The sequence below is a fragment of the Ranitomeya imitator genome, chromosome 2 (assembly GCF_032444005.1).
Source record: "Ranitomeya imitator isolate aRanImi1 chromosome 2, aRanImi1.pri, whole genome shotgun sequence".
NCBI classification, from domain to species: domain Eukaryota; kingdom Metazoa; phylum Chordata; class Amphibia; order Anura; family Dendrobatidae; genus Ranitomeya; species Ranitomeya imitator.
In genome coordinates this window covers 263,818,325-263,890,413 of record NC_091283.1, presented here as the reverse complement: position 1 = coordinate 263,890,413, position 72,089 = coordinate 263,818,325, and the positions used below count along the sequence as shown (strand labels likewise).

Here is a 72,089-nt window from a genome sequence, read left to right as displayed (position 1 = left end):
TGTAATGAAGGCAATCCAGAGACACAGTGTGCCTAGCGATCCGAGCGCACACAGTGATCTGACAAATACCAAAAAACAAAAGAACGAGCTCTGAGACGTGGAAACTCTGTAGACTGCACACCTGATCCTATCCTAAACACAACTAATAGCGGCTGTGGATTGCGCCTAGCAACTACCTATGCAACTCGGCACAGCCTAAGAAACTAGCTAGCCTGAAGATAGAAAAATAGGCCTGACTTGCCCCCAGAGAAATACCCCAAAGGAAAAGGCAGCCCCCCACATATAATGACTGTGAGTAAGATGAAAAGACAAAACGTAGGGATGAAATAGATTCAGCAAAGTGGGGCCCGATAATCTTAGACAGAGCGAGGATAGTAAAGCGAACTTTGCAGTCTACAAAAAACCCTAAAGCAAAAACCACGCAAAGGGGGCAAAAAAGACCCACCGTGCCGAACTAACGGCACGGCGGTACACCCTTTGCTTCTCAGAGCTACCAGCAAAACATAAGACAAGCCGGACAGAAAAAAAAGCAACAAAATAGCAAAAAAGCACTTAGCTATACAGAGCAGCAGGTCACAGGAACAATCAGGAGAAGCTCAGATCCAACACTGGAACATTGACAAGGAGCAGGGATAGCAGCATCAGGCGGAGTTAAGTAACGAAGCAGTTAACGAGCTCACCAGAACACCTGAGGAAGGAAGCTCAGAAGCTGCAGTACCACTTGTGACCACAGGAGTGAATTCAGCCACAGAATTCACAACAGATATGTAGGTCAGGTCCAGATTGCTCTCCTCTAGCTGCCATCCGTGGAGTGTTTGTGTCTTCAGAAGGCGCGTTAGATCTAGTTGATCTGGAACGTGATCTTGAACTTGAGAAGTTTCTAAAGCGGGGGCGTGATCGGTCACCCAGGCCGCGCCATCTATAGACGTTAGAGGTCTTTTTGTCATTCACATCCCGCTTAAATTTTTTGGCTTTAGAGCCTTGAATTTCATTAACCCATTTTTGGAGTTCTATGTCCATATCATCGTTCAATTTTTTTAACGCATCTCCCGACATATCTTTTTTAAGTTTAGTTTGAACAACTTCAATCTCTGTCTCAATCTCACATAATTTAGATAAGTCCAAGCCCTTCAACAATGCCATAAACCCCAAAGAGCAAGTGTTTGAAAGCTCCTCCCACTTACTCTTGAAATCCTCATCTATAATGGGGAATGAAGGGAAAACTTGGATTCTGAGTCCACGGGGAATAAGTCCCCCTTCCAGGTATTTTTCAAGATACGCATGGTTCCACCAAACCTTAGTTCTCTTTTTCAAGAGATCTTTAAAATGCCCAACAGTCTCCTGCAAGTCAGCACCTGCCCCCTCAAGACCCCCCGTTAAAACCATCCTTGAATGTATCATTTATTTGAGCACGCCATGTAGAGTCTCCTCTTAAAAGTTGTAGAGATGTGTCTGCTGTTAGAACTATGTGTGTCATTGACCTGGTCTCTAATCTGAGCTGCTGTTAACCTGTGATTCCTGAGGCTGGTGACTCGGATAAACTTATCCTCAGAAGCAGAGGTGACTCTTGGTCTTCCTTTCCTGGGGCGGTCCTCATGTGAGCCAGTTTCTTTGTAGCGCTTGATGGTTTTTGCCACTGCACTTGGGGACACTTTCAAAGTTTTCTCAACTTTTTGGACTGACTGACCTTCATTTCTTAAAGTAATGATGGCTACGCGTTTTTCTTTACTTAGCTGCTTTTTTCTTGCCATAATACAAATTCTAACAGTGTATTCAGTAGGACCATCAGCTGTGTATCCACCAGAGTTCTGCACAACACAACTGATGGTCCCAACCCCATTTATAAGGCAAGAAATCCCACTTATTAAACCTGACAGGGCACACCTGTGAAGAGAAAACCATTCCCGGTGACTACCTCTTGAAGCTCATCAAGAGAATGCCAAGAGTGTGCAAAGCAGTCATCAAAGCAAAAGGTGGCTACTTTGAAGAACCTAGAATATAAGACATATTTTCAGTTGTTTCACACTTTTATGTTAAGTATATAATTCCTCATGTGTTAATTCATAGTTTTGATGCCTTCAGTGTGAATGTACAATTTTCATAGTCATGAAAATACAGAAAAATCTTTAAATCAGGTGTGTCCAAACTTTAGATCTGTACTGTATATATATATATATATATATATATATATATATATATATATATACATATATATATATATATATATATATATCTTTAGATTCCACACATAGTTAGATAGTAGAATAGGGTTATGTAAAATCATTGCAGAACCCGACAGGATATGAGACATGGTTTACACCGATGTAGTTGTCCAGTGCGATTCTGAGACTGTGGGGGAATCTCCTCTGTGGGGAATATTTTCCGTTCTTTGTCGTCTTTATTGTGTTTGATGGTGCAGTGGCGTGAAAGCCCATGTTTGAGAAAACCCTATTTGATCTTGGGACGGTGTGAGTTCAGCCTTTTGTGGGGGGTTGGGTCGTCCTTCCCACATATACATTCTGACATCTAATATATAATTGCCTAGAATACTACTTCCTGCAATTTGTGCCAACTTCCTGTCCGGAGCTAATGTCCGGAGATAATGTCCGGAGATAATGTCCGGAGCTAATGTCCGGAGATAAGTGACGTCAACAGTGTCCAGTGTCTGATTGGTTGCCTCCTGCTGCGAGCGACCAATCAGAAACGTGCCGTACTGTGACACACTCTGCCCGCCATTTTGGTGTGATTTTTGAATTTTTACCTTACAGCAAGTTTCTACTGCGAGGAGGCGGGCCCAGTGACGTTGCTCTTCAAGCTCCTGCCGAATTTCGTCAAAAAAATGATAATACCATTTACCAAAACTATATATATTTAGTTGTGAAGTGGTTCAGTGACATTTTCACACCAATTTTGAACTTTTGTTTGGTGTTTTCTCCATATACTGCCTATTATTCACTGACTGTTATACTGAGAGACTGCCGTTTATTAACCTCTTCTTTGCCACATTGGGTATATTGCTCTATTATTTGCCACATAAGGACATTGTCCATTATTGCCCAGCAATTTCTCTGCAATATAAACTGCCTATTTATTAATATCTGCATTCCTGCAAAGAACTATTGCCTATTATTAACTGGGTATTTTCCTACTACCTGACATTGTTCTTAAGCAAAGAACCGTTGTTGTGGCATTTGCCACAACACGCAAAGTTGTCGTCTGATGTCTTTCATCCCTCCCCTCATAAGCATGTTCATGGATCCTGTGTAACTGTACCTTAAATAACAAGAATTGTCAAGAGCTGGTGAGTGCAGCCATTTTTTGTTCTTTCTTACTATTATTTATTAATTGTATTATTTTTACATTTGAATAAATAAAGTATATATGGATTCTAGACTCCCGATTCTTTAGAATCGGGCTGCCATCTAGTTAGCATATAATCACATAGATGACAGAACTGGTGGAACATGACATGGGACTTTTCATAGGAAAATGTCACCTGTAGAAAAAAGGGTGAATTCAGAGAGACCATGGCAGATCGCATGACAACATACACAACTTGTCAGATCGCATGTAATGACTTTATTCGTCCAATCGTCTGAGATTACCTTGACGATTGGTGGATGGGCTCACAACTTTTGGACAAATCTTGTGCTAAGAATCTCATGTGTTTTTTCATATATTTCACAAGCCATTATGCTATTCCCATTTCATGTATTGCACATTTCCTTGCTCTAGCACAGATTAATTTTGAGTGCAGCCATTAATCTATTTGCTATATGACTTTTTTGGTTATGCACCAGTTCAGATTAGATTGCTGTTCAGTCAGTTTTTCTATATCTACTTTATTCGGAAGACGCCACTTTTAGTGAATGTTCCATCTTCTTTGTTATCTTTCTTTGTGATAGGACATTATTTAATGATGGAGCTGTATTCGAAATGTTAAAAGCGGATTGCTAGGTAATGTTTTTCCCACTCCAGCTGTCTGACATGCTCACCATGCTCCTCCAGAGTACGTGAGGAACTCAATATATCATCCAGGAAAATTACCACAAATCCACCAATCAGTGAGAAAAAATATAATTAATGATATTTTCAAAGACTGGTGAAGCATTGGTTACCCCGAATGGCAGCATCAAATGTTCAATCTGCCCCTCAGGTGTATTGTGTGCGGTCTTCCACCCGTCACAATGGCGATACGTATAAGGTTATATGCCCCTCTCACGTTAAGTCTGTAAAACCATTTATCTCCAGGTAATTGGCTAAACAGGTCAGATATAAGGGGTAAAGGATCGGGAAGGTGAGCTGTGATTTTATTACTCTCTCTGAAGTCCAAGCATGGACGCCGCCCTCCATCCTATTAACAAAACCCCCACAGCGACTGGAGAGGAGCATGGCCGTATATAACCCTTAGCCGGACACTGGAGGGGTTAAATAAGCGAGATTTCGGCATTTTAGCTCCTGGTGTGGAGGCGATAGCACAATCATATGCCGCCATATACTAGACGTCCAGTAACCGGTAATAATTCCCTCATGTGTGGGGTCTATTTGTCTCCAGAGAAATCACACGTTACATTCCACACAGAACATTGTGTAGAAAAGGCGGCGCGAGGTAATTGTGCCAGTAGTGAGGGCGAATAATGGCGGAAATGTCACTGACTGAGGAGAAGTTTCCATGTAGCGTCTTTACTGCGGATCACGTGACCCCTGACTCCTCCCCCTGTGACCTCATCACAGGTCCTGTGCGCACAGAGCAGCCATATATGTGGAGTGCGGCTCTGCAGGTGGAGGTATGTGGAGATTCCCCATTACTGAGCCGGGGACATTAACCCCTTCTGCACTGAGACTCTTTATAAGTTGTTGTTCTGTTTCCTGTAATAGATACATACGAGCCAACTATGGAGGACAGGAAGTGAGGGAGCGGATTGTTCTCCTAGTACAGGGCCCCTTTCTTGGCCCCACACAGTGTAATGCCACCATTATGCCCTGTAAGCAGGGTTCTGCCCCACACCCAGCTGCCTCGGGCACTTTACAATGAGCTGGTACCTCAGATTCTTCCCCGCACCCCTTTCCTTTGTTGGCGCCAAATCTGTTCTGCCTTTGGGGCTCTGGCCTTTATAATATCAGTAACTGCGTCATCAAGGTTTCCTGACCAGGTGCACCCTCTAGACTCTTCCCTCCGGAAACCCTCCCTCTTCCCATTGATGTCACATGGTCCCGTCTGGACGGCAGATAGCAGTCGTTTTGTAAAAATGAAGCACAGCCCTGAGGAGTCTTTTTTATGACTCTCCTTTTTACACCCCTTATGTAATATACAGTGGGGCAAAAAAGTATTTAGTCAGTCAGCAATAGTGCAAGTTCCACCACTTAAAAAGATGAGAGGCGTCTGTAATTTACATCATAGGTAGACCTCAACTATGGGAGACAAACTGAGAAAAAAAAATCCAGAAAATCACATTGTCTGTTTTTTTAACATTTTATTTGCATATTATGGTGAAAAATAAGTATTTGGTCAGAAACAAAATTTCATCTCAATACTTTGTAATATATCCTTTGTTGGCAATGACAGAGGTCAAACGTTTTCTGTAAGTCTTCACAAGGTTGCCACACACTGTTGTTGGTATGTTGGCCCATTCCTCCATGCAGATCTCCTCTAGAGCAGTGATGTTTTTGGCTTTTCGCTTGGCAACACGGACTTTCAACTCCCTCCAAAGGTTTTCTATAGGGTTGAGATCTGGAGACTGGCTAGGCCACTCCAGGACCTTGAAATGCTTCTTACGAAGCCTCTCCTTCGTTGCCCTGGCGGTGTGCTTTGGATCATTGTCATGTTGAAAGACCCAGCCACGTTTCATCTTCAATGCCCTTGCTGATGGAAGGAGGTTTGCACTCAAAATCTCACGATACATGGCCCCATTCATTCTTTCATGTACCCGGATCAGTCGTCCTGGCCCCTTTGCAGAGAAACAGCCCCAAAGCATGATGTTTCCACCACCATGCTTTACAGTAGGTATGGTGTTTGATGGATGCAACTCAGTATTCTTTTTCCTCCAAACACGACAAGTTGTGTTTCGACCAAACAGTTCCAGTTTGGTTTCATCAGACCATAGGACATTCTCCCAAAACTCCTCTGGATCATCCAAATGCTCTCTAGCAAACTTCAGACGGGCCCGCACATGTACTGGCTTAAGCAGTGGGACACGTCTGGCACTGCAGGATCTGAGTCCATGGTGGCGTAGTGTGTTACTTATGGTAGGCCTTGTTACATTGGTCCCAGCTCTCTGCAGTTCATTCACTAGGTCCCCCCGCATGGTTCTGGGATTTTTGCACACCGTTCTTGTGATCATTCTGACCCCACAGGGTGGGATTTTGCGTGGAGCCCCAGATCGAGGGAGATTATCAGTGGTCTTATATGTCTTCCATTTTCTAATTATTGCTCCCACTGTTGATTTCTTCACTCCAAGCTGGTTGGCTATTGCAGATTCAGTCTTCCCAGCCTGGTGCAGGGCTACAATTTTGTTTCTGGTGTCCTTTGACAGCTCTTTGGTCTTCACCATAGTGGAGTTTGGAGTGAGACTGTTTGAGGGTGTGCACAGGTGTCTTTTTATACTGATAACAAGTTTAAACAGGTGCCATTACTACAGGTAATGAGTGGAGGAAAGAGGAGACTCTTAAAGAAGAAGTTACAGGTCTGTGAGAGCCAGAAATCTTGATTGTTTGTTTCTGACCAAATACTTATTTTCCACCATAATATGCAAATAAATTGTTAAAAAAACAGACAATGTGATTTACTGGATTTTTTTTTCTCAGTTTGTCTCCCATAGTTGAGGTCTACCTATGATGTAAATTACAGACGCCTCTCATCTTTTTAAGTGGTGGAACTTGCACTATTGCTGACTGACTAAATACTTTTTTGCCCCACTGTATATGGTGGCGCTCACACAGTATAATGTTCTCATAGTACTGGCATCTCTCATAAAAAAGGTATTTTCACACTACCGCCATACCCCCACACAGTATAATGTTCTCATAGTACCGCCATACCCCCACACAGTATAATGTTCTCATAGTACCGCCATACCCCCACACACAGTATAATGTTCTCATAGTACCGCCATACCCCCACACATGGTATAATGTTCCTACAGTACCGCCATCCCCCCCCCACACAGTATAATGTTCTCATAGTACCTCCATCCCACACACACAGTATAATGTTCCTACAGTACCGCCATACCCCACACACAGTATAAAGTTCTCATACTACCACCATACCCCCACACACAGTATAATCTTATTTTACCACCATCCCACCACACAAAGTATAATGTTCCTACAGTACCGCCATACCCCCACACACAGTATATTGTTCTCATACTGCCGCCATACCCCCACACACAGTATTTTGTTCCCACAATAGTGGCTCCCACAGACACAGGACAATGTTCCCACAGGACTGGCATCCCCCTCACACAGTATAATGTCCCCACAGTACTGCCATCCCCCCACTTTCTAATGTTCCCACAGTACTGCCCCCTACATGCACAATATGGTACCATCCACCTCACTGACTACCTCCGACCACCGACAATTAATAAATACTCACTTAGCCTCATTCTTGGTACAAATACTAATGAACCCAGGATCTATGAGATATTTACCATACGATAGTTGGATAGGCAGGAGTGTATCATCCATAAAGGTAGCCCACTCGGTTGCTATGATGCCTATGAATTGACAGGGCTCGGTGGGGTGTGGTATTGGTCACCCTCTCCTTCCCATCATCACAATGTCAGCGATATCCACATTCCCATGACGGTGATACCGCTGAATAGATTAGTGACTCAGGGAGTGGAAAGCTCCTGATCCACCATTCAGCCTTCACTTCTGAGTCTGAGACTCCGTGCACTGCAGGCACAATGACGTCACTACATCACACCTGTAGTACGGAGCCTCAGTACTCACACCGCACAGACCAGAGCAGCGCTCCTCAGGAACCCAGTTGGCTGAGTAGTGTGTGATTTTTTTCAAATATCATGAATTGTGGGGGCATCATATTAAGAGAAGAGCTGTTGGGACTCTCATACTGAATGTGTGGCTGGTAGGGGCCATTATACTGGGGTTGTGGTGGACTGTAAATGCCTCCATACTGAGTGGGATTTTATTTTGTGCAGCAGGTTGTGGTAGCCATAATTAGAGATGAGCGAATATGTTCAGAAAACGATCGCCAAACATAAACTCGGCACGAATATGGTACATTCGGATTAATGATCGGCAACACGAACATTTTTCTTAAGATTGGAAAAAGTCGGTAAAAGACATAATAGAAGCCGGCAATACATGTGCCGCGTTTAGGAAAATCACAGCCAACACTGGGCGTTTTTGCTGCGTTTTTATATGCTAATTTTCAGCTGCTTTTTCCATTACCAGGAAAGTCTATGAGATTTCAGAAATCTCATACACAGACATTGGTTTTTTTGTCATCAGGATTTTGTGCTTTGCAGCCTTATTTTTTACATAGAGCATGTCAATTCTTTCAGCGTTTTTGCAGCGTTTTTCACCCATAGACTTAAATGGATGGTAAAAAAAATGCTGCAAATACGCAGGTTGACCTTTTTTTGTAGCGTATTTGTTGCAGAAAAGTCAAGGACAGCCGGATGTGACCTCACACTCGGCTCTGCTACCTCTAGATGGCAGGCTGCATGATGCATCCATACAGCCTGTCATTGAGCAGAGTGGACCTGAACCCCATTCACTTGAATGGGGGGCCCGACAATACAGTGTTTGATACTCTGTCATATGCATGACAGCCCGGCAAACACCGCTACTGAACAGCAGTGAAACCATCCCCGCCGGTCAGAGAGCCGCAGTTCCCCCACTGTCAAAAGACAGCGGGAGCGCTCAGCTGTGATCACAGGTATACAGGTTCCTTCCGGTCACTGGTGTCAGCTGATGGGACAACTGCTCCCATCATCCGACACCTGCTGCCGCTAATAACAGTGAGTGCAGGAGCGGATGATAGGAGTATTCTTCAGCTGCTTCTGTGCAGTAAATACATAATTAAAAAAAACTGCCTGGGTTCCCCCTATTTTTGATAGCAAGCCAGGCAAAACTCACAGCTGGGGGCTGCAAGCCTCAACTGTCAGCTTCAGCAAGGCTAGTTATCAAGAATAGAGGGGTCCCCACACTGTATTTTTTAATAATTCTCACGGTGAACTCGCCTCTGCACCGTGCGACTTTCTCATGGTGCTAGCGGGGTTTCTCACCGAGGTCACCGCAGTTCAGCCTGGCTGGGAACGGAGCATCAGTGATGTCACCGCCAGACACTGAAGCTGCGCTCGCAGCAGCTCATTCACCAGTGGTTCTCAGCCTGGACGGTCACATCTTGGCACCATCCAGGTAGGAAACTATTTCTCCCCCAGACATGAATTACAGCGTGGAACTGTCAGGATCCTGTCAGGACCGACGCACTGTCACGGCTGAACAGGGTAACTCACCCACACTACAGGAGGGTCCGGGGTCAGATACCACAAGAAAAACTCAGACAGACGGGACCTGCACAGCGTGCTGAGTATGGTAGAGAACAGAAGGACCTACGATCATGTGACCACAGGGGGCGGGGCTTAGCGTCCTGCTGTTGGAGATGAGTGTAGGATATTACAGGGAATCTGAAGTAAAGGAGAGGGGAACTCAGGTCGGACAGGCGGGGGTCATACACGGAGAGGGAGGCGCAGTACACAGGGGCAATCAGAAGAATAATCAGGACGTAGCAAGAGATCAGAAAAACCAGAACGGGCAATAGACGGTACAGAAACAGCAGGCAGGAATCACAACAGGAACAGAACCAGATCAGAAACTAAACTGACAGACTAGTACTTGCACAAAGCAGAGGCACACCAGGGTCAGACACACTCAGCCAAGGGTCAGAGTATAAACGACAAGGACTGACCTCAGAGTGAGGCTATAAAAAGCCTCCCAGGACCCAGAAAGAGGCCATCCAAGTTAACCCTGCAACTACCTGACCCGAGAGCACAGTAAACCATGACAGTACCCCCTACTTAATGGGGGACCTCTGGACCCCCAGGTTTCTCAGGATTCCGAGCATGGAATGCCCGAACCAGACGATCAGTGTGTACCGACCTGGCTGGCACCCAAGACCGGTCCTCCGGCCCATACCCACTCCAATGCACCAGGTATTGTAAAGACCCCCGAACCCGCCGGGAATCTACAATATGTTGTACCTCGAATTCCATATGCCCCTCAACCAAGACTGGGGAGGGAACAGCACCTGGATCTTCCACCACCAATCCCAAGGGTTTAAGCAAGGATCTATGGAATACGTTATGAAGTTTCAATGAGGGAGGGAGGCGAAGACGATACGCCACCGGGTTTCCTACCTCAACGATCTCGTAGGGACCGATGAACTTAGGTCCCAGTTTGGCGGAGGGCAAACCGAGACTTATATTTCGCATAGAGAGCCATACCTTGTCCCCACACTGCAAAACCTGAGCAGAGTTCCTTTTTTTTATCCGCAAAACGCTTATAATTCTCCTGAGCCCTGGAAATATTTAGTCAGACTTTTGACCATAACTCCCTGATTCGGCTGACACAGTCCTCAGCTCCAGGACAGCCCGAATCTAATCGTGAGAATTCACCAAAATGGGGGTTCAGACCATAATTAATAAAAAATGGTGACCTACCGGTTGATTGATTGGTACGGTTGTTGAAAGCAAACTCTGCTAACGGTAGGGCATCACACCAGTCGCTTTGCAGAGCAGAAGTCAAACATCGAAGAATTTGTTCAAGCGACTAGTTGGTGCGCTCTGTCTGTCCGTTACTCTCTGGGTGGTAAGCTGAGGAAAAAGACAAAGATATCCCCAACCTTTTGCAAAAAGCCCGCCAAAACTTAGCCACAAATTGTGCCCCTACTATCCGATACAATGTCCATAGGAACCCCATGTAACCGAACAATTTGTGCAAGGAAATGCTTAGCGAGAGTCTCTGCTGAAGGTAGACTTGCCATAGGCACAAAATATCTTAGAAAACCTGTCTATGACTACCCAGATTACTGTGTTACCCCGGGACGCAGGAAGGTTGTTAATGAAGTCCATGGACAAGTGAGTCTATGGTCTTCCTGGAATTGATAAAGGCATCAATTCCCCGACCGTCCGGCGATGAAAGCTCTTAAAACGGGCGCATACCACACACACAGCGACATACTTCTTAATATCTGAAGCCATTAAAGGCCACCAAAAGACTAGCTACTGACTCTCGTGTGGCAGAAATGCCCGGGTGAGCACTCAGTTTTGAATCATGGAACTCTCGCAGGAGCTTGGAACGTAATTGCTGAGGAACAAACAATTTGTTTTCAGGTTTGGACCTTGGAGCTAAAGATTGAGCCCCTACAATCTCCCGCTCCAATTCCGATGACACTTCAGCTATAATGATATTGGGTTGAAGAATGGGGGATGGCGGATCAGGGGCGGATAGCGGCTCAAAACTATGTGATAAAGCATCAGCTTTCACATTCTTAGACCCTGGATAAAACGTTTTTGAGAATTGGAATCGGGGAAAAAAAAGTGACCAACGGGCCTGCCTGGGAGTCAGTCTTTTAGCAGATTTGATATACTCTAGGTTTTTGTGGTCGGCGATGACCGTGATGGGGGAGCCGCCCCCTCCAAAAAATGCCTCTATTCCTCGAACGCCAACTTAATTGCTAAGAGTTCTCTATTACCAACGTCCTAATTCCTCTCAGCCTGAGAACATTTTTTCGAGAAGTAGGCACAAGGTTTGAGATTAGTCAGAGAAGCAGGTCCCTGTGACAACACTGCCCCCACCCCATCCTCTGAAGCGTCAACTTCAACTACAAACGGCTTGGATGAGTCAAGTTGCACCAGAACAGGAGCAGATGTGAAACAGTTTTTCAAAGTTAGAAAAGATTGTTTGGCTGACGAGTACCAATTCCTGACATCTGCCCCTTTACATGTGAGATCAGTAAGGGGTTTTACAATCTGAGAAAAACATTTGATAAACCTGCGATAGTAATTTGCAAATCCCAAAAAGCGCTGGAGTTCCCTAGGGTCCTGAGGCTGGACCCACTCCATAATGGCTTGCACCTTCTTGGGATCCATACGAAACCCCTGTGGAGAGATTATGAGACCCAAAAATGATAGCTCCTGAACGAAAAAAGAACATTTCTCTAGTTTAACAAATAATTGATTTTCCCTGAGTCTTTGAAACACTGTTTTAACATGTGATAAATGAGAATGTCTGTCAGAGGAATATTTCAGGATATCATCCAAGTAGATCACAACAAAGCAACCAATGAGGTCCGAAAAAACTACATAAATGAAATTTTGAAGCACAGCTGGGGCATTGGTGAGACCAAACGGCATGACCAGATTTTCGAATAACCCCTCTGATGTAAGAAATGCAGTTTTCCATTCATCACCTTCTCGTATTCTGAGGTCCAATTTCGAAAACCACTTGGCCCCAGAAAGTTGGTTACAGAGATCAGGAATCAGAGGCATGGGGTATGTGTTCCTGACTGTGATTTTATTAAGTTCTCAAAAGTCGAGGCAGGGATGTAGGCTGCCATCCTTTTTATTAACAAAGAAAAACCCCGCAGCTACTGGGGAAACAGAAGGTCTTATATGCCCTTTACGAAGACTTTCAGCAATGTATTGCTTCATAGCAAGGCGCTCAGGGCCTGAAAAATTAAATAGACGGGCTTTGGGCAATTTGGCTCCAGGAATAAGATCAATAGCACAGTCAAATGGCCTATGCGGGGGCAGCGTCTCAGCCTCATTTTCAGAGAACACGTCCTCAAAGTCTTTTAGGCCCTTCGGAATACCCTCCAGACTAACAAAAGACACCGAGACATGTTTTGCAAGTTTCAAGCAACAAACAGGTTTATGGCAGAAATCAACACATTTGGATCCCCATTTAATAATCTCCCCTATTTCCCAGTCAATCACCGGGTTGTGGCGTTGAAGCCATGGCATGCCCAGCACTAGCCCTGCGGGCAATTTGTCCATAACAAAACATTCCATCTCTTCCTTGTGGGAAGAACCGATCTGTAAAGAAAACCTTTTGGAAACATAAAGAATCCCTGTACGTGTAAGAGGGGAAGAGTCGATGGCCACAATTTTAAGTGGCGTTTCCAGCCTGACTGCCCCTGTCTTGTGTTGGGAGACGACACAGGAACTGACCAGGTTGAGAGATGAACCACTGTCCACCAATGCTGTACTGTAGAGAAAAAACGATAATTGTCTACCCATAGTTCCACCTTTAACAAGACTTTAGTACACGAGGAAGACAGTACCTGAAGGTCTGAGCAGTTTCCTCAACCGCTACCCAGACCTAGTCATTTCCCGTAGTCTTAGAGGATGATGGACAGGAGGAGCAATCAGGGACAGAACAATGGAGAGGTGAGGGATATAGTTGTTTTATTATTTTTGGTTTATTACAGGAGATCGAGGGCTTCGGTGGAATTAGGCGACGTCGTAAGTATGGTTTAATTGATATTATTAAATGAGTCTGTGTTATTCTTTCAATTAAAGGACTTTTTTTCTGGGTGTCTTATGTTTTCTTGCAATGTGACTATGGGGTTAGTAATGGAGGCTTCTTATTGACGCTTCTCCATTACTAACCTCGGGGCTTGATGTCACCGGACAATACAAAGGTGACACCAGCCCCCCAACCTTTACCCTATTTGCCACCGGTAAAGGGCAAGTGGGAAGAGAGAGGCTAAGTGCCAGAATGTGTGCATCTTAGAGATGTGCCTTTTCCGAGGTGGCTAAGAGCTGATGTTTTTAGCCTGGGAGGGCCAGTATCCATGGCCCCTTCCTCGGCTATTAATATACTTCTGTGTGTGAATCAGACCTGAGATCTAACAAGATAGAAGATTACAGTGCTTGGAAAATGGGAAACCTTCATATAGAGGCCGGTGGTGATGGAGTCAGTGACCGACTCTGGCCAAATCTGTCTCTAGAGCCGTAGTAGAAGATGAAGATGTCATCCTCATCATGAAGTAGTTATTTCTCATGTCGCGTGTAATGAATATCTCCTGCAGTATTGCTAATGCCGATTCCAGGGTCGGTAAATGAGACGAGAATTAGCGTTATGGAAGATGAGTCTATGAGAAATGTATTCAGCTGCCGACTCCGAGGAAGAAACTGCTTGTTTTTGTGGCCTAAATATATAGGTTTTATCCGTAGATCTGAAGAATAAAACTAAATACTGTAAAATAATAAGTGTCTGCTATGTTTCCCTTATTATCTCCATTAATTGTATTATTACACAGGATTCTTCTGATGTTACATCGGCTCATCTTCTCATTCAGGTCTCTACAATATCGGATCCTCTCAGTGAAGATCTTCTACAAAAGAGAATTTTCCTGATTTATCCATCAAAGATGGATATGGACAGAGACAAGATGGCGGAGAGGATATTACACCTCACCCTAGAGATCCTCTTCCGGCTTACTGGAGAGGTGAGAGATTCTGATGACGTCACATTACATCATTGTTATCTATGGGAATAACAGATGGACAGAACTGGAGGGGTGAGGACTCTGGAGATGTCTGTAGTGAGATTTATTAATGTGCCTCTCCATTACCAGGATTACACAGTGGTGAAGAAGACCTCTAGTGATCGCTGTCAGGACCCTGTGTCTGAGGGATGGGGAAGACCCCTGAGCCCAATCACGGTGCCTCCACCTTACCCCCTGATCCATGAGGACATCAATGACCAGAAGATCCTAGAACTCATCTACAAGATGATTGAGCTGCTGACTGGAGAGGTGACACCGCTGGGAATGCTGGGACATTATACAGTAACACTATGACGGGATCGGGGGTTGACGGTATAATTGTATGTGTCAGGTTCCTATAAGGTGTCAGGATGTCGCTGTCTATTTCTCCATGGAGGAGTGGGAGTATTTAGAAGGACACAGAGATCTGTACAAGAACATCATAATGGAGGTTCCTCAGCCCCTCACATCTCCAGGTAATAGACAGGACTAAATACACACGGCCTATAATTATCTGTATGTAAAGAATGAATTCACTCCCTGTATGTGTTTCCTCCAGATTTATCCAGTAAGAGGACAACACCAGAGAGATGTCCCCGTCCTCTTCTTCCACAGGACTGTAACCAAGAAGATCCCAATGCTCCTCAGGATCATCAGGTAGATGGAGAGAAGGTGTCAGGAGATCTCACCTATGATGTGTAGACGCCGGTGAAGGTCTTGTGCTCAATCTTGTTTTATCCACCAGTATTATATGTTTTATACTTGTGTAATGAGAACGGTGGAGATGGCAGGATTAGAGCTGATCATAGATGGGACTTCTCCATCTGTCGGTGACTTTTATAATAATTGTTTCAGGGTGAAGATCTGACCCATATTAATACTACAGAGACATATGTGAGGGGGGATGAGTGGTGTAAAGAGGAGATTCCTACATATGGCTACCCAGGTGAGTAGTAACCACTAAATGCAGAGAAGTCACAGATTCTTCTCATCACCAGCTGTGGCTGCTTTATCGGTGGTGTAGTCCGGCCGTATTCCCATGATCACCATTTTGCCTCTAGACCACAACATTCTCCTCCACCCAAAACTGTTCAAATGACTTTGGTTATTGAAAGCCCTTTTCTATAGAACTTACAACCTGGTAGATCCACCTACCCCCTGGGTTTAGGAGACGCTGTTACCTGCCCAGATCTGTAAACTATAAAGCCAAATGACAGCGTACGTAGAATGTGCTGACAAGATAGAAAATCACGTGAAGAAAAATATTATGATGGGCCTGTAAGAGAAAGTGGAGGGTAATGATGCTGTTGGCTTCCTAGAACCCTGAGATCTTATCGGAGGAATCTCCCTTCTCTCCCTTCTGTGATACTGAATGTGATCATATGGTCCCTTCAAGACTAGGTCCCAACTTTCTGGCCAAACTTCACTTTTATGATCGACAACATTAAATGTGCAGTGAGGCCAAGTGTGAATTTCTGGACAATAAGAGAGTTTCCCTTTATCCGGACTTTTCAATTTGTATTAAAGCCAACTAACTTCCAGGAGGATGGTGATAATCTACATAAACCCATCACACCGGTGCCATGATATATCTCTGAGCTGTGCATGGCTGATGGCTGTAATATTCATTTATTCCCGCCTGCAGGAGATGTGTTGGCTCCAGCCCTGGTTTAATGGATTCACTCCACCTAATAAATTACATTGTTTCTGATCCTAAGAAATTCAGATTACTGCACAATCTCTCCTGAAATGGGGAGCAATATTATTTCCTCTAATCTTCTGGTCAGGATTCATAGTAGCTCCAATGGTCCACCATAAATGAAAGCAACTCTGGATTACTGTTGTTTAATCTGTATTTGTAGTTTTCAGTTAATGAGAATCTCGTGCTCGGGGGCGCGGCTGTGGGCGGGGCTTTATGTGCTGCTCTGATTACATATTCATCTGTATTGGCTTATGACAGGTCACTGACCCCTCACTGATCTGCCCCCAATTTTTACGTGCTGCATATAATAGTGTTGATATTATTGTTGATAATGCCTATAATATTGTGGTTATTTGGAGTCTTAGAAAAAAAATTACATCCAGCAAAATGACACCAGCGGGGCCTGTCCAGTAGCATGTATCTCTTACTTATAGATGCTACTGCGCAGGTGCCGCCATCGACTTTATAACTTGTCATGGGCCAATACAGATGAATATGTTTTCAGAGCACCACATAAAGCCCCGCCCCAGAGCAGCACATAAAGCCCCGCCCACAGCCCCACCCCAGAGCACCACAAAAAGCCCCACCCACAGCCCCGCCCCACAGCACAAGAATCTCATTAACTGAAAACTACAAATACAGATTAAACAACAACCACAAGACGGATTTCATCACCAGGTATCGGTGTAATCAGTATAACGTGTTATGGCTGGCAATCAGGCAACACAGCGCACATACAGAGATCTGGCAATAACCAAAAACAATAGGACGAGCTCTGAGACGTGGAATCTCTGTAGACTGCAGTACCTGATCTATCCTCACACAACTATAAGCAGCAGTGGATTGCGCCTATCACTACCTATGCAACTCGGCACTGCCTGAGGAGCTGACTAGCCTGAAGATAGAAATACAAGCCTGACTTACCTCAGAGAAATACCCCAAAGGAATAGGCAGCCCCCACATATAATGACTGTTAGCAAGATGAAAAGACAAACGTAGGAATGAAATAGATTCAGCAAAGTGAGGCCCGATATTCTAGACAGAGCGAGGATAGCAAAGAGAACTATGCAGTCTACAAAAAACCCTAAAACGAAAACCACGCAAAGGGGCAAAAAGACCCACCGTGCCGAACTAACAGCACGGCGGTGCACCCCTTTGCTTCTCAGAGCTTCCAGCAAAAGTTAATAGCAAACTGGACAGAAAAAACAGAAAACAAACTAGAAGCACTTATCTAGCAGAGCAGCAGGCCCAAGGAAAGATGCAGTAGCTCAGATCCAACACTGGAACATTGCCAAGGAGCAAGGAAGACAGACTCAGGTGGAGCTAAATAGCAAGGCAGCCAACGAGCTCACCAAAACACCTGAGGGAGGAAGCCCAGAGACTGCAATGCCACTTGTGACCACAGAAGTGAATTCAGCCACAGAATTCACAACAGTACCCCCCCCTTGAGGAGGGGTCACCGAACCCTCACCAGAACCCCCAGGCCGACCAGGATGAGCCACATGAAAGGCACGAACAAGATCTGGGGCATGGACATCAGAGGCAAAAACCCAGGAATTATCTTCCTGAGCATAACCCTTCCATTTGACCAGATACTGGAGTTTCCGTCTAGAGACACGAGAATCCAAAATCTTCTCCACAATATACTCCAATTCCCCCTCCACCAAAACAGGGGCAGGAGGCTCCACAGATGGAACCATAGGTGCCACGTATCTCCTCAACAACGACCTATGGAATACATTATGTATGGAAAAGGAGTCTGGGAGGATCAGACGAAAAGACACCGGATTGAGAATCTCAGAAATCCTATACGGACCAATAAAACGAGGTTTAAATTTAGGAGAGGAAACCTTCATAGGAATATGACGAGAAGATAACCAAACCAGATCCCCAACACGAAGTCGGGGTCCCACACGGCGTCTGCGATTAGCGAAAAGCTGAGCCTTCTCCTGGGACAAGGTCAAATTGTCCACTACCTGAGTCCAGATCTGCTGCAACCTGTCCACCACAGAATCCACACCAGGACAGTCCGAAGACTCAACCTGTCCTGAAGAGAAACGAGGATGGAACCCAGAATTGCAGAAAAATGGAGAGACCAAGGTAGCCGAGCTGGCCCGATTATTAAGGGCGAACTCAGCCAACGGCAAAAATGACACCCAATCATCCTGGTCAGCGGAAACAAAACATCTCAGATATGTTTCCAAGGTCTGATTGGTTCGTTCGGTCTGGCCATTAGTCTGAGGATGGAAGGCCGAGGAGAAAGATAGGTCAATGCCCATCCTACCACAAAAGGCTCGCCAGAACCTCGAGACAAACTGGGAACCTCTGTCAGAAACAATATTCTCAGGAATGCCATGTAAACGAACCACATGCTGGAAGAACAAAGGCACCAAATCAGAGGAGGAAGGCAATTTAACCAAAGGCACCAGATGGACCATTTTAGAAAAGCGATCACAGACCACCCAAATGACCGACATTTTTTGAGAAACGGGAAGGTCAGAAATGAAATCCATCGAAATATGTGTCCAAGGCCTCTTCGGGACCGGCAAGGGCAAAAGCAACCCACTGGCACGTGAACAGCAGGGCTTAGCCCTAGCACAAATTCCACAGGACTGCACAAAAGCACGCACATCCCGCGACAGAGATGGCCACCAGAAGGATCTAGCAACCAACTCCCTGGTACCAAAGATTCCTGGATGACCGGCCAGCACCGAACAATGAAGTTCAGAGATAACTTTACTAGTCCACCTATCAGGGACGAACAGTTTCTCGGCCGGACAACGATCAGGTTTATTAGCCTGAAATTTCTGCAACACTCTCCGCAAATCAGGGGAGATGGCAGACACAATGACTCCTTCCTTGAGGATACTCGCCGGCTCAGATAACCCCGGAGAGTCGGGCACAAAACTCCTAGACAGAGCATCCGCCTTCACATTTTTAGAGCCCGGAAGGTATGAAATCACAAAATCAAAACGAGCAAAAAATAACGACCAACGGGCCTGTCTAGGATTCAAGCGCTTGGCAGACTCAAGATAAGTAAGGTTCTTATGATCAGTCAAAACCACCACGCGATGCTTAGCACCCTCAAGCCAATGACGCCACTCCTCGAATGCCCACTTCATGGCCAGCAACTCTCGGTTGCCCACATCATAATTACGCTCAGCAGCAGAAAATTTCCTGGAAAAGAAAGCACATGGTTTGAACACTGAGCAACCAGAACCTCTCTGTGACAAAACCGCCCCTGCACCAATCTCAGAAGCATCAACCTCGACCTGGAACGGAAGAGAAACATCAGGTTGACACAACACAGGGGCACAGCAAAAACGACGCTTCAACTCCTGAAAAGCTTCCACGGCAGCAGAAGACCAATTAACCAAATCAGCACCCTTCTTGGTCAAATCCGTCAATGGTCTGGCAATGCTAGAAAAATTACAGATGAAGCGACGATAAAAATTAGCAAAGCCCAGGAATTTCTGCAGACTTTTTAGAGATGTCGGCTGAGTCCAATCCTGGATGGCCTGAACCTTAACCGGATCCATCTCGATAGTAGAAGGGGAAAAGATGAACCCCAAAAATGAAACTTTCTGCACACCGAAGAGACACTTTGATCCCTTCACGAACAAGGAATTAGCACGCAGTACCTGGAAAACCATTCTGACTTGCTTCACATGAGACTCCCAATCATCTGAGAAGATCAAAATGTCATCCAAGTAAACAATCAAGAATTTATCCAGATACTCACGGAAAATGTCATGCATAAAAGACTGAAAAACAGATGGAGCATTGGCAAGTCCGAACGGCATCACCAGATACTCAAAATGACCCTCGGGCGTATTAAATGCCGTTTTCCATTCATCTCCCTGCCTGATTCTCACCAGATTATACGCACCACGAAGATCAATCTTAGTAAACCAACTAGCCCCCTTAATCCGAGCAAACAAGTCAGAAATCAATGGCAAGGGATACTGAAACTTAACAGTGATCTTATTAAGAAGGCGGTAATCAATACACGGTCTTAGCGAACCATCCTTCTTGGCTACAAAAAAGAACCCTGCTCCCAATGGTGACGACGATGGGCGAATATGTCCCTTCTCCAGGGACTCCTTCACATAACTGCGCATAGCGGTGTGTTCAGGTACGGACAAATTAAATAAACGACCCTTAGGGAATTTACTACCAGGAATCAAATCGATAGCACAATCACAATTCCTATGCGGAGGTAGGGCATCAGACTTGGACTCTTCAAATACATCCTGAAAGTCCGACAAGAACTCTGGGATGTCAGAAGGAATGGATGACGAAATAGACAAAAATGGAACATCACCATGTACTCCCTGACAACCCCAGCTGGTTACCGACATAGAGTTCCAATCCAATACTGGATTATGGGTTTGTAGCCATGGCAACCCCAACACGACCACATCATGCAAATTATGCAGTACCAGAAAGCGAATAACTTCCTGATGTGCAGGAGCCATGCACATGGTCAGCTGGGCCCAGTACTGAGGCTTATTCTTGGCCAAAGGTGTAGCATCAATTCCTCTCAACGGAATAGGACACCGCAAAGGCTCCAAGAAAAATCCACAACGTTTAGCATAATCCAAATCCATCAGATTCAGGGCAGCGCCTGAATCCACAAACGCCATGACAGAATACGATGACAAACAGCACATTAAGGTAATGGACAAAAGGAATTTGGACTGTACAGTACCAATAACGGCAGAGCTATCGAACCGCCTAGTGCGTTTAGGACAATTAGAAATAGCATGAGTAGAATCACCACAATAGAAACACAGTCTGTTCAGACGTCTGTGTTCTTGCCGTTCTACTTTAGTCATAGTCCTGTCGCACTGCATAGGCTCAGGTTTACTCTCAGACAATACCGCCAGATGGTGCACAGATTTACGCTCGCGCAAGCGACGACCGATCTGAATGGCCAAGGACATAGACTCATTCAAACCAGTAGGCATAGGAAATCCCACCATTACATCCTTAAGAGCTTCAGAGAGACCCTTTCTGAACAAAGCCGCTAGTGCAGATTCATTCCACAGAGTGAGTACTGACCACTTCCTAAATTTCTGACAATATACTTCTATATCATCCTGACCCTGGCATAAAGCCAGCAGATTTTTCTCAGCCTGATCCACTGAATTAGGCTCATCGTAAAGCAATCCCAGCGCCTGGAAAAATGCATCAACATTACTCAATGCAGAATCTCCTGGTGCAAGAGAAAACGCCCAGTCCTGTGGGTCGCCGCGCAAAAAAGAAATAATAATCAAAACCTGTTGAATAGGATTACCAGAAGAATGAGGTTTCAAGGCCAAAAATAGCTTACAATTATTTCTGAAGCTCAGGAACTTAGTTCTGTCACCAAAAAACAAATCAGGAATCGGAATTCTTGGTTCTAGCATCAATTTCTGATCAATAGTATCTTGAATCTTTTGTACATTTAGAACGAGATTATCCATTGAGGAGCACAGAGCCTGAATATCCATGTCCACAGCTGTGTCCTGAAGCACTCTAATGTCTAGGGGAAAAAAAAGACTGAAGACAGAGCTAAGAAAAAAAAATGATGTCAGGATTTCTTTTTTCCCTCTATTGGGAATCATTGGTGTGGCTCCTTGTACTGTTATGGCTGGCAATCAGGCAACACAGCGTGCAGTAATCAGCGCACATACAGAGATCTGGCAATAACCAAAAACAATAGGACGAGCTCTGAGACGTGGAATCTCTGTAGACTGCAGTACCTGATCTATCCTCACACAACTATAAGCAGCAGTGGATTGCGCCTATCACTACCTATGCAACTCGGCACTGCCTGAGGAGCTGACTAGCCTGAAGATAGAAATACAAGCCTGACTTACCTCAGAGAAATACCCCAAAGGAATAGGCAGCCCCCCACATATAATGACTGTTAGCAAGATGAAAAGACAAACGTAGGAATGAAATAGATTCAGCAAAGTGAGGCCCGATATTCTAGACAGAGCGAGGATAGCAAAGAGAACTATGCAGTCTACAAAAAACCCTAAAACGAAAACCACGCAAAGGGGCAAAAAGACCCACCGTGCCGAACTAACAGCACGGCGGTGCACCCCTTTGCTTCTCAGAGCTTCCAGCAAAAGTTAATAGCAAACTGGACAGAAAAAACAGAAAACAAACTAGAAGCACTTATCTAGCAGAGCAGCAGGCCCAAGGAAAGATGCAGTAGCTCAGATCCAACACTGGAACATTGCCAAGGAGCAAGGAAGACAGACTCAGGTGGAGCTAAATAGCAAGGCAGCCAACGAGCTCACCAAAACACCTGAGGGAGGAAGCCCAGAGACTGCAATACCACTTGTGACCACAGAAGTGAATTCAGCCACAGAATTCACAACAATAACGGCACCGACCTGACAGTGTCTGTAGTCACTGAGCACAATCCTGCTGACAGGTTCCGTTTAAGAGATCTCCGCTCTGCACTATTATACATAGTTCTCTATAAATGTGTAATATTTCTTCTTGAAACTCATCTGACAGAAAATATTGGAGCTTCCGATAGTTTAGATTGTGAAGTCACCGAGCCCCGTGCTCTAATTCCCCCAGAGAGGTTTCACCACTAGCTGCTCATTTATTACTGATGGAGACTGTTCAGTTTGAGCATTTCAGTAGATGTTATTGTCTATAGTCAGTTTTTGATTACAGTAGTGTCCAGAATCCTCTGATTTATCTTCTTCCAGTTTTGTGTTCTTAACCCCTTAGTGACAGAGCCAATTTGGTACTTAATGACCAGGCCAATTTTTGCAATTCTGACCACTGTCAATTAATGAGGTTATAACTCTGGAACGCTTCAACGGATCCCGCTGATTCTGAGAATGTTTTTTCGTGACATATTGTACTTCATGTTAGTGGTAACATTTCTTCGATATTACGTGCAATTATTTATGAAAAAAACGGAAATATGGCGAAAATTTTTAAAATTTTGCAATTTTCAAACTTTGTATTTTTATGCCCTTAAATCAGAGAGATATGTCACAAAAAATCGTTAATAAATAACATTTCCCACATGTCTACTTTACATCAGCACAATTTTGGAAACAAAATTTTTTTTTGTTAGGGAGTTATAAGGGTTAAAAGTTGACCAGCAATTTCTCATTTTTACAACACCATTTTTTTTTAGGGACCACATCACATTTGAAGTCATTTTGAGGGGTCTATATGATAGAAAATAACGAAGTATGACACCATTCTAAAAACTACACCCCTCAAGGTTCTCAAAACCACATTCAAGAAGTTTATTAACCCTTTACGTACTTCACAGGAACTGAAACAATGTGGAAGGAAAAAATGAACATTTAACTTTTTTTTGCAAACATCTTAATTCAGAACCATTTTTTTTATTTTCACAAGTGTAAAAACAGAAATTTAACCATAAATTTTGTTATGCAATTTCTCCTGAATACGCCAATACCCCATATGTGGGGGTAAACCACTTTTTGGGCGCACCGCAGAACTTAGAAGTGAAGGAGCGCCGTTTGACTTTTTCAATGCAGAATTGGCTGGAATTGAGATCGGACGCCATGTCACGTTTAGAGAGCCCCTGATGTGCCTAAACAGTGGAAACTCCCCACAAGTGACACCATTTTGGAAACTAGACCCCTTAAGGAACTTATCTAGATGTGTGGTGAGCACTTTGAACCCCCAAGTGCTTCACAGAAGTTTATAACGTAGAGCCGTGAAAATAAAAAATCGCTTTTGTTTACACAAAAATGATCTTTTCACCCACAAATTCTTATTTTCACAAGGGTAACAGGAGAAATTAGACCACAAAAGTTGTTGTGCGATTTCTCCTGAATACGTCGATACCCCATATGTGAGGGTAAACCACTGTTTGGGCGCACCGCAGAGCTTGGAAGTGAAGGAGCGCCGTTTTACTTTTTCAATGTAGAATTGGCTGGAATTGAGATCGGACGCCATGTCGCGTTTGGAGAGCCCTTGATGTGCCTAAACAGTGGAAACCCCCCACAAGTGACACCATTTTGGAAACTAGACCCCTTAAGGAACTTATCTAGATGTGTGGCGAGCACTTTGAAGCCCCATGTGCTTCACAGAAGTTTATAACGTAGAGCCGTGAAAAAAAAAATTGCATTTTTTCTACAAAAATGATCTTTTTGCCCACAAATTTTTATTTTCACAAGGGTAACAGGAGAAATTAGACCACAAAAGTTGTTGTGCAATTTCTCCAGAGTACGTAGATACCCAATATGTGGGGGTAAACCACTGTTTGGGCGCACCGCAGAGCTTGGAAAAGAAAGAGTGCCGTTTTACTTTTTCAATGTAGAATTGGCTGGAATTGAAATCGGACGCCATGTCGCGTTTGGAGAGCCCCTGATGTGCCTAAACAGTAGAAATCCCCCACAAATGACCCCATTTTGGAAACTAGACCCCCCATGGAACTTATCTAGATGTGTGGTGAGAACCTTGAATGCCCAAGTGCTTCACAGAAGTTTATAATGCAGAGCCGTGAAAATAAAAAATATTTTTTTTTCCACAAAAAAGATTTTTTAGCCCCCAAGTTTTTATTTTCACAAGGGTAACAAGAGAAATTGGACCCCAAAAGTTGTTGTCCAATTTATCCCGAGTACGCTGATGCCCCATATGTGGGGGTAACCCACTGTTTGGGCGCACGGCAGAGCTCAGAAGGGAGGGAGCACCATTTGACTTTTTGAGCGCAAAATTGGCTGTCGTGTTTGGAGACCCCCTGATGTACCTAAACAGTGGAAACCCCCCAATTCTAGCTCCAACCCTAACCCCAACACACCCCTAACCCTAATCCCAACCTGATCCATAATCCTAATCACTAACCCTAACCATAATCACAACCCTTACCCCAAAACAACCCTAATGTCAACCCTAACCATAACCCTAATCAAAACCCTAAATCCAACACACCCCTAATCCTAATCTCAACCCTAACCTCAAACCTAACCCTAATCCCAATACACCCCTAATCACAACCCTAACCTTAACCCTAATCCCAAACCTAACCCTAATCCCAAGCGTAACCCTAATGCCAACCCTAACCCTAATACCAACCCTAATCCAAACCCTAACCCTAATCCCAGCTCTAACCCTAACTTTAGCCCCAACCCTAACCCTAGCCCTAAGGCTACTTTCACACTTGCGTCGTTTGGCATTCCGTCGCAATCCGTCGTTTTGGACAAGAAACGGATCCTGCAAATGTGCCCGCAGGATGCGTTTTTTGCCCATAGACTTGTATTGCCGACGGATCGTGACGGATGGCCACACGTCGCGTCCGTCGTGCACTGGATCAGTTGTGTTTTGGCAGACCGTCGGCACAAAAAAACGTTCAATGAAACGTTTTTTTGTACGTCGCATCCGCCATTTCTGACCGCGCATGCGTGGCCGTAACTCCGCCCCCTCCTCCCCAGGACATAGATTGGGCAGCGGATGCGTTGAAAAACTACAGCTGCTGCCCATGTTGTGCACAATTTTCACAACGTGCGTCGGTATGTCGGGCCGACGCATTGCGACGGCCCCGTACCGACGTAAGTGTGAAAGAAGCCTAACCCTAAATTTAGCCCCAACCCTAACCCTAAATTTAGCCCCAACCCTAGCCCTAACCCTAGCCCTAACCCTACCCCTAACCCTACCCCTAACCCTACCCCTAACCCTACCCCTAACCCTACCCCTAACACTACCCCTAACCCTAACCTAACCCTACCCCTAACCCTACCCCTAACCCTACCCCTAACCCTAATTTTAGCCCCAACTGCTGTTCTCCTGCCGGCCGGCAGATGGAGACAGATGGCGGGCGCACTGCGCATGCGTCCGCCATGTTCTTCTGCCGGCGGCCAGGAGGAGCAGCAAGAGGATCCAGGGACACAGGTGAGTATTGTAGAGTCCCCGAATCCCCCTATTTCTCTGTCCTCTGATGTGCGATCACATCAGAGGACAGAGAATTACACTTTACTTTTTTTTTTTTTTTGCGGTCGCCGGTAAACAGTTAATTACCGGCGATCGCAAAACAGGGGTCGGTAAAACCGACCCCGATCATGCTCTTTGGGGTCTCGGCTACCCCCGGCAGCCGAGAGCCCAAAGATTCTCCCGGTGCCGGCCGGCGGGCGCACTGCGCATGCGCCCGCCATTTTGAAGATGGCGGCGCCCACCGGGAGACACGAGGAGCATCGGGGGAGCTAGGTGAGTATTGGGGGGCCACCTGGGACCCCTTTTCTCTGTCCTCTGATGTGCGATCACATCGGAGGACAGAGAAATTAAAAAGAGATCGCGTTTTTTTTTTTGTTTTTTTGTTTTTCGATCGCCGGTAAACGGTTAATTACCGGCGATCGCAAATCGCAAATAGCGCCCCCTGGCAGCCGAGACCCCGGAGAAAATCGGCCTCTGGGGGGCGCTATTGACTTTTTTCACAACGCCGTTAATTAACGGCGCTGTGGTTTAAGTACCCTTAGCGGCCGCCGTTAAAAGGCGTATCGGCGGTCGCTAAGGGGTTAATCAGGCCCCATTTTTACAATCTGACGTGTGTCACTTTATGTGGTGATAACTTTGGAATTATTCACAAAAGATAATAGAAAACAAATGGATCTTACAAATTATTTTCCAACTTCTCACAATAGCCTACATTAGGGTGCCAATGAAAAATGAACTTTGCAAATTGTTAAGCCTTACCCCTCAAATCTGTTCCTTTTGGCATAAGGATTCACCATTTAAAATATGTTGACTTTAAATTTAGATTTATCACTTGCCCATGTGTGTGTGTATATAATATATATATATATATATATATATATATATATATATATATATATATATATATATATATATATATATACATAATTAAAAAAACAAAAGACCAAAAGTTTGGACACACCTTCTCATTTAAAGATTTTTCTGTATTTTCATGACTATGAAAATTGTACATTCACACTGAAGGCATCAAAACTATGAATTAACACATGTGGAAATATATACTTAACAAAAACATGTGAAACGACTGAAATTATGTCTTATATTCTAGGTTCTTCACTCTTGGCATTCTCTTGATGAGCTTCAAGAGGTAGTCACCCGGAATGGTTTTCACTTGACAGGTGTGCCCTGTCAGGTTTAATAAGTGGGATTTCTTGCCTTATAAATGGGGTTGGGACCATCAGTTGTGTTGTTCAGAAGTCTGGTGGATACACAGTTGATAGTCCTACTGAATAAACTGTTAGAATTTGTATTATGGCAAGAAAAAAGCAGCTAAGTAAAGAAAAACGAGTGGCCATCATTACTTTAAGAAATGAAGGTCAGTCAGTCCGAAAAATTGGGAAAACTTTGAAACCATCAAGCGCTACAAAGAAACTGGCTCACATGAGGACCGCCCCAGGAAAGGAAGACCAAGAGTCACCTCTGCTTCTGAGGATAAGTTTATCCAACCCACCAGCCTCAGAAATCCCAGGTTAACAGCAGCTCAGATTAGAGACCAGGTCAATGCCACACAGAGTTCTAGCAGCAGACACATCTCTACAACAACTGTTAAGAGGAGACTTTGTGCAGCAGGCCTTCATGGTAAAATAGCTGCTAGGAAACCACTGCTAAGGACAGGCAACAAGCAGAAGAGACTTGTTTGGGGTAAAGAACACAAGGAATGGACATTAGACCAGTGGAAATCTGTGCTTTGGTCTGATGAGTCCACATTTGAGATCTTTGGTTCCAACCACCGTGTCTTTGTGCGACGCAGAAAAGGTGAACGGATGGACTCTACATGCCTGGTTCCCACCGTGAAGCATGGAGGAGGAGGTGAGATGGTGTGGGGGGGGCTTTGCTGGTGATACTGTTGGGGATTTATTCAAAATTTAAGGCATACTGAACCAGCATGGCTACCACAGCATTTTGCAGCAGCATGCTATGCCATCCGGTTTGCATTTAGTTGGACTATCATTTATTTTTCAACAGGACAATGACCCCAAACACACGTCCAGGCTATGTAAGGGCTATTTGACTAAGATCAAGAGTGATGGGGTGCTACGCCAGATGACCTGGCATCCAGTCACCAGACGGCAGAGTGACTCCTTCAAGATTGTTGGAAGAACGTTCCCGGTGATGACCTCTTGAAGCTCATCAAGAGAATGCCAAGAGCAGCCAGTGCCAGGCAGCAGCTGCCAAGGCAAACAGGATCATGGGGTGCATTAAAAGAGGTCTGGATACACATGATGAGAGCATTATACTGCCTCTGTACAAATCCCTAGTTAGACCGCACATGGAGTACTGTGTCCAGTTTTGGGCACCGGTGCTCAGGAAGGATATAATGGAACTAGAGAGAGTACAAAGGAGGGCAACAAAATTAATAAAGGGGATGGGAGAACTACAATACCCAGATAGATTAGCGAAATTAGGATTATTTAGTCTAGAAAAAAGACGACTGAGGGGCGATCTAATAACCATGTATAAGTATATAAGGGGACAATACAAATATCTCGCTGAGGATCTGTTTATACCAAGGAAGGTGACGGGCACAAGGGGGCATTCTTTGCGTCTGGAGGAGAGAAGGTTTTTCCACCAACATAGAAGAGGATTCTTTACTGTTAGGGCAGTGAGAATCTGGAATTGCTTGCCTGAGGAGGTGGTGATGGCGAACTCAGTCGAGGGGTTCAAGAGAGGCCTGGATGTCTTCCTGGAGCAGAACAATATTGTATCATACAATTATTAGGTTCTGTAGAAGGACGTAGATCTGGGTATTTATTATGATGGAATATAGGCTGAACTGGATGGACAAATGTCTTTTTTCGGCCTTACTAACTATGTTACTATGTATGTTACTATGTTACTATGTAAGAGTGTGAAAAGCAGTCATCAAAGCAAAAGGTGGCTACTTTGAAGAACCTAGACTATAAGACATATTTTCCATTGTTTCACACTTTTTTATTAAGTATATAATTCCACATGTGTTAATTCATAGTTTTGATGCCTTCAGTGTGAATGTACAATTTTCATAGTCATGAAAATACAGAAAAATCTTTGAATGAGAAGGTGTGTCCAAACTTTTGGTCTGTACTGTGTGTATGTATGTATATCTACTATATAAAGCTGAATGTGTGTGTGTGTGTATGTGTGTGTGTATGTCCGGGATTGGCATCTGCACCGTCGCAGCTACAGCCACAAAATTTTGCACAGTCACACGTCTGGACCCCGAGAGCGTCATAGGCTATATTGTGAGGCGAAATTTTAACCCCGCGCGTTCCAATTCACCAAACAATTTTGCCCCTATCTACATAATGGGGAAAAAAGTGAAAGGAAAAGTGTTGGAAGCGTCGCAGCTACAGCAACAAAATTTTGCACAGTCACACGTCTGGACCCTGAGAGCGTCATAGGCTACGTTGTGAGGTGAAATATTAACCCCGCGCTTTCCAATTCACCAAACAATTTTGCCCCTATCTACATAATGGGGAAAAAAGTGAAAGGAAAAGTGTTGGAGGCGTCGCAGCTACAGAAACAAAATTTTGCACAGTCACACGTCTGGACCCTGAGAGCGTCATAGGCTTCGTTGTGAGGTGAAATTTTAACCCCGCGCGTTCCAATTCACCAAACAATTTTGCCCCTATCTACATAATGGGGAAAAAAGTGAAAGGAAAAGTGTTGGAGGCGTCGCAGCTACAGAAACAAAATTTTGCACAGTCACACGTCTGGACCCCGAGAGCGTCATAGGCTATATTGTGAGGCGAAATTTTAACCCCGCGCGTTCCAATTCACCAAACAATTTTGCCCCTATCTACATAATGGGGAAAAAAGTGAAAGGAAAAGTGTTGGAAGCGTCGCAGCTACAGCAACAAAATTTTGCACAGTCACACGTCTGGACCCCGAGAGCATCATAGGCTATGTTGTGAGGTGAAATATTAACCCCGCGCTTTCCAATTCACCAAACAATTTTGCCCCTATCTACATAATGGGGAAAAAAGTGAAAGGAAAAGTGTTGGAGGCGTCGCAGCTACAGAAACAAAATTTTGCACAGTCACACGTCGGGACCCTGACAGCGTCATAGGCTTCGTTGTGAGGCGAAATTTTAACCCCGCGCTTTCCAATTCACCAAACAATTTTGCCCCTATCTACATAATGGGGAAAAAGTGAAAGGAAAAGTGTAGGAGGCAAATTGACAGCTGCCAGATGTGAACAAGGGGGACTTAAAGAATGAGAGTGATGGCGCCAAAGAGTATATACCGTACAGTTGCTAAGGTGGGGCCTCGACATGGGATACTCACCACACACGGGGATATGAACACACACAAAATGCGCCACACACTACCACGTGCTTGAACACATATTACCCTCAGCACACATTTCACCACAAATACACCAACCTCGCCACATAAAAGTCAAAACACAAAAGTCGCCACTCAAAACTCGCCACGCGCAGAACTCGCCACATGCAAAAACTAGGCTCTTGCAAAACTCGCCACAAGTGCAAAATTCTCCTCATGAAAAACTCGCCACACGCAAAACTGGCACACGCGTAAAAATTGCCACATGCACAAAAGTTGCAACACATGCAAAAGTTGCCTCACACAAAACTTGCACATACTCAAAAGGCACCACACATAATACTCGCAATGCGCAAAACTCGCCATGCGCAAAACTTGCTGCACACAACTTGCTACACTAACCTGTCACATGTAACTCGACACACAAAAAGTTGCTACACGCATGTTGCTACACAAAACTCATCTCACAAAAGTCGCTACATGCATGTCGCCACACGCAACTCAACACACACAACTTGACAAACGAAACTCGCCCTAAAACACACACAAGTCTGGTATTATCCTTCAAAAATAAAAATCTGATTAATAAGCAGACAAACTACAACAATTGCACCATATAGGAAATACGGCAGCTGTCAGTCACATGACCTGTCTATTATGTGTATGTGTGAGCTAATATATACTGCCAGGGGGAGGGCTTCCTGTTGGCTGGGGATTTATCAGGCTGCCAATTTAGCTTACAAATACTGAGGTAAAAATACTGAGCAAATAACGTGTGAACGAGGTCTAATACAGGAGGAGATGACACACAGGTATATACTATATGCAGGGGAGATGACACACAGATATATACTATATACAGGAGAGATGACACACAGGTATATACTATATAGAGGAGGGGATGACATATAGGTACATATATATACAGGAGGAGATGACATACAGGTATATACTATATACAGGAGGAGATGACATACAGGTATATGCTATATATAGAAGATGACATGCAGGTATATACTATATGCAGGAGGAGATGACACTCAGATATATACTATATACAGGGGAGATGACACACAGGTATATACTATATACAGGAGGAGATGACATACAGGTATATGCTATATATAGAAGATGACATGCAGGTATATACTATATGCAGGAGGAGATGACACTCAGATATATACTATATACAGGGGAGATGACACACAGGTATATACTATATACAGGAGGAGATGACATACAGGTATATACTATATATAGAAGGAGATGACATTCAGGTATATACTATATATAGGGGAGATGACACACAGCAGGTATATACTATATACAGGGGAGATGACATACAGGTATATACTATATACAGGAGATGACATACAGATGTATACTATATATAAGGGAGATGACAAACATGTATATACTGAGGTGATGAGGTGAAAATGAGAGGTGTGAGGTGAAAATGAAAAGGTGTGAGTGCAAAATGAGAGGAGTGAGGAAAAATAGTGGAGTGATCAGAAAATGACAGATGTGAGGTTGAAATGACAAGTGTTAGGGGGGAATGAGAGGAGTGAGGGAGAAAATGAGAGGTGTGAGGGAGAAAATGAGAGATGTGAGGGGGAAAATGAAAGATGTGATTGGGAAAATGAGAGGCGTGATGGGAAAATAAGAGAAGTGAGGTGCTATAACTAACCACAGATATTTACTATGCCCAGGCAACGCCGGGCTCTTCAGCTAGTATAATATATATATAATATATATTAGTGGCGTGGTGACCCACATTACAGCTAGGGGGCGATGTGTTCGCTTCAGGATGCGCCTGGAGGACAAAGTCTGGCAAGATTTTAAATGGCCGGTATGTGTGTCACAGAGAAAGAAACTCTGCGCTGTCAGCCTAAAGTAATGTTGTGTTCTGTGACCTGTAGTCCCACAAGGATAGTGTTTGTATAGTTGTTCCAAAGGGAGGCTGTTAGGGCTTGTTATGAGAGATGGGCGGGTCAAACGCCATACACACCCACTTATGGGAATGGTTACAGGTATGTAAAGTGACCAGGGTGTGGGTCACATGGTTCCTGAATGGTCCAAGTGCAAGGTCCTGGAAGCCTTTGTTGGAAGTCCTGGGGATAGGATTCATGAACAACACATGGTTGGGCTTTGGCACTGAGTGGCTTGTGTCCTGAACAGTTGGTGTTGGACTGTCCTGGGATGGACTGGAATCCTGGAAGCACCTGAGAGACCGTGGACTGTGACAGATGGTGTTGGAAGCTCCTGACAGTGGAGTCTTCTTGGAGCACCTGGAAAGACTGTGTAACTACAGAGTCTGGGACGGCTTCTGTGCTGGCGAAGCCAGGACTGACATGGAGTCAGCGTGAGGAGTGGACCTCCTGAAAGGTAACCCCTGGTCTGGGGAAAGAACTGTGTGCGTTAACAAGGGACAGTTGCTGAACTGTGCAGTCACCTGGTGACTGGAGAGATACATCCTTAACTAGTATATGTATTGTAATGCCACATGTGATAAAGCAAAGGACTATGTAACATAGTAACATAGTAACATAGTTAGTAAGGCCGAAAAAAGACATTTGTCCATCCAGTTCAGCCTATATTCCATCATAATAAATAAATACCCAGATCTACGTCCTTCTACAGAACCTAATAATTGTATGATACAATATTGTTCTGCTCCAGGAAGACATCCAGGCCTCTCTTGAACCCCTCGACTGAGTTCGCCATCACCACCTCCTCAGGCAAGCAATTCCAGATTCTCACTGCCCTAACAGTAAAGAATCCTCTTCTATGTTGGTGGAAAAACCTTCTCTCCTCCAGACGCAAAGAATGCCCCCTTGTGCCCGTCACCTTCCTTGGTATAAACAGATCCTCAGCGAGATATTTGTATTGTCCCCTTATATACTTATACATGGTTATTAGATCGCCCCTCAGTCGTCTTTTTTCTAGACTAAATAATCCTAATTTCGCTAATCTATCTGGGTATTGTAGTTCTCCCATCCCCTTTATTAATTTTGTTGCCCTCCTTTGTACTCTCTCTAGTTCCATTATATCCTTCCTGAGCACCGGTGCCCAAAACTGGACACAGTACTCCATGTGCGGTCTAACTAGGGATTTGTACAGAGGCAGTATAATGCTCTCATCATGTGTATCCAGACCTCTTTTAATGCACCCCATGATCCTGTTTGCCTTGGCAGCTGCTGCCTGGCACTGGCTGCTCCAGGTAAGTTTATCATTAACTAGGATCCCCAAGTCCTTCTCCCTGTCAGATTTACCCAGTGGTTTCCCGTTCAGTGTGTAATGGTGATATTGATTCCCTCTTCCCATGTGTATAACCTTACATTTATCATTGTTAAACCTCATCTGCCACCTTTCAGCCCAAGTTTCCAACTTATCCAGATCCATCTGTAGCAGAATACTATCTTCTCTTGTATTAACTGCTTTACATAGTTTTGTATCATCTGCAAATATCGATATTTTACTGTGTAAACCTTCTACCAGATCATTAATGAATATGTTGAAGAGAACAGGTCCCAATACTGACCCCTGCGGTACCCCACTGGTCACAGCGACCCAGTTAGAGACTATACCATTTATAACCACCCTCTGCTTTCTATCACTAAGCCAGTTACTAACCCATTTACACACATTTTCCCCCAGACCAAGCATTCTCATTTTGTGTACCAACCTCTTGTGCGGCACGGTATCAAACGCTTTGGAAAAATCGAGATATACCACGTCCAATGACTCACCGTGGTCCAGCCTATAGCTTACCTCTTCATAAAAACTGATTAGATTGGTTTGACAGGAGCGATTTCTCATAAACCCATGCTGATATGGAGTTAAACAGTTATTCTCATTGAGATAATCCAGAATAACATCCCTCAGAAACCCTTCAAATATTTTACCAACAATAGAGGTTAGACTTACTGGCCTATAATTTCCAGGTTCACTTTTAGAGCCCTTTTTGAATATTGGCACCACATTTGCTATGCGCCAGTCCTGCGGAACAGACCCTGTCGCTATAGAGTCACTAAAAATAAGAAATAATGGTTTATCTATTACATTACTTAGTTCTCTTAGTACTCGTGGGTGTATGCCATCCGGACCCGGAGATTTATCTATTTTAATCTTATTTAGCCGGTTTCGCACCTCTTCTTGGGTTAGATTGGTGACCCTTAATATAGGGTTTTCATTGTTTCTTGGGATTTCACCTAGCATTTCATTTTCCACCGTGAATACCGTGGAGAAGAAGGTGTTTAATATGTTAGCTTTTTCCTCGTCATCTACAACCATTCTTTCCTCACTATTTTTTAAGGGGCCTACATTTTCAGTTTTTATTCTTTTACTATTGATATAGTTGAAGAACAGTTTGGGATTAGTTTTACTCTCCTTAGCAATGTGCTTCTCTGTTTCCTTTTTGGCAGCTTTAATTAGTTTTTTAGATAAAGTATTTTTCTCCCTATAGTTTTTTAGAGCTTCAATGGTGCCATCCTGCTTTAGTAGTGCAAATGCTTTCTTTTTACTGTTAATTGCCTGTCTTACTTCTTTGTTTAGCCACATTGGGTTTTTCCTATTTCTAGTCCTTTTATTCCCACAAGGTATAAACCGCTTACACTGCCTATTTAGGATGTTCTTAAACATTTCCCATTTATTATCTGTATTCTCATTTCTGAGGATATTGTCCCAGTCTACCAGATTAAGGGCATCTCTAAGCTGTTCAAACTTTGCCTTCCTAAAGTTCAATGTTTTTGTGACTCCCTGACAAGTCCCCCTAGTGAAAGACAGGTGAAACTGCACAATATTGTGGTCGCTACTTCCTAAATGCCCAACCACCTGCAGATTTGTTATTCTGTCAGGTCTATTAGATAGTATTAGGTCTAAAAGTGCTGCTCCTCTGGTTGGATTCTGCACCAATTGTGAAAGATAATTTTTCTTGGTTATTAGCAGAAACCTGTTGCCTTTATGGGTTTCACAGGTTTCTGTTTCCCAGTTAATATCCGGGTAGTTAAAGTCCCCCATAACCAGGACCTCATTATGGGTTGCAGCTTCATCTATCTGCTTTAGAAGTAGACTTTCCATGCTTTCTGTTATATTTGGGGGTTTGTAACAGACCCCAATGAGAATTTTGTTACCATTTTTCCCTCCATGAATTTCAACCCATATGGACTCGACATCCTCATTCCCTTCGCTAATATCCTCCCTTAAAGTGGACTTTAGACAAGACTTTACATAGAGACAAACCCCTCCTCCTCTCCGATTTTTACGATCCTTTCTAAACAGACTGTAACCCTGTAAGTTAACTGCCCAGTCATAGCTTTCATCTAACCATGTCTCGGTTATTCCCACTATGTCAAAGTTACCTGTAGATATTTCTGCTTCTAGTTCTTCCATCTTGTTTGTCAGGCTTCTGGCGTTTGCGAGCATGCAGTTTAGAGGATTTTGTTTTGTTCCAATCTCCTCACTGTGGATTGTTTTAGAAATGTTCTTACCTCCCTTCTGAGTATGTTTTCCTGGGTCGTCTTTGTTCGAGTCTAATGTTTTTCTTCCCGTCCCCTCTTCTTCTAGTTTAACGCCCTCCTGATGAGTGTAGCGAGTCTTCTGGCGAATGTGTGTTTCCCAGGTTTGTTGAGGTGTAGTCCGTCTCTGGCGAGGAGTCCATCGTACAAGTAATTCACACCGTGGTCCAGGAATCCGAATCCTTGTTGTCTGCACCATCGTCTTAGCCAGTTGTTTGCATCAAGGATCCTGTTCCATCTCCTGGTGCCATGCCCATCTACTGGAAGGATAGAAGAAAAAACTACCTGTGCATCCAGTTCCTTTACTTTCTTCCCCAACTCTTCAAAGTCCTTGCAGATTGTCGGTAGGTCCTTCCTTGCCGTGTCATTGGTGCCAACATGTATCAGAAGAAATGGGTGGACGTCCTTGGAGCTGAAGAGCTTTGGTATCCTATCGGTCACATCCTTGATCATCGCACCTGGAAGGCAGCATACTTCTCTTGCAGTTATGTCCGGTCTGCAGATGGCTGCTTCTGTGCCTCTCAGTAGTGAGTCTCCCACCACCACCACTCTTCGTTGCTTCTTGGCTGTACTTTTTGCTGTCACTTGTTGCTGTGTGCCCTTTTCTTTTTTGCTTGCTGGTATTGCTTCATTCTTAGGTGTGCCATCTTCATCCTCTACAAAGATTTGATATCGGTTCTTCAGTTGTGTGGTTGGTGATTTCTCCATGGTCTTCTTGCTTCTTTTGGTCACATGCTTCCACTCATCTGCTTTTGGAGGTTCTCTGACACTTTTTGCACCTTCTGTGACCAGTAGAGATGCTTCTGTTCTGTCTAGAAAGTCTTCATTCTCTTTGATGAGTTTCAAAGTTGCTATTCTTTCTTCCAGACCCCGCACCTTTTCTTCTAAAAGGGCCACTAGTCTACACTTCTGACAGGTGAAATTGGATTCTTCTTCTGGTCGATCTGTGAACATGTAGCACATGCTGCAGCTCACCATGTAGGTTGTCACATCTGCCATGTTGCTCCTAGATCCTGCTGACTTGCTGTGTGTTTTCCTCCTTGTGTAATCTACTCAGCCAAGCTCTCTTGCAATAATGTCCTACAGGCAAAAATTCGCGCGCCTTACGGCGCGCGGTTTGGTGATGCTTTCGAAGCAGCTGGTCCCGGCTGTACCCAACGATCTTCTAGCTTAGGGAGACTTCGCTTCTCCCAGAAGGCACCTGGAATATGCAAATTAGCCTCCTGAAGCTTGAATCCCTGGTTTGGTGATGCTTTCGAAGCAGCTGGTCCCGGCTGTACCCAACGATCTTCTAGCTTAGGGAGACTTCGCTTCTCCCAGAAGGCACCTGGAATATGCAAATTAGCCTCCTGAAGCTTGAATCCCTGGTTTGGTGATGCTTTCGAAGCAGCTGGTCCCGGCTGTACCCAACGATCTTCTAGCTTAGGGAGACTTCGCTTCTCCCAGAAGGCACCTGGAATATGCAAATTAGCCTCCTGAAGCTTGAATCCCTGGTTTGGTGATGCTTTCGAAGCAGCTGGTCCCGGCTGTACCCAACGATCTTCTAGCTTAGGGAGACTTCGCTTCTCCCAGAAGGCACCTGGAATATGCAAATTAGCCTCCTGAAGCTTGAATCCCTGGTTTGGTGATGCTTTCGAAGCAGCTGGTCCCGGCTGTACCCAACGATCTTCTAGCTTAGGGAGACTTCGCTTCTCCCAGAAGGCACCTGGAATATGCAAATTAGCCTCCTGAAGCTTGAATCCCTGGTTTGGTGATGCTTTCGAAGCAGCTGGTCCCGGCTGTACCCAACGATCTTCTAGCTTAGGGAGACTTCGCTTCTCCCAGAAGGCACCTGGAATATGCAAATTAGCCTCCTGAAGCTTGAATCCCTGGTTTGGTGATGCTTTCGAAGCAGCTGGTCCCGGCTGTACCCAACGATCTTCTAGCTTAGGGAGACTTCGCTTCTCCCAGAAGGCACCTGGAATATGCAAATTAGCCTCCTGAAGCTTGAATCCCTGGTTTGGTGATGCTTTCGAAGCAGCTGGTCCCGGCTGTACCCAACGATCTTCTAGCTTAGGGAGACTTCGCTTCTCCCAGAAGGCACCTGGAATATGCAAATTAGCCTCCTGAAGCTTGAATCCCTGGTTTGGTGATGCTTTCGAAGCAGCTGGTCCCGGCTGTACCCAACGATCTTCTAGCTTAGGGAGACTTCGCTTCTCCCAGAAGGCACCTGGAATATGCAAATTAGCCTCCTGAAGCTTGAATTCCTGGTATGTGTAAGCCGGTGATGTGTAACCTGGCTTACGGTGCGGCTTATGACACTTAATAAACCAAATAAGACTGATTTGTGTGAGATATCGTGCATGAGTGCATGAATCCTGTGCTAAGCGAGTGCCCCCCAACACACTCAGGTAGCGTATCACATATATATATCTACTATATAAAGCTGAATGTGTGTGTGTGTGTGTATGTGTGTGTGTATGTCCGGGATTGGCATCTGCACCGTCGCAGCTACAGCCACAAAATTTTGCACAGTCACACGTCTGGACCCCGAGAGCGTCATAGGCTATATTGTGAGGCGAAATTTTAACCCCGCGCGTTCCAATTCACCAAACAATTTTGCCCCTATCTACATAATGGGGAAAAAAGTGAAAGGAAAAGTGTTGGAAGCGTCGCAGCTACAGCAACAAAATTTTGCACAGTCACACGTCTGGACCCTGAGAGCGTCATAGGCTACGTTGTGAGGTGAAATATTAACCCCACGCTTTCCAATTCACCAAACAATTTTGCCCCAATCTACATAATGGGGAAAAAAGTGAAAGGAAAAGTGTTGGAGGCGTCGCAGCTACAGAAACAAAATTTTGCACAGTCACACGTCTGGACCCTGAGAGCGTCATAGGCTTCGTTGTGAGGTGAAATTTTAACCCCGCGCGTTCCAATTCACCAAACAATTTTGCCCCTATCTACATAATGGGGAAAAAAGTGAAATGAAAAGTGTTGGAAGCGTCGCAGCTACAGCAACAAAATTTTGCACAGTCACACGTCTGGACCCCGAGAGCATCATAGGCTATGTTGTGAGGTGAAATATTAACCCCGCGCTTTCCAATTCACCAAACAATTTTGCCCCTATCTACATAATGGGGAAAAAAGTGAAAGGAAAAGTGTAGGAGGCAAATTGACAGCTGCCAGATGTGAACAAGGGGGACTTAAAGAATGAGAGCGATGGCGCCATAGAGTATATACCGTACAGTTGCTAAGGTGGGGCCTCGACATGGGATACTCACCACACACGGGGATATGAACACACACAAAATGCGCCACACACTACCACGTTCTTGAACACATATTACCCTCAGCACACATTTCACCACAAATACACCAACCTCACCACATAAAAGTCAAAACACAAAAGTCGCCACTCAAAACTCGCCACGCGCAGAACTCGCCACATGCAAAAACTAGGCTCTTGCAAAACTCGTCACAAGTGCAAAATTCTCCTCATGAAAAACTCGCCACACGCAAAACTTGCACACGCGGAAAAATTGCCACATGCACAAAAGTTGCAACACATGCAAAAGTTGCCTCACACAAAACTTGCACATACTCAAAAGGCACCACACATAATACTCGCAACGCGCAAAACTCGCCATGCGCAAAACTTGCTGCACACAACTTGCTACACTAACCTGTCACATGTAACTCGACACACAAAAAGTTGCTACACGCATGTTGCTACACAAAACTCATCTCACAAAAGTCGCTACATGCATGTCGCCACACGCAACTCAACACACACAACTTGACAAACGAAACTCGCCCTAAAACACACACAAGTCTGGTATTATCCTTCAAAAATAAAAATCTGATTAATAAGCAGACAAACTACAACAATTGCACCATATAGGAAATACGGCAGCTGTCAGTCACATGACCTGTCTATTATGTGTATGTGTGAGCTAATATATACTGCCAGGGGGAGGGCTTCCTGTTGGCTGGGGATTTATCAGGCTGCCAATTTAGCTTACAAATACTGAGGTAAAAATACTGAGCAAATAACGTGTGAACGAGGTCTAATACAGGAGGAGATGACACACAGGTATATACTATATACAGGGGAGATGACACACAGACATATACTATATACAGGAGAGATGACACACAGGTATATACTATATAGAGGAGGGGATGACATATAGGTACATATATATACAGGAGGAGATGACATACAGGTATATACTATATACAGGAGGAGATGACATACAGGTATATGCTATATATAGAAGATGACATGCAGGTATATACTATATGCAGGAGGAGATGACACTCAGATATATACTATATACAGGGGAGATGACACACAGGTATATACTATATACAGGAGGAGATGACATACAGGTATATGCTATATATAGAAGATGACATGCAGGTATATACTATATGCAGGAGGAGATGACACTCAGATATATACTATATACAGGGGAGATGACACACAGGTATATACTATATACAGGAGGACATGACATACAGGTATATACTATATATAGAAGGAGATGACATTCAGGTATATACTATATATAGGGAAGATAACACACAGCAGGTATATACTATATACAGGGGAGATGACATACAGGTATATACTATATACAGGAGATGACATACAGATGTATACTATATATAAGGGAGATGACAAACATGTATATACTGAGGTGATGAGGTGAAAATGAGAGGTGTGAGGTGAAAATGAAAAGGTGTGAGTGCAAAATGAGAGGAGTGAGGAAAAATAGTGGAGTGATCAGAAAATGACAGATGTGAGGTTGAAATAACAAGTGTTAGGGGGGAATGAGAGGAGTGAGGGAGAAAATGAGAGGTGTGAGGGAGAAAATGAGAGATGTGAGGGGGAAAATGAAAGATGTGATTGGGAAAATGAGAGGCGTGATGGGAAAATAAGAGAAGTGAGGTGCTATAACTAACCACAGATATTTACTATGCCCAGGCAACGCCGGGCTCTTCAGCTAGTATATATATATATATATATACACACACACACACACACACACACACACACACACACACACAGACACACACAGACACACTCTTTTGGTATCGCCGTGTTCTGAAACGCCCGATCTATCAAAATATAAAATCAATCTGATCGTTAAACGGCATAACATACATACCATACATATGCATGACGATAAATACTAAACAAACATTTAAAATTGCAACATGATGTGCCATTGAGCAACCGGTAAATGATGATAATTAATCTGAAAAAAGAAAATGATAAAATACCTATGACCAAAAAGGAACAAAATTAGGAGGCAAGACCTTCAAACGCTTGCTACTTAATTTTTACTATGCATTTCCTAGGCATCCTACCCTACATACAATTGTATACTACTCTCTGGGCACATGGCCGTGTTCAGAAGGGAAGGAGCGCCATTTAGCTGTTTGAATGCAGATCTAGCTGGAATAGTTTGTAGACACAATGTATTGGGAGCACTGTTCGTGGTCAACTGGCAGCTCAAAAGATCTCCACCATGAACATTCTTGGCACTATCTTCCCTGCTTTCCATATCCCAAGGATTGCCTTGCTCATCTCCCTTTAACACCATTACATGGATCTAGACTTACACTGGGACCCCTATGCTTGGACCATGGTGTTACCTGCTAATCTGTGGTATTAGATGGCAAGAAGAATAGTCAGGAAGCTGGGTCAGAACCAGAAGGACAGAATCAGAAGACACAAGAGTAGTCGGTAAACGGGCCACGGTCACAACAGTAAACAAATACACAAGCCACAAGCTGAGCACAGAGGACTGAATCAGAGGAGAACAACGCTGATTCTGGCAGATTTCGGCCATGTGCTTTGAGCTTTAGTAGGGTGTGGTACTTTCCAATTGGTTGTAGTAGGGAGCTGTCAGGACTCTGAACATTTTTTATTACCTTTTGTGCATTACTGCCCTTTTCCAAGATGGCGTCTATGGTCTCATGTGCACTGTGTCTTCCTGTTATAAAACTCCACCCCAGCCTTCAGTCTGTGCTAGAGTATTCTGCCTTGCATCCAGCTCCTGACCTCTGGTGACTCCCTGGCTATATACCTGCTCCTGTGAACCTGTGTGGGGATCCTGCTACGCTGCTCTGAGTTCCTGCTGCATACACCAGTTTCCAGTAATCCTCTTTCATCTGCTGCTCGTGTTTTCTCCACCTGCATTTGTTGGACATGTAAGCTGTTGCTGCTCTGCAAAAATCTGAGACTATTACCCAGGCCTTCCTGGTTGTGCTAAGATATTATTTGAACTGCCTTATAAGCATAGGTATCTGTGTTTGGACTAAACAAGGACTTATTTGTGTCAAGTATCCTCAAGAATAATTGTGCTTCATAGACTTTCTGCGTGATTGCATTTTCCTCTGAAGTTCCCTATAGACTGCTAAGCTGCGTTTAATATTTACACCAAGTGTTGTGGACTTGAGTTTCTCTCTGCACCGGTTTGAATCACCGTGTGATAATATAAACTTTACCACTTATGAAACTGTGTCCTGTAGTTGTCTTATTCCACGCAAAGAGTCTCCGGAGTTATCCCCTATAATCATTACAGGATACTCTAGCCAGAAAAGAGGAGACTGCTGGAACAATGACTGCAGAGAGCAGATTAGAGCAGGTGTTTTCCATAATTAGATCACTGCAGAAAGATGTGGAAGGTCTGCAAAAGAAGTTTGGAAGCATTAAACACAATCAACAAGTGTTTGGACAAACTTTGCAGGACTTAAGCACCCGCATGGCAGCCCAGGAAAACTAACTTGCTGGTATAGAGTCCCAGTATGGACGGGCTTTTCAGGACATAAGCACACAAATAGCTGCACAAGTGACTTTACCCTCTGGGCAACCGCCACCAGCTAGCCCACCTAAGTTGCCCCCATTCAGACTTAATGGTGATCGCGACAAATTTCGTGGCTTTGTGAATCAATGAATGCTATATTTTGATGTACATGCCGACTGTTTTGCTAATGATATATCCAAGGTATTGTGTGTAATAATGCTGCGGACCTCACGAGCGCTCGCCTTGGCGAATCCGATGATTAAGTCTCGTGACCCACGGTTAAATAACTTGGATGATTTCTTGGCCGCTATGGCATTAATGTTTGATGATCCTAATCGCCGTGCAACCGCTGAATCTGCTTTATTGTCTTTACGTCAGGCTAAACGTTCTGTTATTGAGTATGCTACTGAATTCAGGAGATTAGCGGTAGATACCAATTGGGACAGTTATGCACAATTGCCTATTTTTAAAAGGAGTTTGTCTAGCATTGTAAAAGATGAATTAGCTCACTCTGAGTCACCACAAGAGCTAGAGACATTTATACAGCATTGTGTGCGCATATACATTCGCCTTACCGAGCGTAGGCAGGAGAAGTTTGCTGCATATAACCGTATTTCTAACTTTTCCCTTCTTTCCAAGGAGCCTGGAGGTAAAATATCTGGAGGTGAAGGAGGTGCCCATACAAATTGATTCCGTTCAGAGGCGCGAGATCAATGAGCGCCGGGAGCATCGCCTTCGTGAATGTCCATGTTTCTACTGCGGCCAGTCTGACCACTTTTTAATCAACTGTCCTAAGTGTCCCAGACGGCCTAACAAGGTGCTAGCAGCAGTAGGGGAGTATGACAACGGTGATGATGAATCTGACATCTCTGAATGTAGCCTGCCTTTAATCACTGTATTCCATTCACTTTCTATGACTTCACCCCCCAAGGAGCTGAAGGAAAAGAACTCTCACTGTTCTCCCTATTAAGATCCTGTGTTCAGGACAGTGGATTTCCAGTGCAGCTATGATTGACTCTGGTGCAGGTGGCAATTTCATGGATATCACATTTGCCAAGGAACATGGTATTGAAATTCAGCAAAGAGCCTCTCCAATTACCATGGAAACAGTGGATGGGTCACCTTTAATCTCTGGGCCTGTGGATCAGGAGGCCATACCCCTTGAAATTTTGTTGGAGCCTAATCATCAGGAGCAACTTTCTTTCTTGCTAATTTCTTCTCCTCATTTTCCTGTGATTTTAGGCATTCCTTGGTTGTGTTCTCATAACCCAATTCAACTGGGAGACCAAGGAGATTATCTTTCCAACAAGGAGCAACTCAGCGTTAACAGAAGGTGTCCCTGAGTCCACAGCTACGGAACCACATGTACAGGTATTTACTTTACCTTCAGCATATAAAGAGTTCTCTGACATCTGTGACAAGAAGAATGCAGATCAGCTTCCTCCACACAGGCATTATGACTGTCCCATTGAGCTGCTTCTTGGGGCAGCTATTCCTTTTGGTAACGTATACCCTTTGATGGCACCTGAGCTTAAAGCCTTAAAGGAGTATATTGATGAAAATCTAGCCAAAGGCTTCATACGTCCTCCTTTCTCACCAGCAGAGGCACCCATATTTTTTGTAAAAAAGAAGGATGGGACCCTGAGACCCTGTGTTGACTATCGGGAACTCAATAAGGTAACCAAACGAAACAGTTACTCTTTGCCTCTGATTCCCGAATTACTGGAAAGAGTCCGCCATGCTAAGGTGTTCTCTAAACAGGATCTTCGTGGGGCTTATAATTTGGTGCGTATTCGTCCAGGCGATGAGTGGAAGACAGCATTCAGATGCCAGTATGGACACTTTGAATATTTTGTGATGCCCTTCGGGCTTTGTAACGCCCCTGCAACGTTTCAACACCTTGCTAATGACATTTTCAGAGATTTGTTGGACCAGTTTGTGATGATCTATTTGGATGATATACTAATCTTTTCTGACTCTCTAAAAAACTGTTTTAAGACGTCTGAAAGAGAACCATCTGTATATTAAGCCGGAGAAATGTGACTTCCATCGTTCTGAGATACAGTTCTTAGGTTATATCATCTCTCCCCAGGGGCTGAACATGGAATCTGGTAAAATTCAGGCTATCATTGACTGGCCGGTACCCAAGAACGTTAAGGAGGTCCAACGTTTTAGTGGTTTTGCAAATTTCTACAGATGCTTTATTCGAAATTTTTCGGATATTGTCCGTCCCATTACTTCCTTGACAAAGAAGGAAAAGCCCTTTAAGTGGTCATCACAGGCTCAAAAAGCTTTTGATCGGCTTAAGATCTGTTTCACCTCAGCACTGCTGATACACCCAGATCCAACACTTTCTTTCATTGTGGAGGTGGATGCTTCTGATAATGCTTTGGGGGCTATTCTCTCCCAAAGAACTGGAGAGAAGGGTCTGCTACATCCTTGTGCTTTCTTTTCCCGTAGACTAACCTCAGCAGAGAAGAATTATGACGTGGGAAACAAGGAATTGTTGGCTATTATTGCGGCTTTCAAAGAATGGAGGCATCATCTGCAAGGAGCTGCACAACAGATCATAGTGCTAACTTACCATCGCAATTTAGAGTTCCTTAGATCCGCTAGATGTCTTTTTCCTCGTCAGGCTCGTTGAACTTATTTTTAAATCAATTTAACTTTGTTATCTCATACCGTCCAGGTTCTCGTAATGGGAAGGCTGATGCTTTATCCCGAATCCATGCTGCGGATTCCATACCTGGAGCCCTGTCCAAGACCATTCTATCTGATGCCAATTTCATCGGAGTTATCCACGATCAGGACTTGTGGAAGGAGTGCAGGGAGGCTTATGACGGTGATGTATTTCTGGCCAACCCACCTGTGGATATTAATCTTGTCTTTAAGGGTGGCATGTGGTTCAGAGATCGACGTATCTACGTCCCTGAGGTCATCCGTCTGCAGATCCTAAAGTTGGTACATGAGTCCAAGTTGGCTGGTCACAGGGGGGGTACAGAAGACACGAGTTCCTGAGCCGATTCTTCTGGTGGCCAACTTGCCTGAAGGATACCAAGGACTATGTTCTCTCTTGTGAGGTATGTGCTCGTTACAAGACTCATCAAGTGGCACCTACGGGTCTTCTACAACCATTACCTGTTCCGTCCCGCCCTTTGGGGTCTATATCAATGGACTTTATTGTGGAGCTGCCTACATCGGGGGGCATGAACACAATCATGGTGGTAGATGATCGCCTGACTAAAGCTGCTCATTTTGTTCCGTGCACCGGCCTTCCCTCAGCTAAAGATACAGTGAACTTAGTTATACAGAATGTCTTTCGGTTGCATGGGGTTCTGGATGACATCATCTCTTACCATGGAATACGGTTCACTTAAAGATTCTGGAAGGGGTTTTGCTCTGCACTCAATATTAATGTCTGTCTCTCTTCTGCTTACCATCCCCAGACAAATGGTCAGACTGGGCGTACCAACCAGACGCTGGAACAATATCTAAGATGCTATGTCAGCCATCTCCAGGATGATTGGTTGGAGTTGCTGCCGTTAGCCGAATTTTCATGTAATAATTATCAGAGCGCCTCCACTAAATGTACACCATTCTTTGCCAATCTGGGTTATCATCGGTGTATCTTACCTAGGTCTCCAATTAATTCTCCGGTTCCGGCAGTGGAGGAAAGGCTAACTGCGATGAGGCAAAGTCTGGAGGTTCTGAAGGAATCCCTGACCACAGCCCAAGAACGTTATAACAGATCGGCTGATAGATTCCGTAAACCTGCACCCATGTTCAAGGTAGGGGATTCCATGTGGTTGGCAACTAAGAATCTGAGGTTAAACGTTGCTTCACAAAAAATTGGACAGAAATTCATTGGCCCTTTCAAGATCAACGGTATTGTGAGCTCTGTGGCCTGCCAGCTGAAGCTGCCTAGGACTATGGATGTGCACCCAGTTTTTCATATATCTTTACTAAAGCCTGTATCTCCTAATACCTTCCAGGGACGTGTTGTGCCACCTCCGCAGCCTGTGGTGATTGATGGGCAAGAACAATTTGTGGTGGAGGAAATTATTGATTCCAGGATTCGCAGGAATTGGCTACAATATCTGATAAGATGGCAGGGATATCCCTCTGAGGAAGACTCTTGGGAACCTGTGAAAAACATCAATGCCCAACAGAAGATTTCTCATTTTCATCAGCGATTCCCTGAGAAACCAGGTCCAGGATCGTCCTGAGGCCGCTTTTATGGAGGGAGTAATGTCAGGACTCTGAACATTTTTTATTACCTTTTGTGCATTACTGCCCTTTTCCAAGATGGTGTCTTTGGTCTCATGTGCACTGTGTCTTCCTGTTATAAAACTCCACCCCAGCCTTCAATCTGTGCTAGAGTATTCTGCCTTGCATCCAGCTTCTGACCCTGGTGACTCCCTGGCTATATACCTGCTCCTGTGAACCTGTGTGGTTATCCTGCTACTCTGCTCTGAGTTCCTGCTGCATACACCAGTCTCCAGTAATCCTCCTTCATCTGCTGCTTGTGTTTTCTGCCATCTGCATTTGTTGGACATGTAAGCTGTTGCTGCTCTGCAAAAATCTGAGACTTACCCAGGCCTTCCTGGTTGTGCTAAGATATTATTTGAACTGCCTTATAAGCATAGCTATCTGTGTTTGGACTAAACAAGGACTTATTTGTGTCAAGTATCCTCAAGAATAATTGTGCTTCATAGACTTTCTGCATGATTGCATTTTCCTCTGAAGTTCCCTATAGACTGTTAAGCTGCGTTTAATATTTACACCAAATGTTGTGGACTTGAGTCTCTCTCTGCACCTGTTTGAATCACCGTGTGATAATATAGACTTTACCACTTATAAAACTGTGTCCTGTGGTTGTCTTGTTCCACGCAAAGAGTCTCCTGAGTTATCCCCTATAATGATTACAGGAGCAGACTACTCCAGCTGGACAGCAGGAACAGATCCCAGATGAGATTGGACACACCATATGCAGGAGCACTAATATGACTAAATGACAGGAAACCAGAATAGTCGAAATCCCCAGAAAGTGATTCCATTTAAATAGGAATTCACTGAGGGTTATAATCTATACATATGTAGTCAAAATTGTTGGTTTCCCTCGTTTAATGACAGAAAAGCCAACAATGGTCACAGAAATAACTTGAATCTGACAAAAGTAACAAGAAATAAAAGATCTATGAAAATAAACAAATGAAAGTCAGACATTGCTTTTCAGCCATGCTTCCACAGACTTCTAAAAAAAAAAACTCAAGAAATAGGCCTGCACAGAAATGATGGTACCCCTGAAAGTAATGTGACAAAAGGGACATGTTAAATCAAGGTGTGTCCACTAACTAGCATCACGGCTGTCTACAATCTTGAAATCAGTGAGTGGCCTGTATATAGGGCTACAGATACTCACTGTGCTGTTTGGTAACATGGTGTGTATCAAACTCAACATGGACCAGAGGAAGCGAAGGAAAGAGTTGTCTGAGGAGATTAGAAAGAAAATTATAGACAAACATGTTAAAGGTAAAAGTTATAAGACCATCTCCAAGCAGCTTGATGTTCCTGTGACTACAGTTGCAGATATTATTCAGAAATGTAAGATCCATGGGACTGTAGCCGACCTCCCTGGACGTGGCCGCAGGAGGAAAATTGATGGCAAATCAAAGAGATGGATAATACGAATGGTAACAAAAGAGTCCATAAAAACTTCTAAACAGATTAAAGGTGAACTTCAAGCTGAAGGAACATCAGTGTCAAATCGCACCATCTGTCATTGTCTGAGCCAAAGTGGACTTCATGGGAGAAGACCACGGAGGACACCATTGTTGAAAAAAAATCATAAAAAAGCCACACTGGAATTTGCCAAACTACATGTTGACAAGCCACAAAGCTTCTGGGAGAATGTCCTATGGACAGATGAGACAAAAATTGATCTTTTTGGTAAGGCACATCAGCTCTATGTTCACAGACGGAAAAATGAAGCATATCAAGAAAAGAACGCTGTCCCTACTGTGAAACATGGAGGAGGCTCTGTTATGTTCTGGGGCTGCTTTGTTGCATCTGGCGCAGAGTGTCTAGAATCTGTGCAGGGTACAATGAAATCAAGACTATCAAGGGATTCTAGAGAGAAATGTGCTGCCCAGTGTCAGAAACCTTGGTCTCAGTTGCAGGTCATGGATCTTGCAACAGGATAATGACCCAAAACACACAGCTAAAAACACCCAAAAATGGCTAAGAGAGAAACATTGGACTATTCTGAAGTGGCCTTCTATGAGCCCTGACTTTAATCCTATTGAACATCTTTGGAAATAGCTGAAACATGTCATCTGGAAAAGCCAATCTTCTAACACGAGACAACCGGAGCAGTTTGCTCTTGAGGAGTGGGCCAAAATACCTGTCAAGAGGTGCAGAAGTCTACAGTTTACAGTTACAGGAATCATGTGATTGCCTCCAAAGGTTGTGCAGAAAAATATTAACCCTTTCGTGCCAGAGCCTGTTTTTGCCTTCATGACCGGGCCAATTTTTTCAATTCTGACCAGTGTCACTTTATGAGGTCATAATTCTAATGCTTCAACGAATCCTGGTGATTGAGATTTTTTTCTTGTGACATATTGTACTTTGAGAGACATTCTGCATCCCATTATGGCGTAATTCTTTCAGAGTTTGAACCAACTGCACATAGTTTTTAGCCTTGTGATTACCCGGAAGCCATGAACCACTGTAACGAAATTGTTCCAAGCCGTTTTCTCTGTCCTGTTCAGCAGCTTGGCGAACTCATCACATTCTATGATCTTCTTGATTTGCGGTCCGACGACGATAACAGCCTTGACCTTTGCTTCAGACAGCTTTGGAAAGACACCTTGGAGGTACTTGAAAGCTGCTGACTCCTTGTCAAGAGCCGTGACAAATTGCTTGATGAGGCTTAACTTGATGTGCAGTGGTGGCATCAGCACCTTCAGAGGTTCTATCAGCGGTTCCAACTTGACGTTGCTCTTCCCCCACAGAGAACTCGGTCCGCTGTGCCCAGTCCTTTCTGTGATAGTGTGCCTTAGTGTCACGGCTGTCCCAGAGGCAAAGGAAATTTTGTGAAACCGCCTTGAAGGCAAATCAGGAATGACACCATTTTGAAGTCTCCGATGACCTCCCATCCATTGTTGTCATACTTCAAGGCACTCTGCAACATCTTGTCACTGGTGTAGTCCTCTTTGAGATACAAAGAGTGAGCTATAGGGAGAGATGGGTAGTTGTTTCCGTTGTGAAACAGCACGGCTTTGAGGCTCGGGGATGAATTGTCTGTGAATAGGCGCCATTCACTCGGGTTACAGGTGATACCTATAGCCTCAAAAAGACCGGCCACATTGTTGCAGAAGCACAACCCTTCTCAACAGGGTTGGATGTTGGAAAATGTTTGACGCTTTCTTGGATCTGTAGCTTGCACGTTTTCATCCAACAAGTTCCACTGCTTGAGCCTGGATGTTAGAAGCTCAGCTTTAGACTTGGTACGACGAAGGTCTCTGATTAGATTGTTGACGTCGTTCTGGTTAGGAAAGTATGGCCTTCTCTCCTCAACCGCATCTGTGAAAACGTAATCTTGATCTCCAATATCTTCCTCGCTGTCCGACTTGCTTCTTTTTCCTGATGATGACTGATCCCTCTTCGGGGGAGTTGGAACAGGCATCTCGGGGCAGTGTGCTACTGGGGAAATGGAAGAAGGAATGTCTGGATAAACGATTTGAGGCGCATTCTTGCCTGTGCGACATTTGGCAGGATCCACCATGCAGAAGTTGCAGTTGCTTAATTGGTCGGTCGGTTGCCGCCAAATTCGCGGGATAGGAAACTTCAAGGCTCTTTTCGCCCCTCTACCAAACTGTAACATAGCAAATGTAATTATATAAATTTAAAAGCATGAAATTTTACACATTACTTAATACATATTTTACTATAGTGCATTGACATATGTGAAAATGTTGTCAATTGCAACTCCATAAACTGTACTAGATCTAAATCATTGAAATTCTACAAAAGAAAGCACTGCCATCTAAATGAGCAGCAATTGTTCACCTTACATTCAAGAGTTTTCTTGCAATATTCGCATGTGAAATGAGGTACCCAGGACTTGTCTTGATCCCCGATAGGCATGCCGTAATATGACTTGTATGCCTCGCACATCTTATGACATGCTTTCTCGCTCTTGTCTTTATAAATTGTCCCCACACGTAGCAAAATGCATCTGCTGGGCGCAAACAACCTCTTGATGCCATCTAAACAAAATTGTGCTTTAATTACGATTCGTTATTCTCTTACTCAGCAATAACATAAACTGAAATGTTGGTTTGAGTAACCTGTGCTTTTTATACTTGTGTGACAACTATTGAACAGTCAAATAATGTGCTAGAAAGTTCTAAAAGTTTCTAGAAACTTCTAGATAATTATGGAAAATTGTAGAAACTTCTGCACAATTCTAGCAGTTCAAGAATATTCTAGACTACTCAGTATTGAATAAGAATCGAGATTTTTACCGAAAACAGACAAATTTCAAAATGTCATTGTCCTGAGCACAGAAGTAAAGTTTTGGTGGAGCAACAACTATTTTCTATTTGTTTTTGGCATAGCGTGTTAGGAAAACACACTCTCTACCCAGGAAAAAAAATTGTTATATAGTGTAATTAAAGTTTTTTTTACATAGCTTGCCATTTTTATGGACAGTTTAAGTAGAAATGTTCAAAAATATAAAACTCAAGGATATTGTCACGATCCAATTTTGGATTTGTGGCAGATCTGGTTTGCTTCAGTTTAATATCTTTTTTCCTTTTTGGTCATCGGGGGTTAATGCAGTTTTTCCCCCTCTGGTGGCCGCTTGTGTTATTGCATTGCTGCTGGCTCAGCTGATGTTTGTGGTGACCACTCCCTCCATCTGTTAAAAGGTCACCTGGTTCATCAGCTGACTGTCGGTGTTAGTTCATTCTTCAGCGACCAAGCCAGGAGTAGGAGCTAGCTGAGAGCTGTTGTTCTACTGCTGTGTCCATTTCATCTGGTGTTTCTTCCTGCTGTGCTGTGCCTTGCAGCATTAAGCTAAGTGTGGTTTACCTTTTCCTTTTCTGTATACTCTGTTTAGGTGATATTTTCACTCTGGTGCAGTCCACCTCTCTTGGGGGGGAGAGGGGGTCACTGATAGGGTCTGCACAGGAGACAGGGATACGCTGGCGGCTCGGGCCTCCTAACCTTCATAGGTACCTCTGACATAAGGGAAAGTCAGGGTCCCCTATAGTGGCAGGGACAGGTGCGGGTTCCAATACACCGTCCTGCCCCTTTATCGCTGTAGACGGCGTGACATATATTTTATTAAAAAATAATTGTTTTTTATCTTAGCAGATGACTTTGCCAGGAGATCAGAGGGACAGCGTGCATATTCAATTTTTAAATCTGATGATCTTGAGATCCTACAAGATACAACTGAAGTGAATGCCATTACTCCAGATATATCATCCATTCACAGCAAAGATCTATCATCTGATCCTATGAAACAGGTCCCATCTTCTGATTCATTACTGACTACTAAGAAAAATCAAAGTCACAAAAGAGGCATTAAAAAGCAAACTGCTCATAAAGCCAAGAAGTCATTTTCATGTTCAGCATGTGGGAAGTGTTTTAACAGCAAATCACATTTTGTTAGACACCAAAGAACTCACACAGGGGAGAAGCCTTTTTCCTGTTCAGAATGTGGGAAATGTTTTATCCAGAAATCAGATTTGGTTAATCATCATAGAACTCACACGGGGGAGAAGCCTTTTTCCTGTTCAGAATGTGGGAAATGTTTTGCAGATAAATCATATTTTGTTAGACACCAAAGAACTCACACAGGGGAGAAGCCTTTTTCCTGTTCAGAATGTGGGAAATGTTTTATCCAGAAATCAGATTTGGTTAATCACCATAGAACTCACACGGGGGAGAAGCCTTTTTCCTGTTCAGAATGTGGGAAATGTTTTATCCAGAAATCAGATTTGGTTAATCATCATAGAACTCACACAGAGGAGAAGCCTTTTTCCTGTTCAGAATGTGGGAAATGTTTTAACCAGAAAGCTCTTCTTGTTAGACATCAAATAACTCACAAAGGAAAGAAGCCTTTTTCATGCTTAGAATGTGGGAAATGTTTTAACCAGAAATGGGTTCTTGCTTGTCACCAAAGAACCCACACGGGGGAGAAGCCTTTTTCATGTTCAGAATGTGGGAAATGTTTTAACAAGATATGGGATTTTGTTTGTCACCAGAGAACCCACACAGGGGAGAAGCCTTTTTCTTGTTCAGAATGTGGGAAATGTTTTAACCAGAAATCAGATTTGGTTAATCACCATATAACTCACACAGGAGAGAACCATTTTTGCTGTTCAGAATGTGGGAAATGTTTTAACAAGCAAGTGAATCTTGTTAATCACCAGAGAACTCACACAGGGGAGAAGCCTTTTTCCTGTTCAGAATGTGGGAAATGTTTTGCATATAAATCATACCTTGATAGACACCAAAGAACTCACACAGGGGAGAAGCCTTTTTCATGTTCAGAATGTGGGAAATGTTTTAACCAGAAATCAGATTTGGTTAAACACCATAGAACTCATACAGGGGAGAAGCCTTTTTCCTGTTCAGAATGTGGGAAATGTTTTATCCAGAAATCAGATTTGGTTAATCATCATAGAACTCACACAGGGGAGAAGCCTTTTTCCTGTTCGGAATGTGGGAAATGTTTTACCTGGAAATCAGATTTGGTTAATCATCATAGAACTCACACAGGGGAGAAGCCTTTTTCCTGTTCGGAATGTGGGAAATGTTTTATCCAGAAATCAGATTTGGTTAATCATCATAGAACTCACACAGGGGAGAAGACTGTTTCCTGTTCAGAATATGGGAAATGTTTTAACTGGAAAGCGCTTCTTGTTAGACATCAGAGCAGTCACTCAGGGGAGAAGCCTTTTTCGCTTTCTTAATGTGAGAAATATTTTACTTGGAAATCAACTGTTAATAAACATCAGAGACGTCACATAGGGGAGAAGCCTTTTTTATGTTCATAATGTTGGAATAGTTTTAATCAAAATTGAATCTTCTTAAGAGAAACCCTATTTGTCATTCCTCATGTTTGCTGACAAAAGGATACAACTAAACCTTATTAATTCCAAATGTAAAACTATATCCATAATAAATGCACTACTAATTAACAGCTGTTACAATACCAAACTAGGGTAGTCCCTCTAGGAGAAAAACACAAGAATTGTACTGTATTTTCACATACTATCTATTCCTGACTCTGGAGTGGCTTATAAACGTATGAAGTATATAGTTTGAGGTCTGGGATCTGCCAATATGTGGCTGGTTTTCTCACTGTTTTGGAAAATATGATACATGAATTTAGGTTGTTTTTTTTTGTCTAGTCTAGCTTAGACCAATATAGGTCAATATTAAATAGTCTCCTGATGAGTCGCCTTTGGTGAGGATGATAAAACCCGTAGAAATGAGAGGCTTGGAGAGCGAGTGTGTATACGTCACCTCACCCTATATACTGAACTGTGGGGGTTCATGTTTTTTCTCTTAGTCACCCTCTGACTAACCTTCAGAGGGGTGAATTATGGGTATAGTTTTACATTTGGAATTAATAAAGTTTAGTTTTATCCTTTTGTCAGTGAATCTTCTAATCAAGGGATCATTTTTATATATAATTATATCTTATTGGAATGTTTTTTTCTCAATGAACTCATTCCTCATGTTTGGCCTCATTAAAATAAAAACACTCATACTCCGCTGGTGGCTGGCTCCACTTCAGCGGTGTCGAGACTCACTGTCCCGGGGCGTATGTGAGGTTGTTACATCACACGAGCCCTGCACCCGATCAGCGGCAGCTTCACTGTTCCTTCCTTCGGACGAACATGAACAGGAAGCCAGGGCCACGGCTGCTCTCTGCCTCATGATGGTTGATTTGTCCGAAGGTGGGGACAGTGACGTCAGCGCTGATTGGGCACAGGGATCACATGACGTAAAACCTCAGAAGAGCCCCAAGAACACAAGCGCCAACACCAGTGAAACGGCCCCACCATGGAAGGTTTGTATGAAGATTTTATTTTAGCAGGCCCAAACATGAGGAATGAGAAGGGCTTGTCCAACTAGTTGTCAACCTTTATAAACAGCAAAAATCCCACACAGGGAAAAACCATTATTATACCTAGAGTGTGAGAAATGAATTACAGGAAAATCGTATTTTGTTCACCTTCAAAAATAACTCCGGGGAGAACCTATATATATTATTGACAAATTGTACAAAAACATGATGCGCGCAGCGTGCGTTCAAGGTGAGAATATTATATGGGAGTTTTATTGGATAAACCAAATACCAACAGAAAGTAAACGACCCAAAACAAACATTTATTAGTACAAATAACTCATCTTTATTAAAGTATAACAGAATATACAATTAAAAACAACGTTTAACCCCTTAACCACCAGAGGTATTTTTGGTTTTGCATTTTCATTTTTTGATCACCTTCTTCCCAGAGTCATAACTTTTTATTTTTATTTTTTGTCAAAATGGCCACGTGAGAGCTTGTTTTTTCCGGCACGAGTTGTACTTTTGAACAACACCATTGGTTTTAACATAACGTGTGCTGGAAAACAAGAAAAAAAAAATCATGTGTGGTGAAATTGCAAAAAAATTGCAATCCTACAGTTTTGTTTTTTTTCTACCACGTTCATGAAATGCTAAAACTGACCTGATATTATGATTCTCCAGGTCATTATGAGTTCATAGACACCAAACATGTTTAGGTTCTTTTTTATTGAAGTGGTGAAAAAGATTCCAAGTTTGTTGGAAACTCCTTGGGTTGGGTGAAAGCTTATTCTTTTGCGTGCCGAGCTGACGTTTTTAATACCATTTTGGTGCAGATACGATCTCTTGATTGCCCGTTATTGCATTTTAATGCAATGCTGCGGCGACCCAAAAAAATAATTCTGGCGTTTTGACTTTTTTTTTCATTACGCTGTTTAGCGATCAGGTTAATTATTTTTTCATATTGATTGGGTGAATCTGAATGCAGCAATACCTAATATGTGTATGTTTTTTTTTATAGTTTTATTTTGAATTGGGGTGAAAGGGGGTGATTTGAACTTTTATATTTTTTTAATATTTAAAAAAAAAATTATTTTTATTTTTTTAATTTTGGCACGGTGAGTAAACACAGCAGTGTATTGTAATTAACTAGATAACTATTTTTAGCAAACCAAGAATAATAGAATGTTATCTGTATGTTGGCTCTCAAATGTAAGTGTTGATTTCTGGTTGGTCAAGAAAACACTTTTGTTTGCGAAAGCCTGGAATATTGACTTTTATTGTGCTCTTATCCTTGATCACTAGTGTTGTTTTCTGATATACTAATTACGCATTGTGTTATGGAGCCAGTTTTTTTTACTTTGAAAGCAGAGAGGAAAAAGCTATGCAAATAGTTTAAATAATAAGTAATGCTACTTGATCTTGTCTCCATTCTTACCCTTTATGTAAATACTGAATGAGGGACACCTGTTCAGTCTAAACATAGGTTACATGCCTCTATATAAAGAGACTGAGAGAGAAACAGCCAGAGAGATTCTGCCAAGACATCCATACATCTCAAAAAGACCAGAGACAGGACAGCAGGCATTTTACATCATGGCTCCATTATGAGGGATACAGATCTAGTGAGCCTCGGATCAAATAGCCTTGTATGGACTGATTGGACTGTCATCTTCCTATGATTGTTGTTACCTCCTCTCTGTGTACATGCCACAAGTGGAGTAACCGACCCTGGAAGATGAAGCCAGGTTGTGATCCTTGGATCAACTGGCCTTGTATGGACTTAATGGACTGTCATTTTCCTATGCTAGTCGTTGCCTTCTCTCTGTGTGCGAGCCACGGGTGAGGTAGCGACCCCTGGAAGATCTGAAGTCACAGCTGCCATTATCCTGGCGAGTCAGTAGAAGAGTGAGACTCTGTAAGGTGCACCATCTTGGGTATTTTGCTGGGACTGTTCTATGTGTTACCTGCCTGTTTTGTGGTTCAATAAAGCATTGCAACACTGTTTCACCCTCACTCTGTGTTGTCTGAGTAGCGTTTTACCAATGTTAAATGGAATGCGGGTGGATCGCCCCCAGACACAGGGCCACAGGTTGCTTGGTACCGATCCTTTCTGTCTCAGTTCTGGGGTTGTCACGGTGGCTGGACCCGGTCCGTGACCCTGCTAAGGGGCATCCAATAAAGGGTGATGGTGCGTAGTGCGAGGAATAACGAGGACACAGGGTTGCAGTCTCTTTACCTCTTTACTGTAGACTTCAGGATCCTCAATCAAGAGCACGTTTAACAGGGCTATCAGAGACTGGCCGGTCCGATGGGCACATCCAGAGTTTCCTTCGCAGATGGAAATCGTTGCCTACCACTAGCGCCTGTGTGTTGTAGTCCTACCCTGCTGAGCATTCGGAATAGTCCTCACAACTGCTGTTCTTGTTCGTTCGTTCTCTACAGCTCTCTCTCTCTCTCTCTTCAGTTCCAGATGTTACTAGTTTCTCGTCCCCCAGTATGTTTTGGCTAGGACGCACCCGTATGATGGGAAGGCTTGGAGGTCTTCCGGGACCCTAGAGACGCCCCTCTCCCAATGTTGTCCCCTATGTCTTCTTAGGAAATTTAAGGTAGACAGCCAACCTATAATTGACTGTCCGGCGGAGTTTGAAGGCTTGAAGTCAGTTACTCCTGCGGTGTTCCGGCCACCGACTACGCGCCTCAGTAAGATGTTGCCTCTCTCTATCAGCACGACTCTTACTGGCTCTCCTTTGTGCTTGATCTCGTTTACACTGTTCCACAATATCCTTCCCTTCGTGTCTCTCTCTTGGATACCGCCGCAGGGTGTGCAGGCGCGGTTCCGTAAAGTTCTGTTCTGTTCGCTAGGCACCTGCCAGGTTCCCACGCCTGACAGGGACCCCCCCTGTGCCTTCTCCCTGCAACACCCCCTGCCACGGGATGTTGCCTGGTTCCAACCCAGTCAGCTTCTAACTAACTTCCTCCCCAGCCCCTAGTTTTACCAGTGTGAGGAGTGGCCCAATAAATAAAGCCTTTTTCTCCCCCTAGTGGCCGGAGTGTGAAGTGTAATATGTTCTGGTGATACCTGGTCAGGAGAACTCCTTAGTGCCATCAGACGTACCGCTGCTCCCCTTAGCGGCAGAGTGCCATACTGCAACAACGAGGTCTCTGGGGTGCTGCACTCCCCCCCCCCCCCCCCCCCCCCGGTTAAATCCAGTACTCCTGGACTGGGAAGAAGAACAACAATATAATACAGCAAAAGACATACAACATTTTTGAAATGCTTAGAACAAGTAAATAGAAAAGATGCTTCCCTTTATGGGAGGTAAGGACACTTGAACGTTACAAACAAGAAAACAAGATTAAATATTTTTAAATAACATTTTGACTATAAACAATAAGTTAACTTTTCCTTTAAGGGCGGTTACGCTGAACCCACTAAAGGCCTACTATAAAATGCTATATAAATAACTCAACTTTTCTTTCCGTTCTAACTTCACCAATGCAGGACCGCCTAGCTCCTTGGCTGGGCCTACTGTCATTGTGCCGACCATCTTTCTACATCTCTAAGGAGGACTCTCTCTCTAACCCCTACGGGTTCACTTTCAAACTTTCCTGTCCTCAGTCTCTGTTAACATTATCAAACTTTCTAAATCTTCAACATTATTAACGTTTCAACTTTTATTAAGGCAATCGTGTAAACATTCCCTTTAAGAGGGATCCAAGTCTCTAGTGCAGATTCTCTCTTTGTCTGCAAGTTCACTGCAAGCAAGACCTTCTGCATCATGTCTTCGCAAAGTCTTCTTTTGCTTGTAAAACCAGTAGGGAGCACCTTTAAGAAGGTGCAAACTATATACAAAGCAGTTCTGAATCATTCACCATCCATGATCCGGCAGTCTTTAAAACAATGATGAACCTTGTGCAACAGTAGAAAAACAGTAGAAAACAATAGGGATCCCGGGTAAACAAAGGGATCCCTAGGAGTTAACCCTGGACGGGTTTAAAGTAGCAGCAACAGCAGGAAACAGTTAACTATATACAACTTTCAGGTCTTCGAGGTTTATTTCCTCGGCATTAGATTGCAAGGCATCCGTTGGTAGCGAACACCTCCCAGCCTGGAAAGATCTGGGTTCGACCTCTCATCCGATGCGGTGTCAATGTCACTAATCAGTTTTTCAGGTATCGTCTGGGTTCGAATGTCAATTTTGGTAGTAGGTTCAGTAGCGGCAATAATGCCCACTGTGGTCATAGTATTAGGATTTGTCAGTTCAGAGTTAGTCTTAGTCATGGCAGCAGGTGAAGCTGCTACGGAGCTTATCAGTAGGTCTTCTATCACTGGGGCAGGGTCGTTCTTCATACCTGCTTCAGATGCGGTCCCTCCGGTGCCGGCCTGCTCCGTCTCCGCTGGGATCTGGAACGCTGACTGCGGGGTCTTGCGCTGTGGCGTTGTCATCTCTGTTTGCAGTATCTCGCCTTCTGGCAGGGCCTTGCTTTCTGGCTTCGGAGCGCTGGAACTTCTTTCTCGCTCCGGACCACACGAGGCTGCCGACAGACGTCTGGTGAGGCCCCTGATGACGGTCTCCTTCCACCCAGCCTCAGTGCTCAGCTGCGTCCGCTGGAGTTGATCGCTGATCTCGTCCACTCTGGCCTGCAGGAAGTCGGGGCCAACAGGTGACGCCTGGCCGCGGTATCTCTCTGGGTAGCTGGGGGAGTCCTCTGCTCCGACCCCACGCTCCGATCCCGGTCGGCTGGCCATGGCGTCTCCCACGTAGTTCAGTTCTTCTCCGTCCTTGTCCTTTTCCCGCTCTCTCCTTCGTGGGCGGTTTCGTTTTCTTTGTCTCCGCCTTCCACTGAGGATCAGGAGGCGGATCCCAGCTGCTGACGGGCACGTCCTCAAAGTACAGAAATATTTAGACTGGGCGGCCATTACTTTTTGCGCTCTTCAGCTTGCTCACGCCCACTTCCACGCCCTTCTTCTTCTCCTGCACTCCTCGTGGTGCGGCAATGGCGGCGGTTTTGGCGGGAATCTTGCGGCAAATAGCAATACACAGTCTTTGCAATAAATGACAGTTCAAACACGTTTCACTCACAGTTCCAAGTCACACATGACCTGCTTCTCAGGCTTAAGTACGATCCTGTTCGTGACGCCAAGTTGGATCGCCCCCAGACACAGGGCCACAGGTTGCTTGGTACCGGTCCTTTCTGTCTCAGTTCTGGGGTTGTCACGGTGGCTGGACCCGGTCCATGACCCTGCTAAGGGGCGTCCAATAAAGGGTGATGGTGCGTAGTGCAAGGAATAACAAGGACACAGGGTTGCAGTCTCTTTACCTCTTTACTGTAGACTTCAGGATCCTCAATCCAGAGCACTTTTAACAGGGCTATCAGAGACCGACCGGTCCGATGGGCACATCCAGAGTTTCCTTCGCAGATAGAAATCGTTGCCTACCACTAGCGCCTGTGTGTTGTAGTCCTACCCTGCTGAGCATTCGGAATAGTCTTCACAAATGCTGTTCTCGTTTGTTCATTCTCTACAGCTCTCTCTCTCTCTTCAGTTCCAGATGTTACTAGTTTCTCGTCCCCCAGTATGTTTTGGCTAGGACGCACCCGTATGACGGGAAGGCTTGGAGGTCTTCCGGGACCCTAGAGACGCCCCTCTCCCAATGTTGCCCCCTATGTCTTCTTAGGAAATTTAAGGTAGACAGCCAACCTATAATTGACTGTCCGGCGGAGTTTGAAGTAAGGCTTGAAGTCAGTTACTCCTGCGGTGTTCCGGCCACCGACTACGCGCCTCAGTAAGATGTTGCCTCTCTCTATCGGCACGAGTCTTACTGGCTCTTCTTTGTGCTTGATCTCGTTTACACTGTTCCACAATATCCTTCCCTTCGTGTCTCTCTCCTGGATACCACCGCAGGGTGTGCAGGCGTGGTTCCGTTACGTTCTGTTCTGTTCACTAGGCACCTGCCAGGTTCCCACGCCTGACAGGGACCCCCCTGTGCCTTCTCCCTGCAACACCCCCTGCCACGGGATGTTGCCTGGTTCCAACCCAGTCAGCTTCTAACTAACTTCCTCCCCAGCCCCTAGTTTTACCAGTGTGAGGAGTGGCCCAATAAATAAAGCCTTTTTCTCCCCCTAGTGGCCGGAGTGTGAAGTGTAATGTGTTCTGGTGATACCTGGTCAGGAGAACTCCTTAGTGCCATCAGACATACCGCCACTCTCCTTAGCGGCAGAGCGTCATACTGCAACGACCAGGTCTCTGGGGCGCTGCCCGGCGTGCGGTGGGACGATCCCTGGTCCATGCAGTTTCGACTAGGCCCCCGACCCCCCCTTCCCCCCATGTCTCCACAGGCATGCTCCAATACTCTCCATGGGAGACTAGAAGCTGTCATAATCCGATTGGCTCTGCTACATACAGGCGATGATCAGATTGCCTGTATGTAACAGACTTGATCACTTGCTATGAGTGCCGTCCACCGGGCGATGCTCATAGCAATCCGGCAGTGCCAACCACAGATGTCTGCTGGAGACCATTGGTTGTCATACCAACCCATCGGTGACCAGTGATCACACAACGGGGTCGATGGGCAGGGTTTCTGGTGCACTTGCCGAGAGCGCGCATTAAATGGAGGGATGGAGTCCGACATCGGCATACATTTACCCCCTATGTCAGAAAGGGGTTGAAGGGGATTGTTTAGCAGAGACAGAAGTGGTAATCAATCATGTGTACATACAAATAATTACAAAAACACAAAGCTTATAATAAATAGTATATAGTTAAGACAATAAAATATAATCTGGGGAAACCATGTGTAGATATAAAAATTCAGGCAAATGTCAAATGTAGCTCCATCTAGAGTCTATGTGCAAAAGTGCCATCATACAGGAAAATGTATCCCAAGAGAGTGTCACTATCAAGGTTGACATGAGATTAAGTGCACCATACAGTTGTGCTCAAAAGTTTACACACCCCAGCAGAATTGTTGCTTTCTTGGCTTTTTTTGAGAGAATATGATTGATAACACCAAACCTTTTTCTCCACTCATGGCTAGTGGTTGGGTGAAGCCATTTATTGTCAAACTATTGTTTTCTCTTTTTAACCCCTTCAAGCCCCTGCCCTTTTTAGTTTTTGCGTTTCAGCTTTTGCTCCCCTTCTTTCCTGAGCTGTGTGAGGGCTTTTTTTTGTGTGGGACGAGTTGTACTTTTGAATGACACCATTAGTTTTACCATGTCGTGTACTAGAAAACAGGAAAAAAAATCCAAGTGTGGTGAAATTGCAAAAAAATGCAATTTCACAACTTTTTTTGGATTTTTTTTTTTTTTTTTACAATGTTCACCAAATGCTAAAACCGACCTGCCATTATGATTCTCCAAGTCATTATGAGATCATAGCAGTAGCGTAGCTAGCAGGGGGGCAGAGGGTGCGATCGCCCCGGGCCCACCGCTCACAGGGGCCCACCTGGAGCTATGCTACACTTAATTATATCAGCGTGCACAGCCCGCGGTAGAGAAGAGGGAGACATGATCTCTCCCTGCACTACCGCGGGCCGTGGCTGAAGAGAGAGGGGAACATATTCCCCCCCCCCCCATGCTGATACACGCTGAGTACCAGCACTGTACCTGACAGCTGCCTGCCTTCGGTATACTGCAGACACGGCCACAGTGCACGCTGAGTACTGGGCATGTCTGCTGCAGAGCAGACAGGAAGGAGTGAGAGAGGAGCAGGACACAGTGGTGTAAGTACAGCTCACACTACTACTCTACTCTGCTGCTCTCCTGATAAGACCCAGCAGGATTCCTGTGCTGTATCTGCAGTTACTAAGGGTACCGTCACACTATACGATTTACCTACGATCACGACCAGCGATATGACCTGGCCGTGATAGTAGGTAAATCGTAGTGTGGTCGCTGGGGAGCTGTCACACAGACAGCTCTCCAGCGACCAACGATGCCGAGGTCCCTGGGTAACCAGGGTAAACATCGGGTAACTAAGCGCAGGACCGCGCTTAGTTACCCGATGTTTACCCTGGTTACAAGCGTTAAACTAAAAAAAAACAAACAGCACATACTTACATTCTGGTGTCCATCAGGTCCCTTGCCGTCTCTGCTTCCCGCACTCAGTGACTGCCGGCTGTAAAGTGAAAGTGAAAGCACAGCCGCTGTGCTCTGCTTTCACTTTACGGCCGGCAGTCACAGTGCGGGAAGCAGAGACGGCAAGGGACCTGACGGACACCAGAATGTAAGTATGTGCTGTTTGTTTTTTTTTAGTTTAACGCTTGTAACCAGGGTAAACATCGGGTAACTAAGCGCGGTCCTGCGCTTAGTTACCCGATGTTTACCCTGGTTACAAGCAGGGCTGCCACTAGAAATTTCGGGGCCCCATACTGGCAAAATTTTCGGGGCCCCCTTGAGACTCCGCCCAGGCTCCACCCCAGCCCCGCCTCCAGGCTCCACCCCTCGAACTGTCCACAGTCCCACCGCCATCTCTTGGAAAATCTCCACTTCTCACCTATCACACATTAACAGTTCCCATCACCAGATCACACATATAGCCAGCAGCTTTTGTTTTGGCCAAAAGATTTTTTAAGCCGCCACCAGAACACGGTAGACACTTTTGGCCGTGCCCTACTCTACTGTAGCCCATGTGTTCCTGTTTCCATAATTGTTCTCTTGTGTTTACAAGACTGGGGAGTTCCACCACTCCTCTTGGGCTATCTGCACAAAAGCTGTTCTACCCTGTATGCACACATGGATTTTTCCTCTCTGAACCCTGTTCACACAGGTTATATACAGATGATCAGGTTTTTAAATACATCAGATAGGGATTGCATACATTAGTTAGGACTGCTCTGATAAGGGTATACCGTGAAGATTGGTAGAGCAGCTTAGTATACATTTTTTGCAAAAAACGTATCAACCAAATACCCTGTTTTTTACATCTTTTACTAGCACTTGCGGATTACTGCAACATTTTTTCAAACTGAGTGTTTTTACTATTCTCTTTTGTGTCTTCTTCTTCTTCCTACTCTACTGTAACCTACTAAATATTTGTTAAAATATGCAATACAATTTAGGTATATTTTTATTTATTTTTCAATTTTTAAAATGACCTATAATACTACATACAAGGAACAAATACCACAGCACTATGACCAGATGACATATTACCACCACAGTGACCGAATAATATCAAACACAAGGAACAAATACCACAACACCATGACCAGACCGCATATTACCACCACATAGTGACTGAATACTACAATACTGATCAGTAATAAAAAAAAAAACAACACAATACTATCACCATCAGTGCCATTATACACAGGAGATCTGTAATTAGTAAGCAGTGTCTACAGGTAATACAGTGATCACCGGTGACATTATACACAGGAGCTCTGTATATAGTATACAGTGTATAGTGTCAGTGTATAGTTAACACTGACTCACCAGTGACGTCTCTAGGTGAAGTCCTTCATCTTTCATCCAGCACAGACCGCCATCATTTCTTCCAGCCAGCCAGGACTCGTCTCTGCAGAAATAACACAGTTATCTTGAGTTCCACTTGCAGAATACATTACTTAATTTTCACAGCCTCTACATTACACCACATAAAGAAGGTGACATAGTATCACTCTGCACAGTAACAGGACCTCCCCCCATTTAAAACAGTATACTCAAAAAATAAAATAAATACATCACTGCAATAATAATATCCCTTAATTAGCCCCTATGGTAATATTCGCCATCCTAGCCCCCGTGTGTCTCATTGCAGGCTCCAGCCATATGTTCTCCCATCCTGCCCTCATGAGTATCCATTCTGCCCCATATGATCTCCCCATCCTGCCCCATCTGTCTCCATCGTATCCATCCTGCCCCCTCTGCGTCCAGCGCACTCTGCCCCCTCTGCGTCCAGCGCACTCTGCCCCCTCTGCGTCCAGCGCACTCTGCCCCCTCTGCGTCCAGCGCACTCTGCCCCCTCTGCGTCCAGCGCACTCTGCCCCCTCTGCGTCCAGCGCACTCTGCCCCCTCTGCGTCCAGCGCACTCTGCCCCCTCTGCGTCCAGCGCACTCTGCCCCCTCTGCGTCCAGCGCACTCTGCCCCCTCTGCGTCCAGCGCACTCTGCCCCCTCTGCGTCCAGCGCACTCTGCCCCCTCTGCGTCCAGCGCACTCTGCCCCCTCTGCGTCCAGCGCACTCTGCCCCCTCTGCGTAAAGCGCACTCTGCCCCCTCTGCGTAAAGCGCACTCTGCCCCCTCTGCGTCCAGCGCACTGTGACCCCTCTGCGTCCAGCACACTCTGCCCCCTCTGCGTCCAGCACACTCTGCCCCCTCTGCGTCCAGCACACTCTGCCCCCTCTGCGTCCAGCACACTCTGCCCCTCTCTGCGTCCAGCACACTCTGCCCCCTCTGCGTCCAGCACACTCTGCCCCCTCTGCGTCCAGCACACTCTGCCCCCTCTGCGTCCAGCACACTCTGCCCCCTCTGCGTCCAGCACACTCTGCCCCCTCTGCGTCCAGCACACTCTGCCCCCTCTGCGTCCAGCACACTCTGCCCCCTCTGCGTCCAGCACACTCTGCCCCCTCTGCGTCCAGCACACTCTGCCCCCTCTGCGTCCAGCACACTCTGCCCCCTCTGCGTCCAGCACACTCTGCCCCCTCTGCGTCCAGCACACTCTGCCCCCTCTGCGTCCAGCACACTCTGCCCCCTCTGCGTCCAGCACACTCTGCCCCCTCTGCGTCCAGCACACTCTGCCCCCTCTGCGTCCAGCACACTCTGCCCCCTCTGCGTCCAGCACACTCTGCCCCCTCTGCGTCCAGCACACTCTGCCCCCTCTGCGTCCAGCACACTCTGCCCCCTCTGCGTCCAGCACACTCTGCCCCCTCTGCGTCCAGCACACTCTGCCCCCTCTGCGTCCAGCACACTCTGCCCCCTCTGCGTCCAGCACACTCTGCCCCCTCTGCGTCCAGCACACTCTGCCCCCTCTGCGTCCAGCACACTCTGCCCCCTCTGCGTCCAGCACACTCTGCCCCCTCTGCGTCCAGCACTCTGCCCCCTCTGCGTCCAGCACACTCTGCCCCCTCTGCGTCCAGCACACTCTGCCCCCTCTGCGTCCAGCACACTCTGCCCCCTCTGCGTCCAGCACACTCTGCCCCCTCTGCGTCCAGCACACTCTGCCCCCTCTGCGTCCAGCACACTCTGCCCCCTCTGCGTCCAGCACACTCTGCCCCCTCTGCGTCCAGCACACTCTGCCCCCTCTGCGTCCAGCACACTCTGCCCCCTCTGCGTCCAGCACACTCTGCCCCCTCTGCGTCCAGCACACTCTGCCCCAGTGTTCTTCCCTGGGCCCCCGGATCGCCGCTCTCAAGAAAAAAAAAAAAAAAGTTCTTCTTACCTGCCGCGGTCCTGCGGTGGGCGAAGTCTCCACGCAGCTGCAGCGTGCATGCACTCGCCGGCGACTGACAATGATGTCAGACGCCGGCGACATGCACGCACGGTGCGGCTGACGTCAGCGCCTGCCAGCCTCAGATTGGCTGGCGGCGCCGCAGCTGTTAACTATTGACGTGCGGGCCCGCGCCCGCACGTCAATAGCTTTAAACAGCTGCAGCGTCGGCGCTAAGGGCCCGGTTAGCCTGCGGCTGCCGGTAGGGGCCCGGTGAGCAGATAAAAGGGGGCCCGATGCGGGCCCCCTCTGCTCACCGGGCCCCATACGCCAGTCACGGCCGTCATGCCCTGATGGCGGCCCTGGTTACAAGCGAACGCATCGCTGGATCGCATCGCTAGATCGCTAGATCGGTGTCACACACACCGATCTAGCGATGACAGCGGGAGATCCAGCGATGAAAGAAAGTTCCATACGATCTGCTACGACGTACGATTCTCAGCAGGATCCCTGATCGCTGCTGCGTGTCAGACACAGCGATATCGTAACGATATCGCTGGAACGTCACGAATCGTACCGTCGTAGCGATCGAAATGTTATAGTGTGACGGTACCCTAAGGCACTGAAGATTTATGACGGCTGGTCAGTAATGTGCACTCATAGAGTGATTGACCCTGGCTGCAGGACCCCACAGATGAGGATATACAATATGTCTCTTACCTATATATACCATATATGGGAAAGCGTCAACTATCCTCATGTGTGGGGTCCTGCAGCCGGGGTCACGTCTTTCAATGCACATTACTGACCAGTCTTGTCAGTGTATATATGTATATGTATATAGATATATATAAATATATCTATATACATAATTGTCTAAGGGTCACTTCCGTCTGTCTGTCTCCTTCTGTCACGGTTATTCATTCGCTGATTGGTCTCGGCAGCTGCCTGTCATGGCTGCCGCGACCAATCAGCGACGGCCACAGTCCGATTAGTCCCTCCCCTACTCCCCTGCACTCACTGCCCGGCGCCCGCTCCGTAATCCCCTCCACTCACCGCTCACACAGGGTTAATGGCAGCGGTAACGGCCTGCGGTGTAACGCACTCCATTACCACTGCTATTAACCCTGTGTGTCCCCAACTATTTACTATTGATGCTGCCTATGCAGCATCAATAGTAAAAATAGGTAATGTTAAAAATAATAAAAAAAAACAAAAAACCTGCTATACTCACCCTCCACCGCCTTTCCCGCTTCTCTGGACGCTCCCGGGACTGCTCCATTGCAAGCGGCAGCTTCCGCTCCCAGGGCTGGTGTACGACAAGGACCTGCCGTGACGTCACGGTCATGTGACCGCGACGTCATCATAGGTCCTGCTCACACCAGCCCTGGGAGCGGAAGCTTGCGCTTGCAATGGCGCGGTCCCGGGAGCGTCCAGAGAAGCGGGAAAGGCGGCGGAGGGTGAGTATAGCAGGACTTCAACGAGCTATAGGTGAGTATATGTTTATTTGTTTTTTAAGTCTCTATACTACGTGGCTCTGTGCTGGGCAATATACTATGTGGCTGGACAATATACTACGTGGCTGGACAATATAGTACGTGGCTGGGCAATATACTACGTGGCTGGGCAATATACTACGTGGCTGGGCAATATACTACGTTAGTGGACAATATACTACGTGGCTGGGCAATATACTACGTGGCTGGGCAATACACTACATGGCTGGGCAATATACTACGTGGCTGGGCAATATACTACGTGGACATGCATATTCTAGAATACCCGATGCGTTAGAATCGGGCCACCATCTAGTGTATGTGTATATATATATATATATATATATATATATATATATATATATATATAAAACACTGGTCTGATAAGACCCCAACCCATATATATGTTCTATCCTGTAGCCTGGGTCAGGATCCTATCAGACCAGTGTCTGCATGATTTCATATCAGTAAATCTAAGGTGGTAAACACGAAAAATAAAAAACACGAAATATGAAAAATAAAAGGTAAAACCTTTTATTAAAAAAGTTGAGGATGAATATATATTTACTATATGGAGACCCGATGCTATCGCATTGGGAGGGCGGTAATGTCACGATGGGGTCAGGCTTTGTAGCATTGAGAATCTCTCCCCCCCATGTGCTCGCCCACCTATCCACTCTCTCTTTCCCCCGTCTGTGCTCTCTTCTTTGACCTGTCTACCCCATGTGCTCTGCGCTCCTCTTGTACAAAGATGGCGGCGGTCAGTGAGTCATTCGGCTGATCCCGGCAGTGGCATATTTGCAACGGTGTTCCGCTGGTGGTACCGCTCAAGAGGATGAGTATAAAGTGTGTGTGTGTGTGTGTGTACTGCCTATGGCGTTTACAGTGTGTGTGGGTGTGTGGTGCGTACGGCATATACAGTGTGTGTGGTGGACGGTGTTCAGCTGGTGGTACCGCGCAAGAGGCTGGTATCGTAAACAGTTTCCAAATTGAGACACCCATCACTTGGGTGTCCCAATATGGTGGTCGGTGAACTTCCGCCTCTTAGAATTCTGGGATCTGGACACATCTGGACGGAACAGGATGTGAAGACATTACAAGGTAAGTATATATTAAGATGAAAAATAGCCAGACAGAAGAAAATAGAAACAGCAAGTAGGTGCATATAGAAAATCACATATGGGTGCGGGTCCATTTACATATACTCAGTCTAGACCACAAGATCCCCAAGGGGGAGAAGAGGAAAAAGGAACAGAAGAGCCAGGGGGTGTACTTTTTTCTTTAGATGGGTAATATTCTACCTCCCCCTCTTTTTTCTGATTCCCTCATTTCCATTTCCCTCTTTGGGGTCTTGTCCAGACAAGAGTATTCCTTTAGGGTTACCTGGACACATTCAGGGAGCTATACCCATATGATGGCCTCTATACACACCCACTGGCTGTTTCTTCTATTTATGTCTTTGTCATAGATTTCAGGGCTGTGCAAGTATCAGCCCCCAGAGAGGGACAGACAGTGACCAGAATCCAAGGAGTGGGAGCTACAGCGGGTTCCATTATACAGCGTGCAAGCTAATGCGGGGGTCATTATACAGCGTGGACACTAATGGAGGGGTCATTATACAGTGTGGAAGCTAATGGAGGGGTCATTATAAAGTGTGGTAGATAATGTGGGGGCCGTTACACAGCGTGGGACCTAAGGCAGGAGTCAGTGTGGGAGCTAACGCAGGGGTCACTATACAGTTTGAAGGTTGCTGTCGTGCCATCATACATTGTAGGGGCCTATATACAGTGTGGGGACTACTGTGGGGGCCTGTAAAGAGTTTGGGGCTACTGTGAGAGCACAAAGGAGACATTGTACTATGTAAGGGCACAGTGGTGGCATTACTATGTGATGCAGTATGAGGAGCATTGCATTTGTACCACACAGCAGGAGCAGTAATAGGGACACAAACGGCAGCAGCGGCTCAGTATTGGGGTTTCAGGTGCAGTAATAGGGACACATTCAGCAGCAGTGGCTCAGTATTGGGGTATCAGGTGGAGTAATAGGGACACATACAGCAGCAGCGGCTCAGTATTGGGGTATCAGGAGCAGTAATAGGGACACATACGGCAGCAGCGGCTCAGTATTGGGGTATCAGGTTCAGTAATAGGGACACATACGGCAGCAGAGGCTCAGTATTGGGGTATCATGGGCAGTAATAGGGACACATACGGCAGCAGCGGCTCAGTATTGGGGTATCAGGTGCAGTAAAAGGGGCACATACGGCAGCAGCGGCTCAGTACTGGGGTATCAGGTGTAGTAATAGGGACACATACGGCAGCAGTGGCTCAGTATTGGGGTATCAGGTGCAGTAATAGGGACACATACGGCAGCAGCGGCTCAGTATTGGGGTATCAGGTGCAGTAATAGGGACACATACGGCAGCAGCGGCTCAGTATTGGGGTATCAGGTGCAGTAATAGGGACACATACGGCAGCAGTGGCTCAGTATTGGGGTATCAGGTGCAGTAATAGGGACACATACGGCAGCCGGGGCTCAGTATTGGGGTATCAGGTGCAGTAATAGGGACACATACGGCAGCAGCGGCTCAGTATTGGGGTATCAGGTGCAGTAATAGGGACACATACGGCAGCAGCGGCTCAGTATTGGGGTATCAGGTGCAGTAATAGGGCCACATATGGCAGCAGAGGTTCAGTATTGGGGTATCAGCAGGATGAGGGGTTTGTGCAGGTTGGGAATAGATGGTGATGGCTGGAATATGAGAAGTGAAATGTGTCTTTGTTGTAATTTCTGCAGACGAGTCCTGGGTGGAGAAGTCGCCATGTCGGCCTGGACCAGATGGAAAAGGCGGGAAAAGTGAACGATTCCATCAGAAAGAACGTCAGTGGTAAGTCATCATCTGTAACTGTGCTGTAATCACTTGTATGCTTTGTAGGACTGGTATCTACCCCTATATGGTCACAATATGGCGGTAATATCAGTATTGGTCTTGTGGAGATGTTTTTTTTTTTTTTAGTTGCAGCAGGATCATCTGCTGACGTTCTCCTACGTCCACTATTAGGGTGCATCACCATAGTTGTAATCAGAGGATAGGGGCCCACTCAGATGTCTCGCCCCCCCTGGGCTGAACCCCTAGCTACGCCTCTGGATCATAGGCACCAAATATGCCTTGGTTCTCTTTTAAGTGGTTCTTTTCATCGCCCATTATTGCATTTATTGCAATGTCGAAGCGACCCTAAAATGTAATTCTGGCGTTTTTGCTTTTTTTTCCTCTCTACGCCATTTAGCGATCAGGTTAATCCTTTTTTTTTTATAGATCGGACGATCTGAGTGTGGCGATACCAATTATGTGTATGTTTGATTTTATTTTTATTGCTTTATTTTGACAGTAGCAAAAAGGGAGTGATTTAAACTTTTTTTGTAAATATATTTTTAAAAACATTTTTTTTTTTACTTTTGTTATGCTTCAATAATCTCCATGGGAGACTAGAAGCTGCCATAGCCCAATCCGCTCTGCTATATAGAGGAGATGATCAGATCGCCTCTATGAAGTAGAATTACTCACTTATTATGAACGCCGACCACCGGGTGGCTCGCAGAACAATCTGGCAGTGACTACCATAGAGGTCTCCAGAAGACCTCTGGTTGTCATGCCAACGAACCAAAGACCCACGATCACATGAGGGGGGTCACCGATGGGATGATTTCTGGCTCGATGGCCAAAAGCATGTGTAAAATGCTGCTGCCAAGGAGTTTGACAGCAGTATTTAACTAGTTAATAGCTGTGGGTGGATCGCGGTTCCACCTTGTAGCTATTCTGGGCACTTGAAAAATGTGGGCACAGCGTCTGAGCCAACATCAAAGGGAGCGAAGCGACCTCCGCAGTACTAGGACTGCGGAGGTCATGAAGGGGTCAAATCATAATGACTACCCAAAACATCCAAATGACCCTGATCAAAAGTTCACATACCCCTTTTCTGAATAGCGTGTATTGCCCCCTCTAGTATCAATGACAGCTTGAAGTCTTTTGTGGTAGTTGTGGATGAGGTTCTTCATTTTCTCAGATGGTAAAGCTGCCCACTCTTCTTGGCAAAAAGCCTCCAGTTCCTGTAAATTCCTGGGCTGTCTAGCATGAACTGCACGCTTGAGATCTTCCCAGAGTGGCTTAATGTGTAACATCCCTGCCGGCATCACTGCATGGCTTCCCATCTCCCATCTTACTCACCACTTCGGGCCATGCTGTGAGTTCTGTCTGCTGCCGGTTCCATGCTCTAGGCCTCATGTCCTTGCTTGCTGCATACTTCCTGGCTGTATGCTTAGAGTGGCGTCCCCGG

The 72,089-nt window shown here is 45.1% G+C and overlaps 1 protein-coding gene across 2 annotated transcripts; it reads left to right on the top strand.

Moving 5' to 3' along the window:
- Nucleotides 1-14,356: 14,356 nt before the first annotated feature.
- LOC138663024 (oocyte zinc finger protein XlCOF6-like) lies at nt 14,357-56,893 on the top strand. Of its 2 annotated transcripts, none has more exons than XM_069749077.1 (6): nt 14,357-14,488; nt 14,618-14,797; nt 14,880-15,003; nt 15,087-15,184; nt 15,383-15,473; nt 52,176-56,893. In XM_069749077.1, exons 1-6 carry the CDS (start codon nt 14,411-14,413, stop codon nt 53,780-53,782), a joined length of 2,178 nt encoding a protein of 725 aa, XP_069605178.1. In that variant the 5' UTR covers nt 14,357-14,410; the 3' UTR covers nt 53,783-56,893. The 2 variants fall into 2 exon arrangements, with proteins under 2 accessions (XP_069605178.1, XP_069605177.1); XM_069749076.1 differs by having other exon boundaries at nt 52,173-56,893.
- The last annotated feature ends 15,196 nt before the right edge of the window (nt 56,894-72,089 follow it).

What these genes read in the sequence shown, in the direction of transcription:
- LOC138663024 (XM_069749076.1), top strand. Translation starts at nt 14,411, where the DNA reads ATGGATATGGACAGAGACAAGATGGCGGAGAGGATATTACACCTCACC. An exon ending in TCTTCCGGCTTACTGGAGAG is followed by an intron (nt 14,489 to 14,617) that starts GTGAGAGATTCT and finishes CTCCATTACCAG; the next exon opens with GATTACACAGTGGTGAAGAA. An exon ending in TCAGCCCCTCACATCTCCAG is followed by an intron (nt 15,004 to 15,086) that starts GTAATAGACAGG and finishes TGTTTCCTCCAG; the next exon opens with ATTTATCCAGTAAGAGGACA.